Source organism: Cetorhinus maximus, chromosome 6 (genome assembly GCF_964194155.1).
Source record: "Cetorhinus maximus chromosome 6, sCetMax3.hap1.1, whole genome shotgun sequence".
Taxonomy (NCBI): Eukaryota; Metazoa; Chordata; class Chondrichthyes; order Lamniformes; family Cetorhinidae; genus Cetorhinus; species Cetorhinus maximus.
In genome coordinates, this window is record NC_135884.1 from 35184485 (window position 1) to 35245432 (window position 60948).

General features: G+C 42.6%; 2 protein-coding genes across 3 annotated transcripts; one reads left to right on the plus strand and one right to left on the minus strand.

Annotated features, from left to right (window-relative positions):
* The first annotated feature begins 9412 nt into the window (after positions 1-9412).
* Positions 9413-12410, plus strand: kctd6a (potassium channel tetramerization domain containing 6a). 2 transcript variants are annotated; one of them, XM_078543612.1, is made up of 2 exons: positions 9413-9551; positions 11373-12410. In XM_078543612.1, exon 2 carries the CDS (start codon positions 11373-11375, stop codon positions 12057-12059), a length of 687 nt encoding a protein of 228 aa, XP_078399738.1. In that variant the 5' UTR covers positions 9413-9551; the 3' UTR covers positions 12060-12410. The 2 variants fall into 2 exon arrangements, with proteins under 2 accessions (XP_078399738.1, XP_078399737.1); XM_078543611.1 differs by lacking the exon at positions 9413-9551 and adding an exon at positions 10217-10322.
* Positions 12411-13709: 1299 nt separating this feature from the next.
* LOC144681717 (peroxisomal acyl-coenzyme A oxidase 2-like) lies at positions 13710-60423 on the minus strand. Its single transcript, XM_078543610.1, has 14 exons — positions 60255-60423; positions 55402-55564; positions 50663-50817; positions 49874-49981; positions 48906-49025; positions 43245-43360; positions 41326-41498; positions 40056-40221; positions 30555-30745; positions 28522-28683; positions 19375-19480; positions 18276-18493; positions 17272-17404; positions 13710-14185 (listed from the first exon to the last, which is right to left on the minus strand). The coding sequence occupies exons 1-14, from the start codon at positions 60361-60363 to the stop codon at positions 14123-14125; spliced, it is 1983 nt and encodes a 660-aa protein (XP_078399736.1). The 5' UTR covers positions 60364-60423; the 3' UTR covers positions 13710-14122.
* Between the last annotated feature and the right edge of the window lie 525 nt (positions 60424-60948).

Below are 60948 nucleotides of genomic sequence, written 5' to 3' on the forward strand. Positions count from 1 at the left end.
CTTGGGTTCTTGATCCCTGGGGAAGGCCCATCACTGGTCTCAAAAGTGCCTAAAAGGAACAAGATGTAGCAGGTGTTCTTGAAAAGAGGCGAGACAGAGCTCTCACCTGATCTCCACCCTGTGGTTGAGACTCCCATTGCCTCTACAAGATTCTGTCTTGTACCTTTCACAGTGAAGGATGAGGACAAAATACCAGTGGTACAGCAAGGGGAGGGAAGTAGTAAATTTCATGGTACTGGTTACAGGAGGCAGGTATGGTGGGGATGGAAGGTGAAATTTTGCCATTGTTGCAGGGATCAGTGGTTGTGACATCAATTCTCAATACTGGAAGATTCTCAGACAATCCTTCCATCCATTGTTATGGGGAGGCAATGGCGTAGTGATATTGTCGCTGGACTATTAATCTAGAGACCCAGGGTTATGCTCTGGAGACCCGGGTTCTAATTCCGCCACGGGGAATTTGAATTCAATAAAAATTGGGAATTAAATGTCTAATGATGACCATGAAGCCATTGTTGATTGTTGTAAAAACCCATCTGGTTCACTAATGTCCTTCAGGGAAGGGAAATCTGCTGTCCTTACCTGGACTACATGTGACTCCAGACCCACAGCAATATGGTTGACTCTTAAATGCCCTCTTAACAAGGGCAATTAGGGATGGGCAATAAATGCTGGCCTAGCCAGCGACGCCCACATTCTATGAATGAATGAAAAAAAGGTCAGAAGGGAAGCTGTTTGCTTGTGATTGCAGTGTTTAGCTCCATTTGCTCCTCAGTCTGTACAGTCATTACAGCACAGAAGGACACCATTTCTTGAGTGATGGAGACCATGTAGGATCTCTGTAGGGCAATCTAGTCAATCCCATTCCCTGGTTCTATCCTCGAAATCATTGTCTCCACTTTCATCATCCTCTAGGCACCAAGTTCCAGATTATTACCTCTCAATATGGAAAAAAATTCTTGCTCACATCCCCCCTGCATCCTACATCTCTTGTGCCACCTAGTCCTTGTACCATCAGCTAATGGGAACAGCTTTTCTTTGTCCACCTAACCTAAGCCTGTCACAACCAAATCTCAATCTTTCAAGAACAACCCCAGATTCACCAACCTACCCTTGTATACCACATCCTTGAACCTTTCTGTTAAATCTCCTCTGCACCTTCTCAAGGACCCTCGCATTCTTCTTAAACTGTGATGATGATGTCCAGATGCAGCAAGACTTAAACAACACCCAGACTTGCACTGATAAATTACAATTAACATTTGCACCACCCGAGTGTCAGATATTGACCATCTCAACAAGAGAGTCCAATGACCTTCCTATGACATTCAGTGGCATCACTATCGTTGCATTCACTACCATCAATTTGTGTGGGTCAACATGGTAGCAGCCATGATCTTATTGAATCATGGAGCAGGCTTGAGGGGCTGAGTGGTCTACTGCTGCTCCTAATTCATCAAAAATTGAACTAGAACAGCCAGGTAAATTATGAGACTACTGAATCAGGTCAGATGCTGAATATTCTGTGGTGAATGGCTCACTCCTGACTTCCCAAAACCTCAATAACACCAACAAGGCAAAGGTCAGGAGTGTAGTAGAATACTGTCTACTTGCTAGGATTGATGCAGCTCTAACATCACTCAAGAACGTGACCACTATTGCAGGCATAGCAATTCACGTGACTGACATCCCATCCACAGTTTGTTTGTTTCATATCTTCACACTTTTTTTTCCCCCTCTGGAGAATAGTGTGGAAGTATTGGAAGGATTAGCAGCCTGATTATCAACCTGTTGAATTCCTGTGGCCAACAAACCCTAGAGTGGTACTTGAACCCAGACCCTCTGGCTCAGAAGTCAGGGCCAGATGAAATGTACCCTGGGCTGTTAAATGAAGCCAGGGAAGAAATTGCAGAGGGTCTGACCATCATTTTCCAATCCTCACTGGATACAGGTGAGGTGCCGGAGAAGTGGAGGTCTGATAATGTTGTGCCTTTATTTAAAAAGGGAGCGAGGGTTAGATCGAATAATTACAGGCCAGTTAGTCTGACCCCTGTGGTGGGCAAATTATTGGAATCAATTCTGAGGGACAAGGTAAACTGTCTCTTAGAAAGGCCTGGATTTACCAAGGACAGTCAGCATGGATTTGTTAAGGGAAGGTCTTGTCTGACTAATTTGATTTTTTTTTGAGGAAATAACAAGGAAGATTGATGAGGGTAGCACAGTTGATGTGGTCTACATTTTAGCAAGGCTTTTGACAAGTTCTCACATGGCAGACTGGTCAAAAAAACTAAAAGCCCATGGGATCCAGGGGAATGTAGCAAGCTGGATACAAAATTGGATCAGTGGCAGGAAACAAATTGTTGATGGGTGTTTTTGTGACTGGAAGGCTGTTTGCAGTGGAATTCTGCAGGTCTCAGTACTAGGTCCCCTGATTTTTGTGGTATAAAGTAATTTGGATATAAATGTAGGGAGTATGATCAAGAAGTTTGCAGATGACACAAAAAATGGCAGCGTGGAGGATAGCTGTAGACTGCAGGAAGATGGATCAATGGACTGGTCAGGTGGGCAGAAAAGTGGCAAACAGAATTCAACCCAGAGAAGTGTGAGGTGATGCGTTTGGGGAGGTCAAACAAGGCAAAGGAATACACAATAAATGGGAGGACACTGAGAGACGTAGAGGAAGTGAGAGGCCTTGGAGTGAATGTCCACAGATCCCTGAAGGTAGCAGCCATGATCCTATTGAATCATGGAGCAGGCTTGAGAGGCTGAGTGGTCTACTCCTGCTCCTAATTCATATGTTCGTATGTATGTAGGGCAAGTTGATAAGGTGGTTAAGAAGGCATATGGAATCCTTTCATTTATTAGCCGAGGCATAGAATATAAGAGCAGGGAGATTATGCTGGAACGTATAAAACATTAGTTAGGCCACAACTTGAGTACCGTGTGCAGTTCTGGTCACCTCATTACAGAAAGGATGTAATTGCATTAGAGTGGGAACAGAGGAGATTTACGAGGATGTTGCCAGGACTGGAAAATTGTAGCTGTGAGGAAAGAATGGATAGGCTGGGGTTGTTCTCCTTGGAACAGAGGAGGCTGAGGACAGATTTGATTGAGATGTACAAAATTGTGAAGGGCCTGCATAGAGTGGATGGGAAGAACCTATTCACTTTAGCAGAGAGGTCAGTGACTGGAAGCCATGGATTTAAAGTGATTGGTGGAAGGATTAGAGAGGAGATGAGGAAATATTTTTTCACCTAGAGGGCTGTAAGGGCCTGGAACTTACTGTCTGAAAGGGTAATAGAGGCAGAAACCCTCAACCCATTTAAAAGGTGTCTGGAGATGCAGCTGAAGTGCTGTAACCTGCAGGGCTATGGGCCAAATGCTGGAAAGTGGGATTAGGCTGGGTTGCTTGTTTTTCAGCAGGCGGAGACACGGTGAGCTAAGTGGCCTCTTTCTGTGCTGTAAATGTTCTATTACCAACCGAGCCACAAGACCTCTATAGCTCCAGAGTGTATCATGTACAAGAGGTACTGCAGAAGATCGTGAAGGCTTCTTCAGCAATGCTTCTCAAACTCCTGATCTCCACTGCCTAGAAAGGCAAGTGCTTGGGAACACCATCACCACCAGGTTCCCCTCTAGGTTACACATCATACTGATTTGGGCTTATATTGTCTTTTCTTCATTGTTGCTCGGTCAAAATCCTGGAACTCCCTTCATAACAACATTGTGGAACACCTTCAACACATGGACTATAGTGGTTTAAAAAGAAGGCCCACCATCACCTCCTCAAGGGCAACTAGCTGCTGCTGCTTGTTGCTACTCCTACAGGAGATCTGCTGTCATGGTATGTCACGCTCTGATCAAATGGCCAAAATGCTGACATTTTTTTTCTGGATGTCACTTAAGAGTTCTTTTTGCTCTTGCAATTTCAAGCACCTATTCATTTGTCTTAACTCAAAGGCCTCTATTTTCTTCCACAGATCTTTACTTATTGACCAGGTTTCACAGGAAAGTGGATGGAATGTAACATCTTTTTCCCTTGTTACACACTTGAGTTTTCTTGTTAACACATTCTTCATCTTCAAGATATTACTCCTGGCTGTCTCTATCCTTCATATGAGTGACATCTCATCTGTCAACTTCTGTTATAATTTGTCCAAAACAAACTTATCTATCGTGTCTATTTATGGAACTAGAGATGGGTAATAAATGCCAGTCTTGTTAGCGACAGCCCATCCAGTGAATTAAAAAAAAATTCTGGGTAGATCGTTGACCTGAAACGTTAACTCTGTTTTCTTTCCACAAATGCTGCCAGACCTGCTGAGTATTTCCAGCATTTTCTGTTTTCATCCCAGCTTCTCAATTCTCTGTATGTGACTGAAGTCCTGCACCCTTGTTCCATTCTATTAAATCTCCTCTCAAGTCTCTTCAAGTGTTTATAATATGAATCGTAGAAAGGGAGAAAACCTTAAATTTGATACCGAAACTCGAATCATTCAATAATAATCAAATTATAAACATGAACTTTATTTTATTCATGGGATGTGGACGTTGCTGGTTAGGCCAGCATTTATTGGCCCTCCCTAATTCCCTTGTTCAGAAGGCATTTAAGAGTCAACCACATTGCTGAGGGTCTGGGGTCACATGTAGGCCAGACCAGGTAAGGACAGCAGATTTCCTTCCCTAAAGGACATTAGTGAACCAGATGGGTTTTTCCAACAATGGTTTTGTGGTCATCACCAGAGTTTTAATTCCAGATTTTTATTGGATTCAAATTTCACCATCTGCCATGGTGGAATTTGAACCCAGGTCTCCAGAGTATTATCCTGGGTCTCTGGAACACTAGTCCAGTGACAATACCACTATGCCACTGCCTCCCCACTAAACTCCACTTACAACAAGCACAAAGACGGCAGCTCCACTGAGGGCAGCTAGTCGCAGAGTGTGAACTTGGGAATTTGAATTTCAGCTAGTATAAACAAAGGTGGTCTTGCTAAGTGCACAAAGTAAGCAAGCACAAAGAAAACAGCTCGTCACTTACTGCAGCTAGTCACAGAGTGTGAACCTGGGAATTTGGTGAGTAAGGGATTTTGGTGCAGTGAGGGAAGAGGGAAGCAGGTAAATGATTGGTTGGTGAGTATTTTGCTCATTTATCTTTCAATACTCAAGTAATTTATTAGTAATTGTAAGGTTTTATTAGTATTAGTAAGATTTACTTGCACTAGTAGAGCTCATTGGCAATAATAGGGTTTATTAATTATAAATTACTTACAAAAATAATAATTAATTGAAACAAAACAATGATGGCAGGGCATGTGATGTGTTGTGAGAGTTCCTGGACACAAGTTGATCTAAGACAACCACATCTGTAGTAAGTGTCAGAGGCTTTGGCTTAGAATCATTGAACTAGAAGCTCAGCTGCAGACACTGCGATGCATCATGGAGGGGGAAGTTACCTGGAGACTTTGTTCCAGGAAATGGTCACACCCCTTAGGTTAGGGTCTTATGACTTGATCAGTGGTTAGGGACAGGAGGGTGTGACTGCAAGTGAGACAGGTAAGGGGATGGAGAGGTAGATGTGGAGTAGCCTCAACCCTTGCAATTGTCCAATAGGTTTGAGGTTCTTGCTGCTTGTGGCAGACAAAAGCTGGGGCTACAGGGTGGAGGAGTGAACTGACCATGGCACTATGGTACAGGAAGCCATTCAGTGTGAGTTCAGACAGTTGTCTTGCCTACCCAATGCCAGGGTTTGAGACACTTGCTCAGGACTGGAAAGGGACTTGCAGTGGGAGGGGAAGGATCCAGTTGTCGTGATCCATGTTAGTACTAACAACATAGATATGACTAGGAAAGAGATTCTGCTTTGGGATTATGAGCAACTAGGGGCTAAATTAAAAAGTAAAACCTCATTGGGCCACAAGCAAATTAGTGTAGGGTAAATAAGATTGGAGAAATTAAAGTGTGGATCAAAGACTGGTATGGGAGAAATGGGTTTTGATTCATGGAGCACTGGCACTAGTACTGGGGAAAGTGGGAACTGTACCATTGGGATGGGCTTAACCTGAACTGTGATGGGACCAGTGTTTTGGCGAGTCATATAACTAGGGTGATAGAGTGGGCTTTAAACTAAATAGTGGGGGTTGGGATCTTGTGAGAGAGGATGTAGGAAACCAAAGGGTAACAACGAGGTACTAGAGCAGGGTAGTGATTTGGGTAAAGAAAACCAGAGTGTGGCAGGACGGGGCAAAGAGCACAAACTTAAGAGTGCATCAGCAGATAAGGCCAGAGAGTGCAAAAATGGTAAAAAGACAAAGTTAAAGGCTCTGTATCTGAATGTGCGCAGAATTCACAACAAAATAGATGAATTGTTAGCACAGAAATAAATATGTATCACTGATAGCCATCACAGAGACATGGTTGCAGGATGACCAAGGCTGGGACCTGAATATTGAAGGGTATTTGACATTTCAAAAAGATAAGAAGCTAGGAAAAGATGGTGGGGCTGCTCTGTTAATTAAGAATTAACAGTAGTAAGAGATGACCTTAGCACGAAAGAGCAAGATGTAAAATCAGTTTGTATCGAGATAAGAGGAAAGGTAAGAGGTCATTTGTGGGAATAGTTTATAGGCCCTCTGACAGTAGTTACACTGTAGGACAGAGTATACAGCAAGAAATAAATGGGGCGTGTAAGAAACATATTGGAATAATCATGGAGATAAAAACAAAAAACTGTGGATGCTGGAAATCCAAAACAAAAACAGAAACAGAAATACCTGGAAAAACTCAGCAGGTCTGGCAGCATCGGCGGAGAAGAGCACAGTTGACGTTTCGAGCCCTCATGACCCTTCAACAGAACAGAACCCCACCCCCCCTTAAACCAGCTTATATTTCACCCCTTTCCTATTTTTACTTAGTTCTGTTGAAGGGTCATGAGGACTCGAAACGTCAACTGTGCTCTTCTCCGCCGATGCTGCCAGACCTGCTGAGTTTTTCCAGGTATTTCTGTTTCTGTTTTTGTTTTGGAATAATCATGGGTGACTTTATTCTAGACGTAGATTGGGTAAATCAGATTGGCAAAGGTAGCCTGGAAAATGAGTTCATAGAGTGTATGCGCGACAATTTCTTAGGGCAAAATGTTCTGAAGCCAATTAGGGAGTAAGCTATTCCAGACTAGGTAATGAGCAATGAGACAGGATTAATCAATAACCTCATGGTAAAAGCCTTTAGATGACAGCAGTCATAACATGACAGAATTTCATGTTCAGTTTGAAGGGTCTAAGACTAGTGTTTTAGACCTGAATAAAGGTAATTATAAAGTTTTGGAAACAGAACTAGCTAAAATTAACTAGGAAAACTAGTTTAAAAGGTAGGACAGTAGAGATGCAGTGGCAGACTTTTAAGGAGATGGCTGAATAAAGATGTTAAGAATTGTATCAAATTGAAAGAAACACTGCACAAATCTGTAAAGATTATTGGTACGTCAGAAGATTGGGCAGATTTTAACAACCAGCATTGAATGACTAAAAAAAATAAAGAGGGAGAAAGCTGAGTATGAGAAAAAGCTAGCTAGTAATATAAAAACAGATAGTGAGAGTTTCCGCAAGTATTTAAATAGAAAAAGAGTAACTGAAGTTAGTATTGGTCCTGTAGAGAGTGAGTCTGGGGAATTGATAATGGAAAACAAGGAAATACTGGAGGTGTTGAACAGGTATTTTGTGTCTGTCTTCACTTAGAAAACTTCCCAAAGATACTAGAAAATCAAAAGGTGAATAAGAGAGAAGAACTTAAAACAATCACCACTGCTAGGTAAAAGGTGCTGGGAAAACTATTAGACCTAAAGGCTGACAAGTCCCCAGGACCTGATGGCCTGCATCCTAAGGTCTTAAAAGAAGTGGGTGCAGAGATAGTAGATGCATAGGTTATAATCTTCCAAAATTCTTTAGATTCTGGGAGGGTCCCAGTGTATTGTAAAATAGCCAATGTAACACTTTTATTCAAGAAAGGAGGGAGACAGAAAGCAGGAAACCACCGGCCAGTAGCCTAATATCTGTCATAGGAAAATTGCTAGAATCCATTATTAAGGAGGTCATAGCAGGATACTCAGAAAATCATAATGTGATCAGGTAGAGTTAACATGGCATTGTGAAAGAGAAATAGTATTTAACTAATTTATTTCATGTTTTTGAGAAAGTAACAAGCAAGATGGATAAAGGGAAACTTGTAGATGTGGTATACTTGGATTTCCAAAAGGCATTTGATAAGGTGCCTACACAAGATAAGAGCACATGGTGTAGGTGGTAACATATCAGTACTGCAGCCTCAACAATTTGCAATCTACATCAATGATTTAGAAGAAGGGACTGAATGTATGGTAGCTAAGCTTGCCGATGACACCAAGATAGGTAGGAAAGTAAGTTGTCAAGTAGAGATAGAGAATCTGCAAAAAGGATATAGACATGTTAAGTGAGTGGACAAAAATTTGGCAGATGGAGTACAATGTGAGAAAATGTGAACTTGTCCACTTTGGCAGGAAGAATGAAAAAATAGAATACTATTTAAGTGGAGAGAGATTGCAGAATTCAGTGGCACAGAGGGATCTGGTTGTCCTGGTACATGGGTCACAAAAGGTTAGTATGTAGGTACAGCAAATGATTAGGAAAGCAAATGGAATGTTGACATTTATTGCAAGGGGAATAGAATATAAAAATAGGGAATTTTTACTGCAGCTGTACAGGGCATTGGTGAGATCATATCTGGAGTACTGTGTACAGTTTTGGTCTCCTTATTTGAAAAGGGATATAATTGCGTTAGAAGCAGTACAGAGAAGGTTCCATCGACTTCTTCCTGAGATGAAGGGCTTATCCTATGAAGAAAGGTTGAACAGGTTGGGCCTGTACCTTTGAGGTTAGAAGAATGAGAGGTGATCTTATTGAAACATTTAAGATCCTGAGGGGACTTGACAGGGTAGATACCAGGTTGGCGTTTCCACTCACGAGGGAGACTAGAATTAGGCGACAGAGTTTAAGAATAAAAGATCTCCCTTTTAAGGCTGAGATTAGGAGAATTTTTTCAGTTAGTATGTGGAATTCTCTTCCCCAGAGAGGTCATTGAATTTATTCAAGGCAGAGTTAAGACAGATTTTTAATAAACGAGCGAGTCGAGGGTTATGGGGGAAGTCGGCGGGGGGTCGGATGGGGCAGATGGCAAAGTGGAGTTGAGACCACAACCAGATCTTATTTACTGGTGGAGCAAGCTCGAAGGGCAAAGTGTTCCTATGCAACAGTAATATATTCAAATCCATTCTTGAAATCGTATTTTACAATTACATTTCATTGCACTTAATATTTATCTTGCTTCTAAATTATATGCTTGGGTTTGAAATTATAATATTGTATAACTTTTTCAGGTTTAGAAGCACTCGAGTTGGTTTCTCGTTTGGATGAGTGGATAATTGCCAAAGCAATAGGAGGAAATCATCTGGAAGACGTAAAGCTGATATACTGTGCACATTTGCCAGCTGCTTGTCTGATTTCAGACAACTACAGATAACGGTAATGACGTTGTATTTTGAGTCACTCATCCTTTCTGTCACTTGTTATAATTATCATTGCAAATTTTCTAATATAGATTATTTTATTTTAGCTTGATAAGTGCAAAGTTTTTAGAAGATACGTCATTCGCAGCTGTAAATACCCGCACTAATAGTTTCATTCTTCAGTGATGCAGACTTTTCAATGGAGCCATTCATTTAAGCATTTATGTGTAGCCAAGTTAATGTAGTTTACTTTAATTGCTTGGATATCTGGAAACCATATTGTTGCAGTTTGCCCGGAGGAGATCTGCTACTTGTAACTTGTATGATGGCCAGCTTTTGAATCAGTTTTCAAAGGCTTTTTTGAACCGAATTACCTCTATTATTTAAATATTAGAGCACTATTCTGGTCTGACTGATGCATTTGGAAGGCTTCTGAACCATTTAGGCACTGCTTCGGGGCTGTAATTTAAATTTAGGTGTCAAGAATATATTTTAAGATTTGAAATTCCCTCTAATATCTCTGGATTTCCCTCCTTAAACCTCCCTCGAATTGCCACTTTTGTTTCTCTCTCTGAGTGAGTCCTCATTTTGATCATAAACAATACCGCCTTTATCAAAGATGGCGGCGCCCATTTCAAAGTGGCACAGTTTGATCGTGCCCAATACGCATGTTCGCCGTCTGCACGCATGCGCGGAGCTGGCGCTAGTTGTGCGGCTCCGCGGAGAGGGCGCTGAGCTTCGATCAAACAGACTGGAGCGGATGGATAATGGAGACTGGGGCCAGGCGGTAAGGCCAGGCGGCGGGGTCTGCCCCTTAGTCTGATTTTGAAGCTTGCCTCTCATTGGGGGAGGGGGTGTGTCTCCGGGCCGTAGCGACCCGGGGCTCAGTTTAGGGAGTGAGTCGGAGGTGCTGCGTGGCGGTCGGCCCCCGGCTCTGAACACTGACCCTCCTGAGGCTGTGGCTGCTGCTCACTGGTGCTCGTAACGCCGAGGCGAGCGCCTTGTGGCTGCTGCTACCTCTCCGCCCGTCAAGCCTGATGTTTGAGCCAATGTCAGGACATCAGGAGGGAAAACAGATGGGGAAACGTAGAGATTGGTTTCATATCTCAGAGACTCGTATATAACCCTCCCCCCCACCCCCACTCTCCTCCAGCGTCTGAACCAGGGAGGTTCTTTTGGCAAATGGATTAATTTTGCATCATGTATTAATGTTAATCTGGCTTTGATCCCATTGCACGCCCCCTACCCATTCGTCTTTGAGGTGTCTCGTTTAAAGATGAGATAAAGTGAAGTAAAGGACACGTTTGTTTTGATGAATTTGCCTGTACATTGTTGGACCTTGGTACATTATTATTTTTCGCACAATGTGATCTCATGTATGTTAGTTAAGCAAATATAGTATATTGCAATGATCTGATTGTGTATAACAATCTCGAGAGAGCCAAAATTACCCAAGCAATACTACATACTAATACTTAAGGATGAGTGTGGAAAAAATAAACTTTAAAATACGAAATTCTATTCAGCGTTTGGGTCTAGAGAATAACTAATTTAATTTGAATTTGGTGGGTCCCATGGTTGTGGAGTTTCAACATTAGACGTTCTTTGTTCTTGGGACGTCGGTTTGCACAACCGTCACCCTAAATGGTGTGGGTGCGAGATTTTTATTCCACTAAAATGTCACTCGGGGATTGAATAAATGAAACACATTGAAAAAGGTTTCAGTTTTAAATAATTAGGTACGACAGTTAAGTTTGATTGTCAGAATGTGGTAATATGGACAAAGCATTTTGTGGGATAACTTCATGTCCTAGTTCTATTTATTTTTCTATTTCAGATGGCTGATCCAGTCACCCTTAATGTAGGAGGACACTTGTATTCAACATCAATATCCACGCTAACTAGATACCCAGACTCCATGTTAGGAGTAATGTTTAGGGGAGATTTCCCCACTGCCAAAGACTCTCAAGGAAACTACTTCATTGATAGAGATGGACCTCTCTTCAGATATATCTTGAATTTTTTAAGGACTGCAGCTCTGACATTACCTCATGGCTTTAAAGAAATTGACCTCCTGAGAAAAGAGGCTGATTTTTATCAGATAGAGCCTTTGATTCACTGCCTGAATGACCCCAAGCCCCTTTACTCATTAGACACTTTTGAGGAGGTGGTGGAACTGTCCAGCACCCGCAAACTTTCCAAATATTCGAATCCAGTAGCTGTTATAATCACACAACTGACTATCACTACTAAAGTTCACTCATTGCTGGAGGGTATCTCAAACCATTTCACAAAATGGAATAAACACATGATGGATACTAGAGACTTCCAGGTGTCCTTCACATTTGGACCCTGTGATTATCACCAGGAGGTGTCTCTTCGTGTTCATCTGATGGAGTACATTGCAAAGCAAGGCTTTACCATCAGAATGACAAGGGTACACCACATGAGTGAGAGAGCAAATGAGAACACTGTGGAACACAACTGGACCTTTTGTAGATTGGCACGAAAAACTGAAGACTGACCATCCTTACAATGCTACATGATGTAACTACACGATGAACAGTAATGGATATATGGCAATTTAATTGAATACCCAGGTAACCATGTCCTGATGCAAGCTCTACAATTCCTATTTTAAAGTTACTTTTTGTACAATAGCAAAATATTCCTATGCATACTATAACCAAATGATTGTTGAAATAAGGTATTAAATGTGTAAGATGTATATTCCTTTATTGAAGTTTTATGATTAACTTTTTAACAGTACCTAATGTATTTTCCTTAAGAAAATCTAAATCTATAAAGTTGATGTAGCTTTTTCTTGTTCGTTCTCGCCATGTACTTATGAAATAAATGTTAGAATATATCAAAATCTTGTCTTTGTGCATGTTTCTTGTGACATAATTAAAGGTTTTGATGTATAAAATTTACCTAGCCAACATAGTTTTAAGCTGATCAGTAAAGTGCATTCAAATTAATATAACGTGAGCTGACTTTATAATTTGGGAGATTTCATGTGATACTCTCGTGCAAGTTTAACTTTGCTTATGACCTTTGCAAAATCCTCAATTTTACAGCATGAGCCGTTCACCTTTAGGTCCAGTGCAAAATCAGATCATACACTCCATTTTTACCAAAACTTTCAGCCTTTAAGAATATAATAATTGCATACAAAAATACTACAAGAAACAGTTCACCATTAAATTTTGTGCAATGTGTCACTGTTTCTTATATTTTTGAGTTGATGTTTCTGCAGCAACCATACAGAGAAATTTTTTTTTTGCATTGCTTGACTAAGCCTTCGTAGCATTGAGATTTGTCCTTACCTGCACTATATAGCTGAGTAAGGGAGTCCTAGCTAGTTTTGTTTTTATACAACCACAATAATTGAGCATTTATGTAGCAATTGGCCAATATAATGTGCATTAAGTTTCAGTGCAAACACACACTTAGATTACGACCAATGTCGTTTTAAGTCTGATAAAAATGCTGAATGAAGATTTAGCGCCACCAGGAATTTTACTTAGCATGGTGTACTGTAAACTACCATTTATTACTTTTTAATCAGAGTATTATTGAAGCAGTATTACTCAAACTAATTTATTTGATAGGTTTGGGAATTTGGAACTGAATGGGATTCATATGAAGAAACAATAAGCGTGTTTAGGGTGGCATATTACATGTGAAAATGAGTACTCACCTATACAGAGTTGAATTGACATTTTAATTCTCTACATTAACCAAATAGTTCAAAGTAACTTTGTCTATTATTGAATTATGAGCCTCGTGATGCCACTTCTATCATCATTGATTTTAGGTTGTGCTGTTTTGAATTTCTAGTATGCAGTCAGTGTCTGTTGTATGGTTATCTCATGCATGAGGAATCTCCTCAGGCGTTAGCAGGGCATTTTGATCAGCAATCTGATGTATATTTTCAAGATATTAGAATTTCGACTAAAGTGAAATTTTGTTGAGTTAAATCCATTGGCAATTATGAGTTCTGCTTTCCAGTCTTGCAAACTTGCATATACTTCAAAAAGACAAGCATCCCTGCAACTATAACCCAGCAGGTGGAGAGGTTTGCTGGGGAAGGGGGAAAAATGAGACTACGTACCTTAAATATGATATTTGGTTCTCAGAAAAAAAATTGGTAATGAAAGAAACATTAAAGCATCTTCCTGGGTTCATTTAATAGCTGGTAAATATATGTTATATGAAGTCTGAAAAGGCTGACATTAGCAAGATGTCTAGATACATAAAATGTTTTGACAGTTGTACTCGCAAAATGCATTTTAATCCTTAAATCAATTTACTGAAAACATAGGTGCAATAGTGCTGACACAGGTTTAAAATTCAGTTAAAATTAGTACATTCAATTACGCTGAACATAAGTACAAGATTAATATTAACAAGATATTCATTAGAAATTCAAAAAAATTCAACTGAACCTTAGATCAACAACTGACTTTTGCATTGTACTTGTTGTTAATAGTCACTGTGGCCACTTATGATAATCAGTATTCCATCCTATTAGCATAGCTTTAACCATTCAAATCAGCAGCAAAACAAACCCAGAATACAATGTTACAGCTTGGACTGTGCTAATTGAAAGAGAGGCTTCAGGTATTTCTCATATGCGAGGTTTATCTGTAAAAACAAAAACCCATGAAACTATTTACTTTCAAATGTTGACAACAGTTAAATTTTTTAAAAATGCTACATCTTTGAAACAATCTGCATTTAAATGAAATTATATAAATACCATTTATTTCAAATATATATCCTACAGAACAAAATCAAAATATGAAACTGGTTTACGCATTTGTATGTGTAACAATTTTGATTGCATTTGTCAATAAAGTACAGTATATACACATTTTTATTCATGTTGTGAACCAGTGAAGCTTAACATACTTAGGACCCACCATCTCACATTTGTATTGCACATCCTTAAAAAATTGTGGACTGTGTCCCTGTGATTACCCAAAATGCTCTTTGAGCTCCAGGCCTTGCAGGTAGTGCTGGATTGCCATATCACTTCATGTTATCTGACTGGAGGATATATGTGGAGACTGAGCAATTGCTTTTCCCTTTGTAACAGGCTTTTGGAAACCTGAATCAGAATGGTTACAGCAAAGGAGACCATTCAGTCCATTGTGTCCATGCCGGTTCTGCAAGAGCAACTCAGCTTGTCCCACTCATCTACCTTTCCCTGTAGCCCTACAAATGTTTTCTTTTCAGATAATTGTCAAATTGCCTTTTGAAAGCTATGATTGAATCTGCCTCTACCACACCGTCAAATAGTGCACTCCAGATCTGTGTAAAAAAAAAAATTCCATCACCTGTTGCATCTTTTCCCAATCACCTTAGTGTCCTCTGGTTCTCGATCCTTCCGCCAATGGGAATAGTTTCTCTCCATGCTATCCAGACCCCTCATGATTTTGAACACCATCAAATCTCTCAATCCTCCCTTCTCCAAGTTAGGCAAATTATGATCAATTTGTTCTGACTGATCCTATGTACTATTCAACATAATTTGTGGTTTTGTTCATTTATGTTTGTGCAAATAAAATGTAATTTGCTCTGGCTGACAAGAGTGCAAAACAATTACAGAAGGAAAAGGATGTGGAAATAAAACTTCAGAAAATGTCTCATTAGCAGTGGGAAACTCCTACTCACCAGCTCTTTCTCAGCAGCCCTGCAAATTCTCTCCCTCTTGTCCTCATGTAAATGTTAGCCTTGGCTCAGTGGTAGTACTCCAGAAGCAAAACTGAGTCAGAAGGCCTTGGGTTCAAGCCTGACTCCTGGTCTTGAGTATATAATCTAGGCTGACACTGAGGAAGTGCTGCACTTTTTGAAGTGCTATATTTCAAATGAAATAAAATGTATGCCCAGCGGATTATAAAAGATCTCAAAATACTATTTAAAGATGAGTTGGGGAGTTCTGCTAATATCCAAGTCACTATCTAGCTCTTAAACACATCCAATCAGAATTGACTAACTGGTCATTTATTTCTTTGCCATTCGTGGGACTTGCTATGCACAAATTGGCTTCTGCATTAGTCTAGAAAACAATAGGGACTGTGTTTCAAAAATAATTAATAGGCTGCAAAGCACCTTCAGGACATCCCAAACACAAGACACTATGTGGATGCAACTTCTTTCTCTTTCATACTGACTTTGAAAATACAAATCAATATGTGCAGTGTTAGTTGCAAGGTTGATGTCTGAACTGGCATCTAATGGATGTCATGATGGAGTGAGGGGAGATGAGGCAATGGACTAGCTGGTGTGTATTCAAACTTACCAATCTATAAACCTGCATTGCATATTATGTAATTATTTGAGTTCACCAGCAGTATAAACTGGATATTTGGGTGTGTACTTGCCAAAAATGAAAGGGGGAATTGCATGAAGAATGTACCTGAATTTTTGATTTGCTATGTTGGTGGACAATTCTTAAGGATGTGCAGGAGCAGAGAGACCTGGGTGTATATATGCGTACATCAATGAAGGTGCAGGACAGGCGGAGAGAGCAGTTAATAAAGCATATAGTATCCTGGGCTTTATTAATAGGGGCATAGAGTACAAGAGCAGGGAGGTTATGCTGAGTTTATATAAGACACTAGTTAGACATCAGCTGGGGTATTGTGTACAGTTCTGGGCGCCACACCATAGGAATGATGTGATTACATTGGATAGAGTGCAGAAGAGGTTTACAAGAATGGTTCCAGGAATGAGAAACTTGAGTTATGAAGATAGATTGGAGAGGTTGGGACTGTTCCCCTTGGAGAGGAGAAGGCTAAGAGGAGATTTGATAGAGGTGTTCAAAATCACGATGGGGCTGGATAGAGTAGATAGGGAGAAACTGTTCCTGCTAATCAAGGGATTGAGAATGAGAGCGCACAGATTTAAAGTGATTTGCAAAAAAAGCAAATGTGATGTGAGAAAAACTTTTTCACACAGTGAGTGGTTCGAGTTTGAAATGCACTGCTCCACTGTGGTGGAGGCAGGTTCAATCGAAGCATTGAAGAGGGCAATAGATGATTATTTGAATAGAAACAATGTGCAAGGGTATGGAGAAAAAGCAGCAGAATGGCACTAAGTCATAATGCTCACTTGCAGAGCTGGTACAGACATGACGGGCCGAATGGCCTCCTTTTGCACTGTAACAATTCTGTGATTCTGATTATGCTCCTTACTGACATACACATTTATAAAATTAGCTTAATTTATGTCCTACCTATGCAAACATGGGCCTGGAAAACAAAGTAAATGTCACTGTTTTGTTTAATGTCAATTTTTAAGCAGAGCTTATATCAGATTTGGCTCAGTCCAATTTGATTTTATCCCTTTTTTAGAGGGGGTGGAGGTGCAGAATGAAATCAGCAGTTAACTTTGTATTGTAACTGAAATTAATGTTGGCTATTGTTTTCATTTACCAGATACAATGTTCCCTTCTCCAGTAACTGTGCCAAGCTTACATTTTCAGTTTTATACTCTCAGAACTCAGAGGATTAAAGGACATTTTTTTCATGCATTCATAGGATTTGGGGGTCACTGGTTGGGCCAGCAGTTATCCGGCAGGGGGGGGGGGGGGGGGGGGGGCGTTGGGAAGATAAGTAGGTTTCTCTGATTTCACTAGAATTAGTGCTCAAAGGAAATCTTCCCAGGCAACATCACCGAGAACGCCGTATGCACCATAGTTATCCAACAAAAGAAGCTAGGGGTACCTTTGCATTTGTGGGGGCTTTCTGAGCCCATTCAAAGAGGCGTTGGTAAACATGCCCGTCATAGTTACCAATGGCAGAATTCAGCTGTTTGTCAGGATAATCAAATGCATCCGTTATTGAGACAGCATTCTTCCTAAAGAGAGATTTTTTTTCTAAGTTATATACATATATTCATTGACATTTTTAATGAAAGTACTAGTATTTATTAGGAATACTGATAGATGTCAATTGGTATTGCTCACAACAGTCAGAAATTTGGAGTTCTGTTTCTATTGCTTACTATGACCAGTAATACAAAAAAATTACTGAACAGCTTGCTCTAATATTTTCTTTCCAAAATGAGTTTGCTGACATTTTGCTTTTCTGATCTAGAGATCTGTTGTAGAAAGTGAGTATGTCACTTTCAGTAAACATGCAGATCAACTGAAGTTAAAATCTTTGGCTTTTCAATAAACTTTACTACTGTACATAAAACTAATAAGATTCCAACTATTTTGACCTTTGGATCGAACAGTTTTCAAGTGGGCCTTATGTAAATTTTTAACACATAAATTGGACTGATTTTATATCAGAAGCCTAAATTTCTCACTTTTGCATCTGATATCAATCATTAAATGTTCTCAACAAATTGTCAACAAATATAAAGCATACACCAGAGTTAAATTATTAAACCTATTTCCAGCAGTACTAAGTCTATACTTGGCAAAGGTTGTAGCCCTAGCTACACATGAACCAAAATCACAAGCAGCAATTTGTTCAGCACGCTCTTAGACAGGAAGTGTACAAAAAGTATATTCTGCATACTGTTTTGAAAAATAGATCTGATGACTCTTGCATTCAAAAACAGGTAATTGCTCGCAGTTCATGACAAAAACAAAATCTGCTCTGCAATTGTTAGTGGCATTTTGCTTCATCCAGTTATTAACTGAAGACTGCAAAATGCACCAGATATGTACAAATATTTTCCCTCATTTAAATTGCAAGTGTACAAGAAATAATTTTACCGGACAAGAGCTAGAAGATCCAGCTGAGAGGTGGTCACCAAGTCCAGTTGCTTTCCAGTCATAAATCCATCATATAGGAAATCCCCAGCATTGTCCAGAATGCCAGTCAATGCGTAAAGGTCACACAACATTTTGATCACTTGCTGGATTTCAGGCTCAAACTTTAGTCCTTCCATTGTTTCAACAAAGTTATTCACAACTATGTAATGGCAGTGAGCCTGAAAAATCAAAGAAAACGCTTATAGATAAAACAGAACCCTGAATCCAAAATGAAATATATATCTCCTCCCTACAAAGGGTTGGGTAAACTAGTTCTATCACAGTTCACTCTTTTGCTACTGCATAGATCCAGGGGATTTGTGCACAAAAAAATCACTTTACCCGGCAAGTAGATCCAGTTAACAACCAGGGGATTCCAATAAGGAATACAAGGTTTGATACAAAGACAGAAAACAGATGAAAATGCTTTGAGTAGATGGATCTTGTACCATACAAGTTAGATAAGCTGAGTGAATTTTCTTGTTCCAAGCTACGTTTTTCCTCAATGCCTCCTCGTACTGATATAAAATCAATGCAAAATGTAAAAATTGAAATGAGAAGACATGTGGAATCTGAAGTTGATGAAACGATGGAACTTGATGGCATGATATATTACTGTGTGGCAAAATGGCACTGATTTGGACATTTGTAGTCTACATCAAAACCACCTATGTTATCAGGAAGTAAACCATTCATACATATGTTGATGAAACTTCATGCATCAATTAATCTGCTCATGGAACTCCCTCACGGTGTCATAAACTGGAACCTCCCATGCATGAAATCTAAACGCACATTTAATTTATTTTGCTGAACAAATCAAAGCTTTGATTATTGTGATTTTTGCTCTCATACCCAATAAGATTTTTTCACGTAATCTTGTTCTGCAAGGGTGGAATCAATTTGTGATACAAGTGAAGCTGTTTCTGGCTGTAGTTGGTTATTCCATCATTAATGCAAGAAAAATGGGTCAGAGGAAATGTAACTGCAAGATAATTATGGATGAATTAATGTCTACTTCTTGAACAAGGAAATGAGAACATACAAACTATAATCTTACAACAGCAGCCTTTGCAAGCTGCACAGAGGTGCTATTCCAGGCAACATATTGCTCAACTCCAGACTGAAGCAGAGACTGCAATTTGATCCCAGCATCCTTAATCATCCTGAAAGAGATAAAACATCACATAAATAAGTTGAAAAGACAGCTTAATCAGATTCAAAATAGCTCTTCAAATGAGTTATTATTTAAAATGTATTGTAGAGGGTATGGTATCATTACATAAAAAAGTTTATTCTGCACTACTAAATTATACTATAAACTGGTTTAAGGGGGTGGGACAGGTAGAGCTGGATAGAGGACCAGTGATAGGTGGAGATAACCAAAAGATGTCATAGAAAAAAGAACAAAGAGGTGTTCAAGGTGGTGATATTATCTAAGGAATGTGCTAATAGGTGACATTAAGGGTAGAAAACAGGACGAGCAAGGTACAGATAGCCCTAGTGGGGGTGGGGTGGGGGGAAGGGATCGAAATAGGCTAAAAGGTAGAGATAAAACAATGGATGGAAATACATTTAAAAATAATGGAAATAGGTGGGAAAAGAAAAATCTATATAAATTATTGGGAAAAAAAGGGGGGGATCGAAAAGGGGGTGGGGATGGAGGAGAGAGGCCATGATCTAAAATTGTTGAACTCAATATTCAGTCCGGAAGGCTGTAAAGTGCCTAGTCGGAAGTTTGTCTGGAGGAACAGCACCTCATATTCCGACTAGGCACTTTACAGCCTTCCGGACTGAATATTGATTGAATTTTAGATCATGAACTCTCCTCCATCCCCATCCCCTTTCCGATCCCCCCTTTTTTCCAATAATTTATATAGATTTTTCTTTTCCCACCTATTTCCATTATTTTTAAATGTATTTCCATCCATTGTTTTATCTCTACCTTTTAGCCTATTTCGATCCCTTTCCCCCACCCCACCCCCACTAGGGCTATCTGTACCTTGCTTGTCCTGCTTTCTACCCTTAATGTCACCTATTAGCACATTCCTTAGATAATATCACCACCTTGAACACCTCTTTGTCCTTTTGTCTGACATCTTTTGGCTATCTCCACCTATCACTGGTCCTCTATCCAGCTCTACCTGGCCCACCCCCCCTTAAACCAGCTTACATTTCACCTCTTTTCTATTTTTCCTTAGTTCTGTTGAAGAGTCATACGGACTCGAAACGTTAACTGTGTTCCTCTCCGCAGATGCTGTCAGACCTGCTGAGTTTTTGCAGGTATTTTCATTTTTGTTTTGAATTTCCAGCATCTGCAGTTTTTTGCTTTTAAATTATACAATATTGACATTTAAGTTGTTACATTTATTTAAATTATTTAGAGAAGAACTCTGAGTGGCTAGCACACAATAATACTAAATATATTTATTAGATCTAATAATCACAATTAAATAAGTGGGATACAAATGTAGACAGATGGCAAAACACAAAGGTGGAGTAGCAATCTATAATAAAAATTAATTCAGAAGTTAATTTTGCCAATATCATAATAGTTCAAAGTTGATTTTCTTTAGAAAAAGAAATTCCAACCATGTTCCCTTCACGTTATCCTAAAATATGGGGACTCTCATTATTTCCTGTTAGCCTAATGAAGATTAAATTCCAATAACATTAATTCTAAATGATAGTAAGGGTATCCTAAGGTATTAACAGAGGGTGTCCTCATTATCATGTCCATAACTGGAAAATCACCTCGATGTCAGCTGTGGCTGAGTCAGTTGTAGTTTTGCCTCTGAGTCAGAAAGTTATGGATCCCACCCCAGAAACTTTGACCACATAGCGTGGGATAAAACTCCAGTGCAGCACTGAGCGAGTGCTGCATTGTTGGCTGTGCCATCTTTTGGATGAGATGTTAAAACCGAGGCCTTTTCTGCCCTTTCAGACTGATGTAAAAGATCCCATGGCACTGTTTTGAAGAAGAGCAGAGGAGTTCTCCTGGTATCCTGACTGATATTTATCCCTCCACTAATATTGCTAAAACAGGTTATCTGTTCATTGTCATATTGCTGTGTGCAAATTGGCTGCTGCACTTTCTACATTATAACAGTGAGAATACTTCAAAAGTAATTCATTGCTGTAAAACGCTTTGGGACATTCAGAGGTTGTGAAAGGACTTATAAAAACGCAAGTCTTTTTTCTTTCTCAATGGAGAGCAATACTCAGTAAAAATCAAAACTCCCAGCAATAATAAATAAATTATAAAAGTTGGGCAGGTGGTCTCTTCATGTTGCGCAAAACTTTTCTGATCTTTCTCCAGGCTTCAAAATTTATCTTGTGTCCCGGTAATCAGAAATAAATGCATTATTCAAAGTATGGGCTGACTGCTGCCCTGTACAGTTTCAACATGATTGCCTCCAACTTATATTGGCAATATGATTTAGTATTGTTTAATAATTACTGTTTTGTAGTAATTAGATGTTGCTTGTACTGAGCTTAATATGACTGTCTGATATCATTAGGCTCTTTCCTGGCAAGTTCAATGTCATTCAAGTTTATGACGATTTTCATAAGAGTCAAAGAGGTCTACAGAACAGAAAAAGGCTCTTCGGTCCATCGAATCTGCGCGGTCAAACAAGTACCTAACTATTCTAATACCATTTTCCAGCGCTGGGCCCATAGCCTTGTATGCCATGGCATCGCAAGTGCACATCCAAATACTCCTTAAATGTTTTGAGGGTTTCTGCCTCTCTCACCCTTTCAGGCAGTGAGTTCCAGATTCCCACCACCCTCTGGGTGAAAAAATTCTTCTTCACATCCCCTCTAAACCTCCTGCCCCTTACCTTAAATCCATGCCCCCTGGTTATTGATCCCTCCACCAAGAGCAAAAGTTCCTTTCCAGCTACCCTATCTATGCCCCTCATAATTTTATCATGTCCCCCCTCAATCTCCTCTGCTCCAGGGAAAATGACCCCAGTTTATCCAATCTCTCCTCATAACTAAAACTCTCCAGCCCAGGCAACATCCTGGTAAATCTCCTCTTCACTCTCTCTAGTGCAATCACATCCTTCCTATAATGCGGATTCCAGAACTGCACGCAACACTCTAGCTGTGGTCTAACCAGGGTTTTATACAGTTCCAGCATAACCTCCCTGCTCTTATATTCTATGCCTCGGCTAATAAAGGCAAGTATCCCATATGCCTTCTTAATCACCTTATCTACCTGTGCCGCTACCTTAAGGGACTGGTGGACATGCACACCAGGGTCCCTCTGATCCTCGGTACTTCCTACCATTCATCGTGTATTCTCGTGCCTTGTTTTTCCTGCCCAAGCGCATCACCTCACACTTATCCAGATTAAATTCCATTTGCCATTGATCAGCCCATCTCACTAGCCCGTCTATATCCTCCTGTAATCTAACGCTAGCCTCCACACTATTTACCACCACACCAATTTTCGTGTCATCCGCGAACTTACTGTTCAACTCTCCTACATTCAAGTCTAAATCGTTTATATATACCACAAACAGCAAGGGACCCAACACCGATCCCTGTGGAACCCCACTAGACACAGGCATCTAGTCACAAAAACATCCCTCGACCATCACTCTCTGCTTCCTTCCATTCAGCCAATTCTGGATCCAATTTGCCAAATTGCCTTGGATCCCATGGGCTCTTACCTTCGTTATCAGTCTCCCATGCGGGACCTTATCAAAAGCCTTGCTGACGTCCAAGTAGACTACATCAAATGCATTGCATTTACACACCTGGTCACCTCTTCGAAAAATTCATTCAAATTGGTCAGGCATGATCTCCTCTTAACAAAATCATGCTGACTGTCCTTGATTAATGTAGATTAATTTTGTCCCTCAGAATTGCTTCCAATAGTTTCCCCACCACTGAGGTTAGACTGACTGGCCTGTAGTTCCCTGGTTTATCCCTTCCTCCCTTCTTGAATAACGGTACCACATTGGCTGTCCTCCAGTCCTCTGGCAGCTCTCCTGTGGCCAGAGAGATTTTGAAAATTATTGCCAGCGCCCCTGCTATCTCCCTCCTTGCCTCACTCAACAGCCTGGGATACATTTCATCCGGGCCTGGAGATTTATCTACTTTTAAGCCTGCCAGACCACTTAGAACCTCCTCCCTTTCTATGCTAATTTCTTTAATTATATCACAGTCATTCTGCCTGATTTCCATACCCATGTCGTTCCTCTCACTTGCGAACACCGACACAAAGTATTCATTTAGAACTCTACTTATGTCTTCTGGATCCACACACAAATTACCCCTATGGCCCTTAATGGGATCTACTCTTTCCCTAGTTATCCTCTTGCTCTTAATGTACTTGTAAAATAACTTTGGATTTTCCTTTATTTTACCTGCCAATGTTTTTTCATGCCCCCTTTTTGCTCTCCTAACTTCCTCTTTAAGTTCCCCCCTACACATTCTACACTCCTCTAGGGCTTCGCTGTTTTGAGCCCTCGGTATCTGCCATAAGCCTCCCTTTTTCTTTTTATCCAATCCTGTATATCCCTTGACATCCAGGGTTCCCTGGATTTGTTGGTCCCACCCTTTGTCTTTACTGGAATATGTTGGCCCTGTACTCTCCCTATTTCCTTCTTGAATGAGTCTCACTGCTCTAACACAGATTTACCTAAAAGTAGCTGCTCCCAGTCCACTCTGGCCAAATCATATCTGATCTTATTAAAATCGGCCTTCCCCCAATTTAGAACTCTGATTTCTGGCCCATCCTTGTCCTTTTCCATAACAACCTTGAATCTAACAGAGTTATGATCATTATCTGCAAAATGCTCCCCCACACTCCCCTCTACCACTTGCCCGGCTTCATTCCCTAAAACTAAGTTCAGGACCACCCCCTCTCTTGTAGGACCTTCTACGTACTGGCTTAAAAAGCTCTCCTGGATGCATTTTAAGAATTCCGCTCCCTCTAAACCTATCATACTATGACTAACCCAGTTAATGTTGGGGAAGTTGAAATCTCCCACTATTACTACCCTATTATTTTTACACTTCTCTGAAATTTGCCTACATATCTGCTCTTCTATTTCTCTCTGACTGTTTGGGGGCCTATAGTACACTCCCAGCAATGTGATTGCTCCTTTTTTGTTTTTCAGTTCTACCCATATGGCTTCATTTGAGGAGCCTTATAAGGTATCATCCCTCCTTACTACTGTAATTGATTCCTTGATCAATATTGTGATATCCCCTCCTCTTTTACCTCCTTCCCTGTCTCGCCTGAAGACCCTATATCCTGGAATATTGAGCTGCCAATCATGCCCCTCTCTCAACCATGCCTCTGTGACAGCAATAACACCACACTTGCATGTGTTAATTTGTGCCCTCAACTCATCTGCCTTATTCGTCAGACTCCATGCCTTCTAATTTTGGCTGTGCATCTCACCCTGCTGGAGCTCCTCTCAGGATCCCATCCCCCTGCAAAGTTAGTTTAAACCCTCCCCAACGACACTAGCAAACCTCCCCGCAAGGATGTTGGTCCGATTCCGGTTCAGGTGCAACCCGTCTGCCTTGTACAGGTCCCGCCGCCCCGAGAAACGGTCCCAATGTTCCAGAAATCTAAAGCCCTCCCTCCTGCACCATCTCTTCAACCACGCAATCAGCTGGACTAACCTATTTCTATACTTACTAGCGTGTGGCACTGGAAGTAATCCAGAGATTACTACCTTTGAGGTCCTGTTTTTTAATCTGTTTCCTAGCTCCCTAAATTCTGCTTGCAGGACCTCATCCCTCTTTCAACCTATGTCATTGGTACCAATATGTACCATGATCTCTGGCTGTTTGCCCTCCCCCTTTAGAATGCCCTGCAGCTGTTCAGTGACGTCCCGGACCCTCGCACCAGGGATGCAACATACCATCCTGGAGTCACATCTACAGCCGTAGAAACGCCTGTCTGCTCCCTTTACTATAGAGTCAACTACCACTATTGCTCTTCCCCTCTTTTTCCTCCCCCACCTGTGCAGCTGAGCCACTCACAGTGCCATGAGCGTGGCTGCACTACCCAGAGGAACCGTCACTCTCATCGTTTTCCAACACAGAAAAATAGTTCTCGAGCGAGATGTACCCTGGGGATTTCCTGACTACCTGCCTGACACCTTTCTTCTGACTGATGGTCACCCATTCCCTCTCTGTCTGCACTTCCAAAAACTGTGGGGTGACCACGTCTAAAAATGTGCTATCCACGTTCAATTTTTTATTTTGATTTAATGGACAGAAAATCATGAACAACCATTTCCCAATTTGCACTGGGAGAATCGTAGTAGAAAATCTACTTGAATGTACCTTACTTACTTAGACCTTTTGGAATTCCTTAGTTGCTTTGTAAACTTTGCTGACTTCTAGCCTATTATCTGCAAACTTGACCAATTGATATTGAATAATTTGGATCTTTCATGGTGGCTGCTTTTATAATTTTGTCATAACAAAAGTAGATTATAGACACTTGAAATGAATAAGGTTCCTGATCCTGAAGTTACATTAATTGTGCTGAGTCATTAGATCTTGTAGATCTCAGATGACACTTTGATTAGGTCACTCTATGATCTAATGATTCATTAGAAAATTGCCACCATCGGCCCTCAGCACTATCTGCTTTGGTAACCGACCTATGTTCTATTACAGTGGGTTTATCTGTTTTCTGTTAATCACCGTCCAATTACAACCACTACTTTTTCTCTCTTCCAATTCTGACTGAGAATGATCCACCAATTTCATTTGTCTTTGATGTGGCTTGGCCTTCTCGTTTTCTGCACCTTGCATTGAATCACTCCTTAAAATCTCCTAAATCTTCATACTTAATCCACATAGAAGTCACCACAATCATGCCTTTTTGTTGAAAACAACATCCATATGTCCCCATTCATGTTTTCAGCTACTTGTTTATATTATCAATGGCTTTCTACATTCCACACAAGATTGTTTATCAGATCCTAATGTCTGTCATGCAGGACTAAAGCAGGCATTGGGAGACTAAAGAAATTATGGCTAAGATTTATGCAGCTAGATCTATGCCAGCTGTGATTTACCACAAGGCCCTTTAAATCCACTTAAAGTAGTCTTGCTGGAGTTATAACTTCATTTAAATGTTAGAATACATCTAACTTTTACACCTAATTTGGCCAGAATTGAACTTGAAATACACTTCTTTCCTTTGGAATAGGCCTAAGGGAAACTCTATGATTGATGGAGCTCTTAAAAGAACTTAGCTTTTTGAAGTCTTTCTTTTATTTTAAAATATAGTTTAACTTAGAATTAGACTTTTTATTAATTAATATGTTTATGAAACATTTTTCTTCATTTTGAGTTTTTTTATTTCCCTAAACACAAAATTAGCTGAATATTGTCTGCTATATCAGGAAAAAAATCTTTAAATGATGCATTTAAAAGACTTTTAACAAAATAGGAACAGCTGAAAAAGGAAGCAAAAAAGCGCTTACAATCAAAGCTTTCACAGGTGCTTAGTTCGGCATATGATAAGACACCTCGTGAAAAGTTCCTACTGATCAGCAAATCAAGTTCATATTAGTGATGAGGATTGGTTTTGAAGTACCTAATTTTGTGCTGAAAAAAACACAAAGATGAAATAAAATCTTCCACAGATATCCACTGGCGCAACAGTCAGACTAGTTGCTTCTGAATTACACTCTACAACCCACTTGGCAATGACCACAAGGATCTGGCTCTGCCAGTACAAGACGTGTACATCTGTGGCATCTACTCTAATACCTAGAACTCTTCGGCACCACAGTGTTGGCATTACCTCTTCCTTCTTTTGTCACTATCTCCTTCAAGGAACTTACACTGCTGTTGCCTTGGCGGGTGTCGAGAGAAGAAAGCAGCCTTTCCTGCAGCCACCTTATGTAGTTGTTATCAAACATAAGGCCAGGATGTTTTGTTGCACTGTCCACTTGACCAGAGGCTCAATTTCTTACCAGTTATTGGGTTTTTCTGATTACTAAACCAACAAACGTATGCTCCTTTGTGCAATCACTTAGATTTAAATGGCCACACCCCTTTTCATTTTCCCTGAAGCTCTTCAGGATTGCTGATGTGCACAAGTTTCTGCCTCCTAATGTGGACCTGAAGATTACCTGAATGTTTAATTACTACCCCAAGAAACTGGGAAATAAAAGGGCTAAAATATAGGACAGAGTAATGCCACTTTGAACCTCTGATAACAGATAGAACAAGAATTTCTATTTTTTTTTATACTTTCGTGGGATGCGAATGTTGATCCCAAGGCCAGCATTTGTTGCTCATTTCCAATTGTCCTTGAGAAGGTGGTGGTGAGCTGCCTTCTTAAACTGCTGCAGTCCATTATCAGGTGTGGGTACATCTATGGTGCTGTTAAAAAGTTAATTCCAGGATTTTGACCTAGCAACAGTCAAAGAACGGTGATATAATTCCAAGTCAGAATGGTGCGTGGCTTGGAGGGACCTTGCTGGTGGTGTTCCCATATGTCTGCTGTCCTTGTTTCTCTAGATGGCAGAGGTCATCTGTTTAGAAACTGCTGTTGAAGGAGCCTTGCTGAGTTGCTGCAGTAAATCTTCTATATGGTACACACTGAACAACTGTACATTGGTGATGGAGGGAGTGAATGTTCGTGGTAGTGGATGATCAAGTAAGCTGCTGTATCCTGGATGGTGTCAAGCGTTTTGAGTGTTGTTGGGGCCACACTCATCCAGGCAAGTGGAGAGTTGCTGATTCCTGATTCGTGTCTTGTAGGTGGTGAACAGGCTTTGTGGTGTCAGGTGAGCTACTTGCTGCAGAATTCCTAGCCTCTGACTTGCTCTTGTAGCCAAAGTATTTATAAGGCTAGTCCAGTTAAACTTCTGGTCAATGGTAAACCCCAGGATGTTGATGGTGAGGATGGTAATGTGTTGAATATCAAGGGAGGGATGGTTAGATTCTCTCTTGATGATGATGGTTATTGCATGTCACTTACATGGCATAAATGTTACTTGCTTATAACATTTGGGAAATTTCTTCCTTCAGATGCTTGCTGAATCCATCTTAAAAGATATATAATGTTCAAAAAATCCTTTTAGAAAGTTTGAGATACAATTTCCTGGTATGGTTAAGGCTCCTGTTCCCCCGAATCCACTTTCTACACTGCTCATTCTTGGTCAGTTTCATTGACAAATTTTAATCCCACAACAACACTGTTACTGACCTGTGTGCCCTGTGCTTGTATGACTCTATATATATGAATGGCTTGAGGAAATCACTTTTCTCCTTCGCAGAGCAATGAAGAGTGATGGGTTCAGACAGGTAAGAGACAGACTGGGGCAAAGGCTGTCCACAATCTACTCTAGTAAGGTACTTCATTAGGAATCTAAGTAGAGAAGAAAAATTACATCAATTATAGCATGTCAAAAATCAACCTTACATTGAGGAGATAATTGGCAGAGAGGAGCCTCACCTAATGACTGCGTTAAAGTTGTGAATTTAGTTACAGAGTATTGACACAGGAGCTATTTGGTTTAAATTTCTTAAGTTACTATCTTAGTAAACTGTTATGTTGTAGTACCTTCCCTTAGTTAATGAAATACTGAAATAAAATATGTCGAGAAATAACTTTATTAAAAAAATTTATACCCTTTTGAAATTCCTCTGTACTTTATTTTGGTCGCCATTCTACAGCTGACAGGTTGGACAGGTAACCTAATTCTATGTCTCCAAAATTCCACAATGTAACCAGCTACTAAAAAAGTGATGACTCAGTTGATTCCTCTTCCCTGTAGGGTGTTCCTGATCTTTACTCAGCATTCCTCCATCAACCTGTCAATGTGAACTTGTGCCCTACCACCAGAGTATAAGGAAATGTAAAGCATACTAAGTTGACAACTTGACAGAGATAAACAATACCATGGGATAGTTAGCATATATTATTAACTGCAAAGCCTGTAAAATGCCTAGAGAAAGAGATTAGAGCAATTAGGATTAAAATAGTTGTTTGATGGAAAGGCACTGAGACTGGATAAGATTAGAAGAAATAGTGCATGACATTACACTAAGAACAAGTCATTCAAAATGCAGAACTTGAGAGAATTGGTTTATCAGATTTAGATAAGAGGATACCATATTGTGCTAGGATTACATAATATCCTATGACCAAAATAGGCATGTCTCAATAAAAGATATAAAATAGGATGGAGTCATGCATTCTTTGTTACTCAAAGTTATGAACTATCATTGATGGGAGTAGCTCTTCGTCCCAAATGGCTATCCTACTTGCGTATACCATATGTGTTTGTTTGCTTGTAATCATATATATGTATATATTTCCAAAGTTAATTTATCTCTGGTGTCCAAGTCTTTGTTAGGACTGCATTGCAGATTCTTTATGGTCCAACATAGGAGTGCAAATAAAATTTAACAAATACTTTGGTGGTTGCACATTTTTTTAACAATAGTAAACTAGTTACATCACACAGCTAAGATGTTTAAACAGGTAACAGCAAATTCCATTGAGAAATCTATTCAAGGCCCTCATCCACTCAGGTTAAAAAAACATAAAACTACACTACCACTGAGACAGCATTTGATTTACTATAGTTTAGAAATTGCTGTCAACATAAAGATTTACACCAGCAACAATTGAGCATTAATACACAGCAATTTGGAAAGTCCACCATTTCCTATAATTTCCTTTGGTTTCTGCGAGGGTCAAGCCAGATTCAAAAGTCTAACTTGTCAACAGCTAAGACTGGGTTGAAAGCACTGATCCTGGAACTGGACTGAGGTTCTGGTGTCGAGAGAGTGAATCTTGGGATTGAGTCTGTTGCTGAGGTTTCAACATCAGGTCCTGGGAAGTGAATGGTATCCTGAATGTCAGTCTCAGGCAGAAGCGAGATCATCTTGTGCATAGATTGATGCTGCAAGTGCAGAATCATCTGGCCCAGATCTTGTTGAATAAAGAACTGAAGGGTTGATGTGAGTTTAATTCATGCAGGTTGGGTTTTGTGGGTGATGTATTTACAGCCAGTTATCCAACTGTGGTACAGCACATTGTAAATGCAGTGGGTTGGAAAACCAAAAGTAACTAATCATCACAATTACAATAACTGTGCTATTATGTAAATATTTATTTTACTATAGATTTGTAAGCTTACAGACACATAAGAACAATACAAACAGATACTAGATTTGAAACAGACTTTATAGAGCAATCTCATAATATTTAAAGTTGGTTTCCACTCATACCGTGCAGTCTGCAATTGCAGTACAGTGTTTTCCCCTTCGTATGTACAGGAGGCTACCACTCGAGTATAAAGAGTGGGTAAACCACTCAGAGTTGAGTAACCATGGCCACCACAAGCTCTGCGACATGCCTCGACTCCAACACTGCAACTCTCAGACATCATAGCTTTCAGGCCTGCAGACAAGGCATGGAGCTGCAGAGAAATAAAGAGTTGGACAAGTGTTGGTGGATTCTACATTTAAAATTATCAGTTGTTATTTCCCTTTTCTCAAGAAAGTATTCTATTGGCCAATATTTATTCTCTCAACTAATGGTTCACAGACCATGAACTACTTTGCAAGTGTAATATAAGGAAATGCAGCAGCAGATTTGTGCAAAATAAAGTCCCACAAACAGCAAAGATTAATGAGCAAATAATCTGTTTTAGCGAGGCTGGTTGAGGGACAAATGTTGTCCAGGAAGACAGACTACCTTCAGCTTTATAGCATCACCCACCTCTGCCCTGTCTCAACCAATATGCTGCTGAAAACCTCATCCATTTTTTTATTCTCTCCAGACTCAACTATTCCCATACTCTACTGGCTGGCTTCTCATTCTCTACTGCATAGTTCACCCAAAATGCTGCTGCCTATATGCTATCCCATACCATGTCCTGCTCACTTCTAACTCTGACCTTACTGGTTTACATTTGCTTGTGGTGCCTGAATATCTCCAGTTTATAATTTTAATCCTTGTGTCTAAATCCCTGACGTGTCTCACCCCTCCCTAACCTCCTACAGGTCTACATCCCTCCGGGAACTCTGACTGCCATGCTACACCCTCCCTTTGACCGCCTTTGGCACATGTGCCTTCAGCTATATAGGCCTTACTCACTGTAGTGCTCTTTAAACCTCTCCACTCAATCTCTTCCTTTAAGACACTCCTTAAAAATCCACCTTTTTGACCAAGCTTTCAGTCACCCCCTTCTAATTTCTATTTATCTGGGATATTTTTATATGTTAAAGACACTATGTAAATCCCAAGTTATTTTCATTATTGTTCTGTGTCTCATTGTTATTTTTATATAAATTTAGCAGCAAATAAATTTGATTATTTGCTGTGAGAACACACTAGCCTAATGCTATGGTGTTTTCTGCCTTTCAAAGTAATGTCTTAAGCATCTCTGCTCCAGTATTATAACTAAGGGATAACTGTTAATCTCATGGTATGTATAAGGACACAGTTTTAATTTCATTACAGACGTAATCTGCATTTGGAAATTGCCATTTTATTTAGGCACAACCCAAATAGTAATGGCCTTTACTATCTGCATTTATGGATAGATTATTCCAGATCGTAACCACTTGATTTAGGAACTTATTCCTAATTTACTTTTTTCTTCTAAATTTACTTTTCACTATTCTATTTCTGTCCTATGACTCTTGACTTACTTTGGAATAACGTTTGAGCTGTTCTTTATCTATGCCATTTCCTTTATATACTTCTTGATGAGGTCCAAGTTAACTTTTTTTCTAAACTGCACAATTTGAGTTTCTCTAAATTTAACAATATTCCTGCTTGGGTTATTCTTGTTGTGTGTCTCTGCATCCGCTCCAAATGGTGTGCATCCTTTTTGTAGGATGGTGACGAGAATGGAAGCATGAAGTTTGACCAGTGCCGCATCACTAATTTTGAAGTCATGTTCTGGCTTTATATCCCAACATTCTGTTTCAATTTTACTAACTTTTACAAATTAGAATTGATTGATCTATTATTACTCCTAGATCATTTTCTTAATCTCCCTCTCCTAATTCTCTTTCCATTTCCTTTACATTTATATTTAATCTATTTTTATCAGTGTGCAAGAGTTTATGCTGCAGTATTAAAAATTTAAATTTTCATTTGTCTGGTCAATTGCATTACTGACTCAAGTCCTTCTGAAAGAACTTAACTGTTTCCTCTCTCATTTGCACAAATTTGCAAAAAGTACCAAAACTGTAAAGTTTAATTTGTTTCTGCATCCAAGTTCCAACCCCTGGAGGTCCATGTGCATAGATCTTAGAATGCGGCAGGACATATTAAGACAGTAGTTAGCAAACCATACGGAATTTTCGGCATCATAAATAGAGGTATTGAGTACAAAAGGAGGGAAGTTATGCTGGGGGAACCTTTACAAAGCTCTGGTGAGGCCACAACTAGAGTACTGCGTCCAAATCTGGTCACCACCCTTTAGGAATGATGTCAGGGTCCTTCAGAGGGTGCAGAGTAGATTCAACAGAATGGTTCCAGGGAAGAGGGATTTTTGTTACAAGGTTAGGTTGGAGAAGCTTGGGAGCACAGGAGATTGAGGGGAAATTTAATAGAAGTGTGTAAGATTGTGACAGGTTTAGATATGGTAGACAAAATAAAAATGATGCAAGGACTAGGGGGTTTAAGGTTTTGGGGAAGTGATGCAGCAGGGATTTGAGGAAGAACTTCTTTAAGCAGTAAGTGGTAATGATCTTGAACTTGCTGTCTATGTGGACATTGGAAGCAGGAATGATCAATGATTTCAAAAGGAAATTGGATGTGCAGTTAAGGGAAATAAACTTGTAGAGCTACGGAGATAGTGGGGGAATAGGACTGACTGGATTATTCTACATGGGCATGGCCGCCTTCTGTGTCGTAATGTCTCTATGACTCTCTGGGTCATTCATGTAGAGCAAAACCAACTTACAAACAGGCACTGATCCCTGCAGGACATCACTTAACTCCTTCCTACCCTAGTCTGACAGAACACGATTGTTATTAGAAGTTTAGGATCCACCTTAATTTGAGCGTTGGTTCTGCATATGGACAACTTTTAGAATTACAGAATGGTTACAGTGCAGAAAGAGGCCATTCGTCCTGTCGTGTCTGTGCCAGCTCTCTGCAAGAGCTACATGGACAGTCCCACGTCCCCGCCCTTTCCCCGTAGTCCTACAGTCTTATTTTCCTCAGATAATTACCCAATTCCCTTTTCAAAACCACGTTTGAATCTGCTTCCATCACACTCCCAGGCAGTGCATTCCAGATACTAACCACACTGCATAAAAGTTTTTGCACGTCACCTTTGGTTCTTTTGTCACGCACCTTAAACTGGTGTCTTCTGTCACTTGACACTTCCACCAATGGGAACAGTCTCTCACCATCTACCCAGTCCAGACTCCTCACCGTTTTGAACACCTCCAGCAATTTTTCTGTAAATAATCTGTGAATTCTGTAAAAAAAAGTGATGTGGGCATCACTGGCTAGGCCAGCATTTATTGCCCATCCCTCATTGCCCTTGTTCAGAGGGCATTTTAAGAGTCAACCATATTGCTGTGGGTCTGGAGTCATATGTAGGCCAGAGCAGGTAAGGACAGCAGATTTCCTTCCCTAAAGGACATTAGTGAACCAGATGGGTTTTAATGACAATCAGCAATAGTTTCATGGTAATCATCAGACTTTTTAATTTCAGAATTTTTATTGAATTCAAATTTCACCATCTGCTGTGGTGGGATTCAAACCCAGGACCCCAGAGCATTACCCTGGGTCTCTGGATTACTAGTCTAATGACAATATCTTTACACCACTGTCTCCCCCCAATTCTGTAAATCTCAGATCTTCTACAGTGTAATGTTCTCCACAGTGAGCTGTACTAGATTTACTGGCAGATGTGTTAATGGAATCATAACTACTAGCCATAGTAAGCATTTTTCCTGAATTTATATGAAATGCTCACTAAAGCTTTTCTCTCATGACCAATGCCTTTCAGAAACGCACCATAACTCCACTGCTGCCGTTGCCATCTCAATTGCCACATCTGAAATGCTATAAATGAATTTAAATGAAAGGTATCTTTCTGTATTTTTCTTATACGTTGTTCTTAATCTAGGTTCTTTTGAAAATATGATCCAATTATTTTATAAATGGTCATTTAAAATACAAGAAAGAAATTGCTCAGTTTCGAATGCAGCAAATTAGACAAATGCCAAGAGTGTTCATAGAAAGAGATGGTTCAAATTCTGACACTGAACTCAACTTCATCAGCAGATTTTACCATATAGGAGGGTTTTTACCTATGTTATTTAGAGTACAACACACCTACAATCAAAACCATAGAAACAAAGTCTGTCCAAGAACTCTGTTAAAATATTCAAGACATATTTTTTGTCAGGTCTCAAGGACTGAGAGGTCAAAGATTCTGAGATGCAGTTGAAAGAAAAAAGGACAAAGAAATAAAAATATGCCAGATTTGATCTCAACATCATAGCAATCTGAAATTACATTTATGGGTGATCTTTCCAGATCTTGAATTTAATAATACCGCTAGCTTATTAATTAAACGACTTCAGAATTTCATATTAACTGCTGAAAGGAATCAGTTGATCAGGCAGAATTCAGAGACTGATTACCACATTATTGGGGAACGAAAACAGATACAATTAAACACTTTCAGACATTAAACTTTCATTGTTTCTGAGATCAGGGGTGGAATCGTACCAGACTTGCACAAAATGCGGTAGCGGGTGGGAAAAATGGCAGGTTTTCGCGCCGTATCGTCTCATTTCTGGCACGTCCCACCTCATTGATAATGCATTCCTGGGCAACATGTCGGATCACTTGCAGGCGGCCTCTATTTCACCCTCTCTGCTGTCACCTCAGGCATTCAGTAAACCGGGCGCCATATTTAAACGGCGCTCCTGCATAGAGCTAGACCTCTCTAAGGGATCGGAAGCTGCTGCAAAGTCATGGCTGCCAAAGAGAGGAAACATGCTGATCCCTCTGGCGCCTAATAGATGCAGTGGAGTCCCGCCATGAAGTCCTCTACCCCAGCTCTAGACCAAGACCAGCAAGCAAGGTGACAAATGCAGTATGGGAGGGGGTGGCAGTGGTGGTCAGTGCCAACGCCCTGCAAAAGAGGACAGCCACCCAGTGCCAAAAGAGGATGAATGATCTCCTCCGTTCCACCAGGGTAAGTTCCTCTTCTCATCACTCTCAAAGCACGCACTCACAAAAACCCACCACACATCCACAGGGATCTCACTTACTGCTAGTTCAAGGGACATCACTATTCATTCTCTCACAGGCACCTTCATTTGCCCTGCGGACCGTGTCCTCATCACGTCCATGACATCACTCACCACCCACACATTCCAGGCATCCTTCTCATCTGGCCTGGTAGGCATCCTGCTTACACCCTCCCCATCTGTCTTCGGAGTGTCTGGTCCATTTGAATCCCCTCTTCCTGTAACCCCAGCAGCTCCAGTTCCACAGGCCAAAGAGGGTGCCACTGCCACATAGCAGGACCCTGAAAGCAGGCCGGGGCCCTCCAGGTCTCAGCCTTCCAGAGGACGCCCACCAAAGTCATCACAGACAGGGCGTAGCGGTCAGCAGGCTGCCTCCACCTCTGCTGTGGATGTCGGAGGAGCACCAAGACGTAGCAGCAGAGTTAGAAAGGTTAAGAAGGTGTAGTTGCAGAGCCTGGGCATGGATGTTAATCACTTGTACTTAATATTCACTACTGTAAATAAACTCCCAAGAATGTCTCCTTGCTATGATGAGCAATGTTCATGTCACTCCAATGTGAAACCTTGGTTCCTGCACAAGATAAAGGCAGGTGTCTCAGTCCAGGGCCTCTTCCCTGTGCAGTGTGTAACCTTCAGACCAAAGTGATGGTCTGACTCACTGGATACATTACTGATGCCTGCACCTCGATGGTGCTCGTCACTGCTGCCAGAATGTCGTGGGCAGGCATCACAGAGTTTCATCATTCCCTCTGTGAGCTCTTGAAGGGGTCAGGTGCTGGAGGCTGACAAAGGATCAGGTGCATTTAAAGTTTCACGGCTGTGTCTCCATGATACGAGCCTGATCACAGAGCATAAGCAAGCTACCCTCAACCAGACAGGAGTCAGACATTCACAGAGGAAATGTGAAGATCTATGGAGTGTCCTCACTGAATGTCATCGTCATTCTCCTGGAATCTAGTGACTATTAAGGCCTCTGCTGTGTCTCCATGACATGAGCCTGAGCACTGAGAGTACGTGCACTGCCATCAGATATGCAGGAGTCAAATGTTCATAGATACAAGGTGAGGATGTCAGGTCTGTCCTCATTGCATCTCATCATCCTCCTCCATGAATCCTGCGGCTATGAGGGTCTCCCAAGTGCACCTGCCTCATCTAGCCAGTGCGATGGCCTCATCGTCGCATCCTCACCTTTGAGGACCTTATCATCCTTATCCCCTTTGACGTCCTCCTCATCAGAGAAGACATGCAGCTCTTCCATCACCACTTCAGCCACGTCCTCCTCCCATTGCAGCACCAGGTTGTGGAGCGTACAGCAAGTGATGATGATGCGCAAAACCCTCTGGGGACTGTATTGCAGTGCTCCATCGGACCTGTCGAGGCACCGGAACCCCATTTTCAAAATGCCTATCATTTGCTCCACCAAAGTCCGGGTCGTGGCACGAGCCTTGTTGTAGCGTTGCTCTGCTACAGTCTGAGGCCGCCGCACCGGCATCATCAGCCACATCCTCTGTAGGTAGTCCTTGTCCCCAAGGAGCCAACCCTGCAGCTTCTGTGGACCCAGTAAGATGTCAGGGATCTGAGACCTGCTAAAGATGCAAGAGTCGTGCATGCTTCCTGTGAATTGTGCGCAGACCTGAAGGATGTGATTGTGGTGGTCCATACGTAGTTGACCGCTTGTTGCCAGGGCCACACGAGTACAGTCAATGGCACCCTGCACCTGTGGAAAACCTGAGATCTTCGCAAATCCCATCGCTCTTGCTTCCTGGCTTTCCTGATCCCCAGCAAAATGCACAAAGTTCTGTGCCTTTGCAAAGATGACGTCTGTGACCTTCTGGAGATACTTTTGCATGGGGGCTTGTGAGATCCTGCACAGGTCACCTGTGGAGCCCTGGAAAAATTGAGCACTGCAGTCACTTTCATGGTCACTGGCAGTGGATGCGTCCCATGTCCCTGTGGTGCTAAATCCTGCAGCAGGTGGCATATGTGACCGACCAGTTCCCTAGATATGCACAGTCTTTGGTAACATCTGCAGGAATGACAGGCACCATCTATAGACCCTGGGTCTAGCAAGGCGCTCACGAGTGACGGCTCGCTGTGGATCTTCAGCTGCGTGCACAACAGACCCTGCTGCCTCTTCATCTTGAGGGAGGTGCTCCTTTTGCTAACCCAGGAGCCTCCGCTACTCTCTCCTTCTTCTCTGGTCTCTGTAAACCATGAGGCACATTGCTAAATCACCAGGCTCCATGATCCTGATGTTTTCCTGTAGGATCAAAGAGACATATAGGTAGCATGGGTGTATTAAGAACCTATCTTGGTTAGGTCTGAAGGCCCCTTCATGCATGCAGGAGAGTGCTGGCCACCACTTGGATGGCCAGTGTGTAGTGTGCTTCATGGCTGTCCGAAACCCCACCCACTTTTGCCCCCCTCCATTTGGCGGCAGCTTTGGCCTTTGGACTGCATGCTGTGCTCTCAGCTCAGGCATTCTCCTAACCCGCATTGCAAGGCTGCCCTTTTAGCTTGAACCATAATGGATACTGGTCCAAACCTTAATAAAGGTGTTTCAAGGGCCTGTGAGTGCCCCCACCAGTGACTGCGCCATGGCCACCTTTCACAAGAGCATTGTGTAACTTGCCCAGTCAGCCAATTGCTCTGCTGCCCCCTAAAATGCACATTAATTTGCAGTCTGCGCCCAAGCGGTGAAAAGCTCTGGAGCATTTGGTGGCACTTTCATGCTTTTGAGTTGCTTGATTGGGCAGAAAGGCTTTAGAGGCCCGACTCAAAGCATGTCAATGGAGCTGCAGCTGAACGGTCTCAGCTGCAGAAAAATGTTCACTTTTGACAAGCTTTTCCAAGCGCGTGGCCGCTTCCCTCACACCCCCTTCCCCCACGACCCTGGCATGTGCTTGAGTATTTCCTTCAGTCTGTGCTGCCTTGCCCCCCCACCCCTGACCTGACCTACATTGGAGCCCTTGCCCCAGCACCGCACTGAAAGCCAGCCGGGAAAAAGTGACTTGCCTGTGCCTCCCACGATTGTGCAGAGTCTCTTCCTTGATGTCCTACGGGCAATGCTTGCGAGCACTGCGCAAGATTGTGTGCACTCACCTCCGAGTTCCCCTCGAAGTTCAGGATGGCAGGTGCACGCCTTTTAAAGGCAGTCGTAAACCACACCATTCGGAAGTCACGCCATTGTGGGCGGTAAATTTAACGTGGGCTTATAATTAGATACAAATGTATTAAAATAATGTTCCTGACATGCGGCGATGGGAAACGTGGCCCATCGATGGGTGGAGCGGACAATCGCAAACTGGTTTCACGACAGTATAAAACCGATTTTTGGCCTTGTTGCCATATTGTCTCCCCCCCCACCCGCAATGATGCCTGACGCCAGTGGGGCCAGAAAATTCCAGCCCAAGTTGCAACGTGTGGTCAGTGAGGTCTCCTTTAGGGAGCTGAGTCTTAAACCATAAACCAAAATGACTTCAACTTTGTAAAGTTCCAATCATGTATCTAAAAACAAGCAATCATCTTTTCTCTAACCAGCAGAATTGAGCTGGTTGACACATTACAGCAAACTTAAGCCTGCTTTACTTTACCCAGAAATGCTGCTGCTTAATATTTCTAAAATGAACGTGTTATGTATTCTTTTCAGATATTTTCCGAAACTTTTACAGCTAATGTTAGTTTGGGTTCAGTGCAGTAGCTCCGCCTCCAAGTCAGGAAGCCATGGGTTTTGAGACCCACTCCAGGACTTGAGCACACAATCCAGGTTGAAATTTTAGTGTTGCACGAAAACACATCAACTTTCCTATAATACTTGTAGCAAACTTGTTTCAAATCACCATGAGCCCTGATGGTATATTCATTGGAGTTTAGAAGAGAGTGATCTTACTGAAACATCTAAGATTCTGAGGGAGCTTGACAGGGTGAATGCTGAGAGCATGTTTCCCCTTATGGGAGCGACTCAAACTAGGGGGCACAATTTTGAAAAAAAAGGGTCTCCCATTTAAGACAGAGATGAGCAGAAATTTTTCTCTCAGTATGTATAATTATTTTCCCCAGAGAGCAATGGAGGCAGGGTCGTTGAATATTTTTAAGGCTGAGTTAGATAGGTTCTTGATTAACAAGGGTGTCAAAGGTTATAGGGGGTAAACAGGAAAATAGAGTGAGGCTGCAATCAGATCAGCCATGGTCAAATGGCAGAGCAGGCTCAAAGGACTGAAAGGCCTACTCCTGCTCCTAATTCGCATGTTCACATTACATAGCATCAAACAGCACATCTGCAGATACACCATGAGCAGTATCTTAGGAAATCACCACAGATAATATGCACAGCAGCAGATAACAGGTGGCATTGCTTGTAATTTTTCTATCAATTCTTTTAAAGGACAGTACTGCAGATGCAATTGTTTCAATCCTCATTATTGATCAGAGAACACACTGCTCTGCCTTTACAATCCTAAAATTATCTGGTAGCAATAAGACATATTATCTTACCTCAGGCAGCAATAAGATGTCTCCCTTGGTTTTGACCTGTACTTTCACTTGATTGCAAAAGGTATCCAAGGATGAGGCCATGAAATGAAAGGCAAAAGTTGTTGCCAGCTGGGGAAGGAGCTTCTGTTGCTGGGTCTGGTAGTCTAAAATTTTTGCTTCCATTTCACTGAGGGCAGACCATAACATCAAAATCATTAAGCACAAACTGAATGTTCATACACAAGTTGAATCAGTCCAGGTATTATCTGCCCTTTTAACTGGCTTATCTTTGGCTTGGCTTGATTTTTGAGATGTTTTCCCTACTGGAACTAATTCCCTTGAAGCATTATTTTGTAACAATTCAGTTAATAGTTTTATTGCTAATGGAGACATTATTTAAAGCTACGAAATCAGAACTTGGCTGCAGTGAAAGAAAAAGAGTAAAATATTAACAGACAGATAGACTACAATGTAGACAGATTGTACTATTCGGAGTATTACTGTATAAAATGTTGGTCTCACCACATCTGGTGTACTACGTCTAGGTATCATCTGATTGTAGAATTTTATAGCCTACGAAAGAGTATAAAGATGTGCTACCAAGAAGATTCCATGTATTAGGAATAGAAGATATTAAGAATGGTTACAAAAATTGGATTTATTTCCTTTGGAACAAAGGAAAAATTGTGCAAACATAATTGAAGTTCTCTATATTATGGAGATAACTGTTGAAAATGATCAAGCCGCTGTGTTCAGTCTAGTTAAGGGTTCAAATACAACAGTACACAGATCAAAATTAAGAAATTAGGAGTAAGAAAGAATGCCACAGAGGATTCTTTTTCATTCAATGGGTAACAGGAATTGCGTAGTAAGGTACTGGAGAAAAGTTTTTAAGCAAACAGTAAACAGAAGCTGGTGTTGAGACAATTAGATATATTTCAGGAAAGAAAGGGGATCAAGGGATATGATGAGAAAGCATATAAATGGTTGATCAAACAATCAAACAATGAGTTTGCTGAACCTCATGACCTTTTCTGGTCATAAAAATTCTTTTATTCTTCAAATGCGATCAGCATCGAAACATACTGTTAAGAGATTTATCCTATATTTCCATCAAAATAATTTTAAGATCAAAAATCTGACGAAGTTGCTACAGTAATGTTACTTTAAGTTTGGAAATAAAATCAGCTGCAACAATAAAAACAGTTTAACAAACAGTCAATATATAAGCAAATCCACTCACTCCCTACAACATTTATTAAATCACACAGAATCCAGTCCCTGGACATACCCAGGCTTTAATTTTGACTGACGTCTCACCACAGAATATCGAATAGCAATAACACAGGCTTTAGAAAGAGCAGACACCAGTTCGCTAGATATTATCTTCACTCGAGCAAGCACCATAGAGATGTAGTAGATTCTGTCAGATCCTTGTTTAACATAGCTGCCGTCTGACGTAACCTAGAATGGCAACAGACATTAATGCAAAACTGGTATTTCTAATTCAGGAAGTATAACAAGGAACAATCAATATAAAACATTGTACTATGAGATGAAGTCTACGAGTTATCTACATTCTGCAAGACAAGGCTGGCATTTCATCAGAGTAGCAGTATTTGAAGGAGAATGTAGAGCTGAAACTTAAAAGCTGCTTTTATTTGGCACACTCAGCATGAGTTGCTGTCCTCCCCATTTCTACAGGTTCAGAAGAATAACACCCAAAACAATATTCTTTCTTTCACTTTTCACAAGAGAAAGTCTAACCAGCTCCCTCATGGCATTCAATAGCAGTACCACTGCCAAATCTCCCTATATCAATGTCCTGGGCTGCAAATTTGACCACAAACTCAACTGGATGAGCAACATTAATTCCGTGGTTAACAGAGCAGGTCAGAGGCTGGGTATTGAGGAGTTTGGCTCACCTCCTGACTACCCAAAGTCTCTCCATCAGCTGAAATGCACGAATCAGGAGTAGGATGGAATAGTCTCCACTTGCCTGGAGAGATGCAGCTGCAATGACACTCAAAAAGCCTAACACTGTCCAGAACTAAGCTGTCAACATAATCAACAACCCATCAACCACCTTAAACGTGTGCACCCTTCATCACTGATGCATCATGGTGGCAGTGTGTCTTATCTTCAGGATGCATTGCAGCAGCTTGCCAAGGCTTCTTAGACAGCACTTCCAAATGGACAACTTCTATCACTTTGAAGGACAAGGGCAGTAGGTTCATGAGAACAGCATCATCTCTGCACTGCAGGAATTCACCAAGCCTCCTTAGACAGTACCCTCCAAACCCACAACCGCTACCCATCTAGAAGGTCAAGGGCAGCAGGCGGATGGGAACACCTGGAAGTTCTTCTCCAAGTTATTCACCATCCTGACATGGAAATATATCGCCATTCCTTCACTGTCGCTGGGTTGAAATCCTGGAACTCCTTCCCTAAAATCACTGTGGATGTACCTACACCACATGGACCGCAGCGGTTCAAGGCGGTGGCTCACCACCACCTTCTCAAGGTCAATTAGGGATGGTCAATAAATGCTGGCATAGCCAGCGACACCCACTTCCCATAAACAAATAAAAAAAAAACCAAGATCCCCTCCAGGTCACTCACCATCCTGACTTGAACATATATCACCATTCCTTTATTATTGCTGGGTCAAAATCATGAAACTCCCTAACTAACAGTATTGCAGGAGCACCTTCACCACACTGCAGCAGTTCAAGAAAGCAACCCGCTATTACCAGAATAAGTTTTTTTCAAGCCTTCAGATTCTAATGCATTGATTATGCATTTCAAGTATTTTCCTTTTTATTTGGAGATTTTCTGCATTCATGGGTTTCCCTTCTACCTTGGAAAGATATAAATTGTTCATTTCACTTTCAGTTTTCCAAGAAACATATTTGCAGAACACTCTGTGCACCTACAGGTATACATTACAAACTTTTATTTTTAGAAAGATGGTTAACAAAGAGGACTTTTAAATACAAAGACCTCCCTTCCTAACAGCACCATGGATGTGCCTTTATCACATGCATTGCAGCAATTCAAGAAGGTGACTCACCACCACATTCTCAAGGGCAGTTAGGGATGGGCTATAAATGCTGGCCTTGCCAACGACACTCACATCCCATGTACAAACGAAAAAAATGCTACTGAAAACTGCATTTAAGAATTATGCTAAGAACTTTAATTATTTACCTCACTGTATCTGCTCAACATGTTCTCCCTGGGAATGTGAACATTTTGCAACATTAAATATCCATTGTCAACCTGCTCAAAGGCCATCTTTGGACCAATGTCTCCAATTTTGACACCTGGAACCAGATTTTAAAAATACATTAGCAATAGCATCTGTTTATTTCTTCTTAATCATTCATGGCAATATGAACATTGTTGGCGAAGCCAGCATTTATTGCCCATCCCTAATTGCCTTCTTGAAGTTATTGGTCAGCCACCTTCTGAACACAATATAGCTGAGTAGCTCACTAGGCCATTTCAGTTGGTAAGTGGGTAGAGGGATAGGTGGATGAGGTGGTAGGGTGGGTGAAGTGGCTACTCACTCATTCACTCCTTCACTCGCCCATTCACTAACATGCAAACTGGATCTTTAAACTTACCATGCGGCAGTTAGTGCCATAAAAAGAGGGTGTGTCCTGCCTTTCCCCAACTTCTACTCTACTTCGACGGAGTTCCCCAATAGATGCATTTCTGCGGAAGCTGGGCTCGGAAGGTCCCGGTAGAAATGCAAATCAGTGTCGGGTTGGGGAAATTTCTGAGCAAAGCAGCAATCCAACGATCATTGCCACTGCTCGGATGATCCTATTTTCATTACGATTCTTCAGCAATAAATGAATCCTGCACTTCACTCATGAGCAATTTTCTTGCGGAAACACACAGGACTGGTCTGAACATTTTGTATTGATGACCCATGTTGAGCCACTGGGCAGAATTTTTTCTGAATGCAGTGGGAGGCCTGTAGCAGGTCAAGAATCCATTTGTCCTTGATGGGGGACTTTGTGGTTCTAACTCAGCCACAGCATTAGTATTTATCTTCGAGGTGATTTGTCGAATATGTCAAAGGAAGGATTTCTAGTTAAAGAGACCCTGGTAGGGGTCAAAATGGCTGACCTGTAAATCACTTCAGCAACCAAAACAGTGGAAAGGAGATCTGGGAAGGCTGCCCCCTGGGTCTCTGACTCTGACCTAGAGGTCCTGCTGTGGGATCTAAGGGACTGAAGTGAGGTGATGTTTGCCAAGGACAAGGAAGATCCCAGACTCTCCAGCCAAGTAGGGGTGATGGAAGTGAGCAGGAGTGTGGTCCTTTGAACCTTGAGACAATGTCCTAAGCGATTCAAGGACCACAGTGCAGGAGTGGCTTAACAGTTTCATCCGGTGCCAAGCCCCCACACTCTGACCTATTGAACATTCTACTGCACGACACTCTTCAGACCAACACACCTTGCAGCTCCACTCATTCCTCTCTTCAAGCATCTTATCATATCCCCATCTTAACAACCAACACTCACACTCAACTTTGTGCCATCTCACACCCATGCCTCACAGTCGCCTTCCAGGAATGTTGTCCCTCGCTCTCCTCAACACAAGTCATTTCTCACCCTCCCAACACTCTCTCCATTCAGAAGGCAGCACAGAATTCTAGGGAGAGGCAGAGAACTGAGATGGGGGTGGAGGTGGAGAGAGCTTCCAGTGATAGTCACTGGCAATGCATGCCCTCCGGGTCCACTGGGAAGGAGGTATTGTTCCAGGAGGCTGCAGAAAGCAACAACAACCTGCCATGAGAGTCTGAGCCTCCTGAGGTACTGGCGCTTACACATGTTGAGAAAAGCTTATCCTCTGCCTGTACACCCTGTGTTAGGGAGTTTTGCCTCCTTCGAGCTGAATCTGTGTCAATCCCCTGTCTTGCGGAACAACATGTGGCTGAGGAGAATGCTGGTGTTGAACCTGGTGCTGCTGGTAATGTTTGAGCTGCTCCTCTTGTTCTTCATCAGAGGTCCATGATAGAACTGCATAAACTGCTCCCATGTCATGGTGAAGGCTGACAGCAGGAAAGTGCAGATCAAGGTGATTGTAGTCCAACACAGGGCTGCAGCTATTCAGTTTCACTCTTGAAGGCTTCTCAGCTTCTCTGTTCAGTAAAACATTCTCTGCTGTGCTTTCACCTGGATGACCCTGCTGAATTCCACACAGCTCCAGAAATCAATGCGCTGGCTGTAAAAGCCAGAATTCTGGGTTAAATCTTGAGGTAATTGGGAATTGAAATCTTTTAATTATTTACCTGACGGCTCCACAGGGATTTCCTGCCCATCTGCAAACCTGCCCAGGTTAAACCTAGAAGCGAGTGGTATAAGTTGGGTTTCCATTTTTTTTGAGTTTTCAACACTCTCCCGCCCACACTCAAATCCCCTTGGCAGTTAAAATTCAGCCACTGTGTGCCCTCACAGTGCTATTTTAGTCATAGATGTAGAATAATGTTTGTTCTCAACAACTAAGTTTTAATAAGCTTTCAGGTTTATTTTGTTTGCACCGAAATATGCAGCTATGCTGATGAGAAAATGGCCTCATGTGGTCCAACAGACGTTTCCTATCAAGGAGCAGCAATATCCTTCTTTTTATTCATTCACGGGATGTGGGCTTCGCTGTCTAGGCTAGCATTTATTGCCCATCCCTAGTTGCCCTCGAGAGGTGGTGAGTTGCCTTCTTGAACCGCTGCAGTCCATGTGGTGTAGGTACACCCACAGTACTGTGAGGGAGGGAGTTCCAGGATTTTGGCCCAGAGACAGTGAAGGAACAGTGATATATTTCCAAGTCAGGATGGTGAGTGACTTGGAGGGGAACTTCCAGTGATGGTGTTCCCATCTATCTGCTGCCCTTGTCCTTCTAAATGGTAGTGGTTGTGGGTTTGGAAGGTGCTGTCTAAGGACCCTCGCTGAATTCCTGCAGTGCATATTGTAGATGGTACACAATGCTACTGTGCGTCGGTGGTGGAAGGAGTGAATGTTTGTGGATGTGGTGCCAATCAAGTGGGCTGCTTTGTCCTGGACGGTGTCAAGCTTCTAGAGTGTTGTGCATTCATCCGGGCAAGTGGACAATATTCCATCACACTCCTGACTTGTGCCTTGTAGATGATGGACAGGCTTTGGGGAGTCAGGAGGCGAGTTACTCGTCGCAGGATTCCTAGCCTCTGACCTGCTCTTGTAGCCACAGTGCTTATATGGCTAGTCCAGTTTAGTTTCTGGTCAATGGTAACCCCAGGATGTTGATAGTGGGGGATTCAGTGATGGCAATGCCATTGAACATCAAGGGGCGATGGTTGGATTCTCTCTTGTTGGAGATGGTCATTGCCTGACACTTGTGTGACGCGATTGTTACTTGCCACTTGTCACCCCAAAGCCTGGATATTGTCCAGGTCTTGCTGCATTTGGACATGGACTGCTTCAGCATCTGAGGAGTTGCAAATGGTGCTGAACATTGTGCAATCATCAGCGAACATTCCCACTTCTGACCTTATGACGGAAGGAAGGTCACGGATGAAGAAGGTCGTTGATGAAACAGCTGAAGATGGTTGGGCCGAGTACACTACCCTGAGGAACTCCTGTAGTGATGTCCTGGAGCTGAGATGCCTGACCTCCAACAACCACAACTATCTTCCTTCGTGCTAGGTATGTCTCCAACCAGTGGAGAGTTTTCCTCCTGATTCCCATTGACTCGAGTTTTGCTAGGGCTCCTTGATGCCACACTCTGTCAAGGGCAGTCACTCTCACCTCACCTCAGGTGTTCAGCTCTTTTGTCCATGTTTGAACCAAGGCTGTAATGAGGTCAGGAGCTGAGTGGCCCTGGCGGAACCCAAACTGGGTGCCAGTGAGCAGGTTATTGCTAAGCAAGTGCCACTTGGTAGCACTGTTGGTGACCCCTTCCATCACTTTACTGATGATTGAGGCAGGTTGGATTTGTCCTGCTTTTTGTGTACAGGGCATACCTGGGCAATTTTCCACATTGCCAGGTAGATGCCAATGTTGTAGCTGTACTGGAACAGCTTGGCTAGGGGCGCGGCACGTTCTGGAGCACAAGCCTTCGGTACTATTGCCGGAATATTCTCAGGGTCCATAGTCTTTGTGGTATCCAGTGCCTTCAGCCGTTTCTTGATATCACGTGGAGTGAATTGAATCGGTTGAAGACTGGCATCTGTGATGCTGGGGACATCTGGAGGAGGCCGAGATGGATCATCCACTCGGCACTTCTGGCTGAAGATTGTAGCAAATCTTGTGTCTTTTATCTTTTGCACTGATGTGCTGGACTCCTCCATCATTGAGGATGGGGATATTTGTGGAGCATCCTCCTCCAGTGAGTTGTTTGATTGTCCACCACCATTCACGACTTGTTGCAAGACTGCAGAGTTTAGATCTGATCAGTTGGTTGTGGGATTTCTTAGCTCTGTCTATCACTTGCTGCTATGCTGTTTGGCATGCAAGTAGTCCTGTGTTATAGCTTCACCAGATTGACACCTCATTTTTAGGTATGCCTGGTGCTGCTCCTGGCATGTCCTCCTGAACTCTTCATTCAACCAGGGTTGATCCCCTGGCTTGATAGTAATGGTAGAGTGGGGGATATGCCAGGCTATGAGGTTACAGATTGTGTTCGAGTACAATTCTGCTGCTGCAGAATGGCCCACAGCACCTCATGGATGCCCAGTCTTGACTTGTTAGATCTGTTTAAAATCTATCCCATTTAGCACAGTGGTAGCGTCACACAACACGATGGAGAGTATCCTCAACGTGAAGGCAGGACGTCATCTCCACAAGGACTGTGCGGTGGTCACTCCTACCAACGCTGCAGCTGCGGAGGATGAGGTCAAGTATGTTTATCCCTCTTGTTGGTTCCCTCAGCACCTGCCGCAGACCCAGTTTAGCAGCTATGTAATTTAGGATTCGGCCAGCTCGGTCAGTAGTGGTGCTACCGACCCGCCCTTGGTGATGGACACTGAAGTCCCCCACCCAGAGTACATTCTGCGCCCTTGCCACCCACAGTGCTTCCTCCAAGTGGTGTTCAATCATCTGAGCTCATGGTGAGATGGTGCTCATCAACTGAGGGAGGGTGGTATGTGGTAATCAGCAGGTTTCCTTATTTGTCCTGATGCCACAAGACTTCATGGGGTCTAGAGTCAATGTTGAGTCCCAGGGCGACTCCCTCCCATATACCACTGTGCCGCCACCTCTGCTGGGCCTCCCCAGGGGCATTGTAAGTTATGATTCCGTGAGGGTGACTATGTCAAGCTGTTGCTTGACTACTCTATGAGACAGCTCTCACTGTAAGGACAACTTTGCAGGGTCCGTTGTCGTTTCTGCTGCCTAGGTCTGTCCGGTTTCATTCCTTTTTTGTGACTCAGAGGTAAGGACGACAGATTTCCTTCAATAGTGGACCAGATGGGTTTTTACAACAATCAACAGGTTTTTAATTCCAGATTTTTATTGAATTTGAATTCCACTATCTGCAGTGACCCAGAGCAGGGTCCCCAGAGCATTACCCTGGGTCTCTGGATTACTAGTCTAGCGACAGTACCACTACGCCATCGCCTCCCCTTCTTGTTTAATCCAAAAAAAAATCAACTACACTATTGGGCATGGAACTTTGCAAAGGAATACACATCCCCACTACTTTGTGGCTGTGCACCTTACTTATGCTGCTTCCAAGTGGTATGTGTGTTACATGGTCCAGCACATAACAGCATAACAATGACAATAGTGCTTCATTACAACCCACGCTCCCCAGAACAAAACAAGCAAGCTTTATTGCTGTAAAGTCTTTTAAAGTGTCAGGAAATTAAAACAAACAGCATATTACCTGGCAAAGCAGAATGGTCCACCAGGCTGCGAATCTGAATGATAAAGGCATGCATCCCATGGCACATCTCCTGGGTATACAGCTGAGCTAAGACCACAGCATGATTTGCCGATCTACCCACTGAGAGTAGGAAACACAGATTGCATGAAAACTTATCGAATCAATGGATTGTTAATTTTTATTCCCCAAACCAGTCAACTTGCACTACATGGTTTGCTTCACAGAAAAGACAACTCACCCCGAGCCTTTCTGTTCCTTTTAAGAACTTGCTGAATTTACATATTTGTTGCCCATTAATCTCGCCATAGGAAGTTATGCCTGACAGTTAAAAGTGTAAATATCCTTTTAACTAAGGTGATTGATAATGCAATACCAATTTCCCTGGCCCAGAAAGGGAACAATTTAATTAGTTCAGTTTTGTGTATTCAATTGTTGCTGAGAGATTTAAAATTTTATTTTTGTTCTTACTTTTCCTATCTGTCTCTTGTCTCTCTTAATCCAATTTTTTTCTCTTCTGGACCTGATTTGACTATAATTCACCCTTTGTTGTTCCTGTTCTTTTCTCAATCCTTAAATCTTACTAATTAAATACACTGATGATTCTGTCATTCAATGAGGTCCAAGGGGCCCTGTTCCCATCATCTCAACATTATCAGCTCGTGTTCAGCAAAAAAATGGCGTAAAACTTTATTGAAAAAGATCTAATTAAGAACATGGGCTGTGAGATGCTCCACTCCAGCAATGTCCAGGCCATCATACTTCAACAACTTGCATTTATGTAGCGCCTGTAATGTTGTAAAACATCAAGACCCAACATTTATAGTAACAAATTATCAGAGTACAATGCACGTTAGTTTTCTTAAATTAGAAATCCATTTTCTACTTGAAGTAATTCTAGGGTCAAATTTAACAATAGGTAGAAACAAGTAACTTGTACATCTAGTGAGTGGGATATTTCAGAGGCTTACAGTCACCGGGCCACCACTTTATTGAGGACACTTCTAGTGTGTTGAGGATGAAATCCTGGCTGGAAGCGTCAAAGGATGCCGTTGTCTCTAGTCCTCGAAGATATGTGCCTTAAAATGAACAGTAGGTACATAATTCAAACAGGAAGAGCGTGGAAAGTTTAAGAGTTCACAGTTGGAAACAAAAAGCTGACTGCCTTATTGCTTTATCAACTGTTCCTTTTGGTTGTTGTCACTTAAAGTGACAAATTTCAGGTTAAGCTAATGTGCTTGTCCCAGGTTTAGCAGCGCTGTCGAGTTCAGTGAAGCCCATTACGTTGCTCAACAGAGGTGCTGATCATACAAAGATTCTGAACTGAAAGTTATGTTTATCCAATTAAAAGAGATAACTATCCAACTACCTCAATTGTAATGAATGTCTGTTAACCAGCCAGTTATCAGCTACTGACGCAGACTATTAATAAATTAGTCTACAACTTGATCTCAAACTTATTGGCCCCTTTCTGAAATTATTAATTAACAATATGAATCAAACTGAATGATTGCATAACCAAAATCAGAATTCACAGTGTGAGATTTACAATAGAAACAATTACCTCAGATTTGGACATAGTATTTTTGAGCACCAATGTTCTACTTAGCAGCTGTCTTTTTTTAAAAAGAAAAGCTCATTTAACAGTCAGTTGCCCTGCAATTTGATTTTGTAAAATTATAAAGCATAAACCAAGGGGCACAATATAATTGTGTTGGTAAACAGTGTTCAAATATAAGTATATCAAATTGTTCACTTGCCATGGCCTAGCTCCGTTTGAGCATAGGTTCCAATAATCTGGTAATCCTTAGCCAGTGGAACCCACTTAGCGATCTGTGCATCTGTCCCCAGTTCCGTGATGGTTGGTATAAAGAGTTCACGATGGACTGCAAAGGCCAAATTTCCTCCCAGGACCCTAAAGTCAGGTAGAAGCACAGTTACTGTTCACTGCTAATGACTCTATCAACATCCTGCGGGTTACCATTGACCAGAAACTGAACTGGGCCAGCCATGTAAATACTGTGGTTACAAGAGGTCAGAGGCTGGGAGTTCTATAGAGAGTAACTCGCCTCCTGACTCCACATAGCATTTCCACCATCTACAAGGCACAAGTCAGAAGTGTGATGGAATACTCTCCACTTGCCTCAGTGAGTGCAGCTCCAACAACACTCAAGAAGCTCAACACCATCCAGGTCAAAGCAGCCTGCCTGATTGGAACCCCATCCACCACCTTGAACTTCCACTCCCTTCACTCCCGGCGCACAGCGGCAGCAATGTGCACCATCTATAAGATGCATTGCAGCAACTCACCCAGACTCCTTTCAGAGAACATTCCAGGCCCGCAACCTCTACCACCTGGAAGGACAAGGGCAGCAGATGCCCAGATCGCCACCTGCAAGTTCCCCTCTGTAATAGAAGTGTCTGGTACATAAAGGGTTAATGTGGGACTGAGTACAGTACCACCCACACCGTGATGTAAGACGACATCTGATGCAGAGCCAGGGTCAGCCAGGAGATGGACACAGAAGACCTAGAATGAGGTCAATTATGTATCTATACATATGTATATATTTATATATTCTATAAATATGTATATACTTATGAGCTGTTAATAAAGACTTGCTTTTAACATACTCCAGACTGGAAGCCTACTTCATGGTATCCAAAACAGGATTCCTCGTGGTGGCAGCCTCAAGATTAATATCTGAATGCATGCAGTATACGAAATAAGGTAAATGAGCTTGTGGCGCAGATTGAAATTGGCAGGTATGATGTGGTGGGCATCACAGAGACATGGCTGCAAGGGGATCAGGACTGGGAGCTAAATATCCAAGGATATACATCCTATCGAAAAGATAGGCAGGTTGGCAGAGGGGGTGGGGTTGCTTTGTTAGTAAGAAATGAAATTAAATCGATAGCAAGAAACGACATAAGGTCAGATGATGTAGAATCTGTGTGGGTAGAGTTGAGGAATCGCAAAGGTGATAAAACCATAATGGGAGTTATGTACAGGTCTCCGAACAGTAGTCAGGATGTGGGGCACAAGATACACCAGGAGATAGAAAAGGTGTGTAAGAAAGGCAAGGATACAGTGATCATGGGGGATTTCAATATGTAGGTAGACTGGGAAAATCAGGTTGGTAGTGGATCCCAAGAAAAGGAATTTGTGGAATGTCTACGAGATGGCTTTTTGGAGCAGCTTGTGGTGGAGCCCACTAGGGAACAGGCAATTCTAGATTTAGTGATGTGTAATGAGGCAAATTTGATAAGGGAGCTTAAGGTGAAGGAACCCTTAGGAGGAAGTGACCATAATATGATAGAATTTACCCTGCAATTTGAGAGGAAAAAGCTGGAATCAGATGTAACGGTATTACAGTTGAATAAAGGCAACGACAGAGGCAAGAGGGAGGAGCTGGCCAGAATTGACTGGGAGATGAGCCAAGCAGGAAAGACAGTGGAACAGCAATGGCAGGAGTTTCTGGGAGTAATTTGGGAGACATGGCAAAAATTCATCCCTAGGAAGAAGAAGCATACTAAAGGGAGGACGAGACAACCATGGCTGACTAGGGAAGTCAGGGACAGCATAAAAGCTAAAGAGAAAGCATACAATGTGGCGAAGACCAGTGGGAAACCAAGGGATTGGGAAGCCTACAAAGGCCAACAGAGGACAACTAAAAAAGAAATAAGGAGGGAGAAGTTTAAATATGAGGGTAAACTAGCCAGTAATATAAAAGAAGATTGCAAGAGTTTTTTTTGATATATAAAGGGTAAGAGAGAGGAAAAAGTGGACATTGGGCTGCTGGAAAATGACGCTGGAGAAGTAGTAGTGGGGAGCAAAGAAATGGCGGAGGAACTGAATAGGTACTTTGCGTCAGTCTTGACGGTGGAAGACACGAGTAACATCCCCAAAGTTCAAGAGTCGGGGGGCAGAGGTGAGTATGGTGGCCATTACCAAGGAGAAGGTGCTAGGAAAACTGAAAGGTCTGAAGGTGGCTAAATCACCTGGACCAGATGGATTACACCCCAGAGTTCTGAAGGAGATAGTTGAAGAGATAGTGGAGGCATTAGTGGTGATCTTTCAGGAATCACTGGAGTCAGGGAGGGTCCCAGAGGACTCGAAAATCACTAATGTAACCCCCCTGTTTAAGAAGGGAGTGAGGCAAAAGACGTGAAATTACAGGCCGATTAGCCTGACCTTGGTCATTGGTAAGGTTTTAGAGTCCATTATTAAGGATGAGATTTCAGAATACTTGGAAGTGCATGGTAAAATTGGGCAAAGTCAGCATGGTTTCATCAAGGGGAGGTCATGCCTGACAAATCTGTTAGAATTCTTTGAGGAGGTAACGAGTAGGATAGACAAAGGAGAGCCAATGGATGTTATCTACTTGGACTTCCAGAATGCCTTTGACAAGGTGCCGCACAGGAGGCTGCTCAGTAAGATAAGAGCCCATGGTGTTAGAGGCAAGGTACTAGCATGGATAGAAGATTGGCTGTCTGGCAGGAGGCAGAGAGTGGGGATAAAGGGCCCTTCTCAGGATGGTGGCCGGTGACTAGTGGAGTTCCGCAGGGTTCAGTGTTGGGACCACAACTTTTCACTTTATACATTAATGATCTAGATGAAGGAACTGAGGGCATTCTGGCTAAGTTTGCAGATGATACAAGGATAGGTGGAGGGACAGGTAGTACTGAGGCAGTGGGGAGGCTGCAGAAGGATTTGGACAGGTTAGGAGAATGGGCAAAGAAGTGGCAGATGGAATACAACGTGGGGAAGTGTGAGGTCATGCACTTTGGTAGGAAGAATAGAGGCATAGACTATTTTCTAAATGGGGAGAGAATTCAGAAATCTGGAGTTCAAAGGGACTTGGGAGTCCTAGTCCAGGATTCTCTTAAGGTTAACTTGCAGGTTGAGTCTGTAGTTAGGAAGGCAAATGCAATGTTGGCATTTATTTCGAGAGGACTAGAATATGAAAGCAGGGATGTGCTGCTGAGGCTTTATAAGGCTCTGGTCAGACCACATTTAGAATATTGTGAGCAATTTTGGGCCCCGTATCTCAGGAAGGATGTGCTGGCTTGGAGAGGGTCCAGAGGAGGTTCACGAGAACGATCCCAGGAATGAAAGGCTTAACATATGAGGAATGTTTGAGGACTGTGGGTCTATACTCGATGGAGTTTAGAAGGATGAGGGGGGGATCTGATTGAAACTTACAGACTACTGAAAGGCCTGGATAGAGTGGACGTGGGGAAGATGTTTCAATTAGTAGGAGAGACTAGGACCCAAGGGCACAGCCTCAGAGTAAAGGGAAGACCTTTTAGAACAGAGATGAGGAGAAACCTCTTTAGCCAGAGAGTGGTGTATCTATGGAATTCATTGCCACAGAAGGCCAGGTCATTGAGTGTATTTAAGACCGAGATAGATAGGTTCTTGACTGGTATGGGGATCAAAGGTTACGGGGAGAAGGCGGGAGAATGCGGTTGAGAAACTTATCAGCCATGATTGAATGGCAGAGCAAACTCGATGGGCCGAATGGCGTAATTTCTGCTCCTATGTCTTATGGTCTTATGATGCAGATCCCCATTGTCTCACCAGGGTGCCTGGTATGCACAGTGGCAGTGTGATGGCTTAAACTAATGACATGCCGTTGCTCTCCCTTAGATTCACCAGCATGCACTTGAACGCAGGAGCGCCTTTCCACCCAGAGGTCACTCCCCTAGAAGCTGCATAGGGACACCTGGCCTCCTCTCCCTTTTGCCCCTCTCTTCCTCCTCAGGGGAAATACCACCAGCGGAGACCACAATCGCCATTGCCTGGATAACAGAAGGCTGTCTGATACCTGGAAGGATCCACAAGGTCAAAATTGTCCGGGGGCCTTGGAGACACGGAGTCCTGAAATGAAGCCTGGAAATGCTAAGAATGAAGCTCAGAACAGAGGTGAAGCTGTCAAGTTCAAATAAGCAACCAGCAACAAACTATCTCCTAAACTCCTCACTACTCACACTGTCAGTGCTGCCGACCCTTTTTATCCCACCCTTGGATGAGATTTCATTAAAAGTGGGCTGCCTGCTTTACCTATGCGATGAGCATGAAATCACGCTGGCAATGTAAAATCAAGTACAATTGGCTTTTTAATGGCCTTAAGTCACCCTTTAATTGTTGGCGGGTGCAGCTCCAGCACCCATGCGTGCCCGCCAACCTGAAGATTGCTCATGTGCAGGATGACATCGGGATGCTTGGGACTTGAACTTGTAGACTCTACCCTGTGGTTCATTTCTGACTTTAACTATGATCCTATGCAGCAGTGTCGGACTGGAATTTTTCCACTGAAGGATTTGAAAATTTGGATCCATGAACCTCCCAGGGGCTTGTTTCAGTATATAACTGGTGCAGGCCTAATAGTAGATCTCTTAATGTGGATGATGCACTTAGGGAAGGGGAAAAGTACAATTTCTGTATAAGAGCTCTTACAAAGAACACGTTGACATTTTTTGTTAAAAACTATACCTAAAAGCAATTTGTATTTCTGGCCCATCAGCGGTCCAGCCCAATTCCTTAATCTTCTGCCGTAGATGCACAGCCCCTTTCACAGCTTCTTCGTATCGCTCAGTCTGCGTCAAGAAGTACTGATTTTCTTGGTTAAAAACAGCATCACTATTAATGATATGTTCTGATAAAACAAAGATAAATTGTGAAATTAAGATATTCTATCTTACTTAAATTATATCAATTCTTGTAAAGTTCAAAACTGCTGAATTACTCAATGATACAAGAGACCCTAAAATTATGGAATGCATTTTATATTGTTTATTGCATCCTCTTCCCTTCCCTTCCTGTCCTCTGCGTCCACTACTCCACCACTTGTCCCACCGCCCCCCACCCCCCCCCACCCTTAAACCAGCTTATATTTCACCTCTTCTCTATTTTTACTTAGTTCTGTTGAAGGGTCATTCGGACTCGAAACGTTAACTGTGCTCCTCTCCGCAGATGCTGCCAGACCTGCTGAGTTTTTCCAGGTATTTTTGTTTTTGTTTTGGATTTCCAGCATCCGCAGTTTTTTGCTTTTATCTTAGCTGTTTAGCTGAAGCTATTTTGCAGGCCCCAAGAATTGAAACCACATATTTTGAATAACTTCAAAACAAAATTAAAACAAGTTCTTTTTCTCATCTGTAATAACATTTCATGTTTAAACATGCAAAAAGACTATTATCATTGTTTCCAACCAGCAGATGAAGTAAATGATTAAACTTAATCTTGTAGCCTTCACACCTCAAAGAAAATTCAAGATGACTTGTCTGATCTTCCTGAACCAATGTACCTGCACCTTCAGGATAATCAACTGAAAATGTAGTTCAGCCTGGGTATTATGGTCATTTTGACAGTTGGGCAGCAGCAGGAAAGTATTCTGTATTGTACAGAAATGGTCAAATAGGTAGATGCCTATAAAATCAGCTGGAGGATCTAGGTAAAAACAAAAAACTACTGCGGATGCTGGAAATCCAAAACATAACAGAATTACCTGGAAAAGCTCAGCAGGTCTGGCAGCATCGGCGGAGAAGAAAAGAGTTGATGTTTCGAGTCCTCATGACCCTTCAACAGAACTGAGTAATATTAGGAGAGGGGTGAAATATAAGTTGGTTTAAGGTGGGGGGGGGGGGGGGTGGGGTTTGGGGGAGAGAAGTTGGGGGGGGGCGGTGGTTGTAGGGACAAGCAAGCAGTGATAGGAGCAGATAATCAAAAGATGTCACAGACAAAGGAACAAAAAGGTGTTGAAGGCGGTGATATTATCTAAGAGAATGTGCTAATTAAGAATGGATGGCAGGACACTCAAGGTACAGCTCTAGTGGGATTTCGGGCTCAGCACGATGCTGAACTCTTCTTCCGCCGTCTTCGTCTCCGTGCTCACTTCTTTGGGCAGGAGTCCTCTCCCCGTTCAACGGATCCTTTTACCCACCTCCAATATTCTCCCTCCACCTGGACCCCTCCCTCTGGATTCTTACCTTCTCTTGATCTTTTCATTGAGAACTGTCGGCATGACATTAGTCGTCTCAATTTCTCTGCTCCTCTCACCCATTCTAATCTGTCTCTCTCTGAACTTACTGCACTCCGTTCTCTCAGGTCCAACCCCAACATTGTCATCAAACCCGCTGACAAGGGTGGTGCTGTTGTTGTCTGGCGCACTGACCTCTACCTCACGGAGGCTGAGCGTCAACTTGCAGACACTTCCTCCTACCTCTCCCTGGACCATGACCTCACGACTGAACATCAAGCCATTGTTTCCAGGACTGTCACTGACCTCATCTCCTCTGGCTATCTTCCTCCCACAGCTTCCAACCTGATAGTCGCCCAACCTCGAACGGCCCGCTTCTACCTCCTACCCAAAATCCACAAACAGAACTGTCCCGGCAGACCGATCGTGTCAGCCTGTTCCTGCCCCACGGAACTCATTTCTCGTTATCTTGACTCCCTTCTCTCTCCCCTTGTCCAGTCGCTTCCCACCTACATCCGTGATTCCTCTGACACCTTACGTCACATCAACAATTTCCAGTTCCCTGGCCCCAACCGCTTCTTCTGCACCATGAACGTCCAATCCCTCTACACCTCCATCCCCCACCAGGATGGTATGAGGGCCCTTAGCTTCTTCCTTGAACAGAGGCCCGAACAATCCCCATCCATCGCTACTCTCCTCCGTCTGGCTGAACTTGTTCTCACACTGAACAATTTCTCCTTTAACTCCTCTCACTTCCTCCAAATAAAAGGTGTGGCTATGGGTACCCGCATGGGCCCCAGCTATGCCTGTCTCTTTATGGGGTATGTGGAACATTCCTTGTTCCAGTCCTACTCCGGCCCCCTCCCACAACTCTTTCTCCGGTACATCGATGATTACTTCGGTGCTGCTTCATGCTCTCATTGGGACCTGGAAAAATTGATTAATTTTGCTTCCAATCTCCACCCCTCCATCATTTTCACATGGTCCATCTCTGACACTTCCTTTCCCTTCCTTGACCTCTCTGTCTCAAATTCTGGCGATAGACTGTCCACCAATATCCATTACAAGCCTACCGACTCCCACAGCTACCTCGACTACAGCTCCCCACACCTCGCTTCCTGTAAGGACTCCATCCCATTCTCTCAGTTCCTTCGCCTCCGTCGCATCTGTTCTGATGATGCTACCTTTCCTAATATTACTCAGTTATGTTGAAGGGTCATGAGGACTCGAAACGTTAACTCTTTTCTTCTCCGCTGATGCTGCCAGACCTGCTGAGTTTTTCCAGGTAATTCTGTTTTTGTTTTGGAGGATCTAGGTTCTGACTGACAATTGTACTTTTACCAGAGGCTTATGTGCGCGCTGGGGGCCAGAATAAATGCAGAAGACTATGCCAGTTACTAAAGTCTGTTCTAAAGGACAAATTGTTTATCTAGTTACTCTTATGTTAGTAAGGTTACCAAGCTGCTAGAAAGGCTCAACAGTACATGCTGTCCTATAACTTTGCAGGATGAAGAGGTTGGACTTTTAAATTAGGAGTGGTAACCGACATGTGGGCTAGTTCTGGACCCTGACCCCACATGGTGGGCTTTAGGTGTGTCCACTGCAATTTTTAATGTTTCAGCCAATTGAAGACTAGGGTGCGAGCTTGCCATCAAATCAGGGACATTGGGTGTTTCCCGCGGCAGAGGGCCAATGGTTATGCTCCACATAAGTCTCCTTCCGCGTTACTTTACCTAGCCATATCATGTGCATTCGAAACTTGGCAGGAGCCTGGAGAGACCAGAACACAGACAGCACCAGAAGGAGGGTGATCACTCGAGCCATCTTCCGCTTTATCTGGAGGTCAAAAATGGATCGTGTCCGCAGGGACGCGATGTACAAGCCTCTAGATAAAGGGGGGAAAAACGTGCCCAACATTGCCCTCATACTGATGGCCACCTTTGTGTGTGGCTGCATCAAGCGGTGCGTAGACCCTCAGTACGCAAACACCAAGTGTCACTACGTGCTGATGTTCTACCTGTCCCCGGTGTTGCGAAGGATGGGTCTGGCCACGCTGCCGCGGAACGCTCCAAGTAGTTGGACCGTGCCGTACCACCTGTCCCTCGTGGAAAAATTTATGCAGAAAAACACCTTTGACCACAAGTCCATCAGGCAGTGGTCAGCACGTAACGTCCTAGAGGCCCTGAGGGAACAGGAGAGGGTGGATCCTGTGGGATGGTTCCCCGAGCAGACTGTCAAAGTCATTTGGCAGAATGCCTCATCGCCAGAACTTTCCAACAAGCACCAAGACGTGGCTTGGCTGGTGGTGAGAAAGGCCCTCCCCGTCAGATCCTTTCTACACGCCAGGAGTCTCACCCCCTCTGCACGTTGCCCTCGAGGTGGCTGTGGTGGGGAAGAGACCGTTGTTCACCTCCTTGTGGATTGTGCCTTTGCAAAGAAGGTCTGGAGAGAGATGCAGTGGTTGCTGTCGAGGTTCATCCCGAGCAGTTCTGTGACACAGGACTCTGTGCTCTACGGGCTGTTCCCAGGGACACACACCGAGACAAACATCAACTGCAGCTGGAGGATCATCAACTCGGTGAAAGACGCGCTTTGGTCTGCCCGAAACTTGTTGGTCTTCCAGCACAAAGATTTGTCCCCGACCGAGTGTTGCAGACTGGCACAATCCAAAGTCCAGGACTACGTGCTGAGGGACGCACTAAAGCTTGGGGCAGCCGCCACAAAGGCGCAATGGGGAAGGGTCGCTGTCTAAGACCTTTCTGCCACAGTGCACTGAGGGACTGGGAACTGTTTAAATCCCCTCGGGCTGTACAGCTCAAAATGAATGTAATATTTATTGTATGTATCAATGGATTTCGTGACACGTGTTGTAAAAGTCTGAACCTGTTTGTATTTTTGCGTTGGTGATTTTGCAATGTTTTGGAATGTTGTTTTGAAGATATTTTGTGAATAAAGTATATTTTTTACTAGAAGGAGGAGCACGGGCTGTGTAGGCCACAGCTGTCACTCACTAACTTACTCTTGACTTTGCCACCTAGGCGGTCACCAACTCAGGGCTGACCTCAGGGGTCCATGAACCCAAGTTTGAGAACTACTGAAACAGGCGGTCTTAGTGACAGCGAGAGTGTGGTCCGAAGTTTATCTTGGGGTTAAATATGACTCCAAAGGTCGGGAACAGTTTGGTTAGGTTCCACACAGTTGCCATGAAGAGGGGTGGGAGTTGGTGACCAGGGAACCGCAGTTTGTGGTGGGGACAGAAGGCAAGTATCCGCAGTAGTTTTTTGTTTTTAACTCTGGCCACCCTCTGATTTTACCGGACACTCTCTGCCCGACCGCCGGCTGGACCGGACACGCTCTGGCCGGGCCTCACCTATGGACCTCCGGGTGCGAGTGCGTCCCGCTCCGCCGTCCAGCAGGTTCACTAATTTCTCCACCTCGAAACCGGGAGCTTTCCTCTCGCTCGCAACGTCCGGATTCATCGCAGCGGACGGCGCTTCACACAAACTTCTTCGCACGGACTTTGGACCTTTTCCCAGATCCCGCCCACCAGGCCAGGCCGCCCATTGGTGCGTCCCTCCCACTTTCGCTGTGCTGATTGGTTGTATCCCCTGCCAATCAATGATTTCTTATCCAATTGTCATGTTTACAAAGATAAAAACAAAAAGCTAAAAGCTACTGCGGATGCTGGAAATCCAAAACAAAAACAGAATTACCTGGAAAAACTCAGTAGGTCTGGCAGCATCGGTGGAGAAGAAAAGAGTTGATGTTTCGAGTCCTCATGACCCTTCAACAGAACTGAGTATAGTTAGGAGAGGGGTGAAATATAAGCTGGTCTAGGGTGGGGGGAGAGAAGTTGAGGGTGGGGGTGGTTGTAGGGACAAGCAAGCAGTGATAGGAGCAGATAATCAAAAGATGTCACAGACAAAAGGATCAAAGAGGTGTTGAAGGTGGTGATATTATCTAAGAAAAGTGCTAATTAAGAATGGATGGCAGGACACTCAAGGTACAGCTCTAGTGGGGGTGGGGTGGAAAGACTAACAAAGTATTAGTTGTAGATTTAAAAA

Excerpts from the sequence above, each read along its gene's own strand:
- LOC144681717 (XM_078543610.1), bottom strand. The coding sequence starts at position 60,363 with ATGAATCCGGACGTTGCGAGCGAGAGGAAAGCTCCCGGTTTCGAGGTG. Across the intron at positions 50,818-55,401 it reads GAAATACAAATTGCTTTTAG|GGTCCTGGGAGGAAATTTGG; the intron begins GTATAGTTTTTA and ends ACCTGACTTTAG. Across the intron at positions 43,361-48,905 it reads GGACCATTCTGCTTTGCCAG|GTGTCAAAATTGGAGACATT; the intron begins GTAATATGCTGT and ends ATCTGGTTCCAG.
- kctd6a (XM_078543611.1), top strand. The coding sequence starts at position 10,296 with ATGGATAATGGAGACTGGGGCCAGGCG. Across the intron at positions 10,323-11,372 it reads ATGGAGACTGGGGCCAGGCG|ATGGCTGATCCAGTCACCCT; the intron begins GTAAGGCCAGGC and ends TTTCTATTTCAG.